Source organism: Anolis sagrei, chromosome 1 (assembly GCF_037176765.1).
Source record: "Anolis sagrei isolate rAnoSag1 chromosome 1, rAnoSag1.mat, whole genome shotgun sequence".
Classification (NCBI taxonomy): domain Eukaryota; kingdom Metazoa; phylum Chordata; class Lepidosauria; order Squamata; family Dactyloidae; genus Anolis; species Anolis sagrei.
The window spans coordinates 141804786-141876874 of record NC_090021.1 but is presented as its reverse complement, the minus strand read 5'-3'; the positions used below and the strand labels follow the sequence as shown (position 1 = coordinate 141876874).

General features: G+C 41.7%; 1 protein-coding gene across 1 annotated transcript; it reads right to left on the bottom strand.

The window, feature by feature from the left end:
• Positions 1-63385: 63385 nt before the first annotated feature.
• LOC137097183 (uncharacterized) lies at positions 63386-69058 on the bottom strand. The gene is made up of 3 exons (XM_067469000.1): positions 66758-69058; positions 63769-66004; positions 63386-63473 (listed from the first exon to the last, which is right to left on the bottom strand). The coding sequence occupies exons 1-2, from the start codon at positions 67785-67787 to the stop codon at positions 63780-63782; spliced, it is 3255 nt and encodes a 1084-aa protein (XP_067325101.1). The 5' UTR covers positions 67788-69058; the 3' UTR covers positions 63386-63473; positions 63769-63779.
• Positions 69059-72089: the final 3031 nt, after the last annotated feature.

Sequence of the window (72089 nt, the reverse complement as noted above, 5' to 3'; positions counted from 1 at the left end):
TCCATTAATGAGCCATAACCAGTTCTTCTCCTTGTCAACTTTTCCTTCAATTTTGTCAAGGAAGTGTCCATGCAATACATTTTTTGTGCCAGCTGTCAGCTCTGGTTTGTAGTTTGTTGTTGTTGTTGTTGTTGTTGTTGTTATTATTATTATTATTATTATTATTATTATTATTATTGAGCATTAGATAGGGGGCATTCCAAGCTCTTCTGTGACAAAAAATTGAACCTGGGTCTTTGCATGCAAAACATTCATTCTCTCTCTGAGTTGAAAGCTTTCTATAAAGATAGGAGCATCTAATGAGAGTGATATCATTTTTCTTCCAATTTTGTTGGTGTGGGCTATTTTAATTGAGTCTATGGAAACCTGCTATCCTGATCACAGAAACATGCATACCCTCCCCCCCACCCCCACCCCCAATAAGCTCATAATTTTAACTGAATAGAGTTTAGGACTGACATGAACACTCCTTATTTTCTAGTAAGAAGACCTTGTTTACCTCAAGGAGCAAATCTTTCTGCCTTCAGCTTCCAGGGTTGCTTCCTCGACTTGAGGGCCTTCCAAGTGAGGCTCTTATTGTGCAATCTCATCAGTTTATCCATAGAAATATATGGAGCAAGGTGTCCAGATGGCAAGTGGGCCAAACAACATCATTCAAGGAAAAGCTACAGCTTTTTGTAGTCAGCTTAGACCCCCTATTGTGGGGTGCTCCTTTTCCAAATGTCCAAACATGTTAGACATCTGGGCATTTTCTGAAAGACGCTACAAACATTCCAGAGCTTGAATGTATGCCATTGTTTCTTTCTCACAATTTGTGTTGGAAACTATGGCTGGAAGAGTTGGAGCTATTTATGTGCCACATCTGTCCCAACATCAGCAGCATTGGGAATCACAAATCACTCCTTTCCTTGCTTTTCTCCACAGGTGGCACATGAAGCGATTCCCAATTTGTCCAAGGGCCATGCCAAGAATCCATGGTCTTGTTATGATTCATCCAGACTCCAATCATCATCTGCAAATGACATTCAAAGGGAGAGCCCTACGCCAGACATATTGGACCATTTTATTGCAAACTTGCTGTTATATGCATGTGCAAAGAAAAAATGAGCTTTTAAAAAAATCTACATCAGCAAAAAAGATAAAGTGAAAGAATACAAGGTACATATTCCTTGTATTGTCGAAGGCTTTCATGGCCAGAATCACTGGGTTGTTGTAGGTTTTTTGGACTGTATGGCCATGTTTCAGAAGCATTCTCGCCTGATGTTTCACCTGCATCTATGGCAAGCATCTTCAGATGTTGTGAGGTCTCATTTTGCCATTACCTTTTCTGTTACTAAATCTAACAAAAAGCAATGATGGACCATGGTGAGAGGGGAAAAATACTTTTTTAGCATTTTCCTTCTGGCAGTTTCCCCTGCCTTCACTAAATTTCCCATTTAAAAAAAAACTCCAGGGGGCAAAGATATAGGAAAGAAAAACAATTTTCAGAGGAAAAGAAAATGCTTGAGAGAAGAGGGACGTATTCTATTCCGCTTGTAGTAGTTCAGTCTGTGGGACTGATTTGAAAAATCTAATCTGTCAACACCCAACTGTTTATTGCCAGTCTAATCCTGTGTAGGGTTCCATGACAGCAGAAGCAAACAAAAACTGGAAATATGAAGATAAACAAAAACCAAGAATCAAAAGGTCAAATGTTTTCCTCCACTGGCAAAATGCTATGAGTGTGAGCACATTTTCCAGCATTTTGGGTGTATACGGGAAAACGTAAATAGCACAAAAAACATTGATTGGATCCCTTTGGTAGAGATGATAAATTGTTGAAGGGGGGCTTCAATACAAAGGCATTATTCATAAAATATCATGCCTGGAATCCTATCGGAAAGCTATGAATGTATAGTGACTCCCATGCCAATCCACCCAATCCCCAATTACCAGACAGTTTGTTTCCTCTGACTGGCAGCAAAGGATTGACATTTCCATCTGGTCCTATAAAAATGGAGCCCCGTTACCTTCCCGCCGGAGCAGTACCTATTGATCTACTTACATTTGCATGTTTTCAAACTGCTAGGTTGGCAGAAGCTGGGGCTGGCAGTCAGAGGCGGCCCAAGGTAATTTTCGACGGTAAGCGAACAGTATTTTGCCCCCCCCCCCAACCAATCACTGATATATATTTTCTGTTCGTCGTGGGAGTTCTGTGTGCCATATTTGGTTCAATTCCATCATTGGTGGAGTTCAGAATGCTCTTTGATTGTAGGTGAACTATACATCCCAGTAACTACAACTCGCATATGTCAAGATCTATTTTCCGGTTAAACACAAATAATCCACTTATAAGGATAAGATAATGAATAAGTCCAACAAATAGGTAAATTGTGAAACTTAGACTGTTCAATTCACAGTAATCACAAAATTAAGCAGTATGAAATACGTTCTGTACAGTCTTTTAGTGGTATCGTTGTATGTTCATGAATCAGCCTCCCACGACCGGTTCTCATAAGAGATACTTAAGTTTTTTGCAATGGGATAAGATACTCTGCTTCTGAGTTTGATTCTAATTGCGAGTATATATGAGAACATTTGTAAAAGATTGAACTTTACCACCCGAAGAAGGCTTGAAACAAAGGCCGAAACCGGTCGTGGGAGGCTGATTCATGAACATACAACGATACCACTAAAAGACTGTACAGAACGTATTTCATACTGCTTAATTTTGTGATTACTGTGAATTGAACAGTCTAAGTTTCACAATTTACCTATTTGTTGGACTTATTCATTATCTTATCCTTATAAGTGGATTATTTGTGTTTAACCTGTCTACCAAGGAACCCATTCATATTGTAAGATCTATTTTCCCCCAAGAGCACCTCAAGAGCGCCCCTGGGCAAAGTTAACTATACTGCGAAATCAACTATACAACTATACTTTGCGTAATGGGTTGAGCCGTCTTTGCTGACAGTGGAAGTTTACGTTGCTTCCCAGATTCAAACCTGCAACCTTTTGGTCAACAAGTTTAGCAGCTCAGTGATTTAACCCACTGCGACACTGGGGGCTCCTCTAATGGCGCTCCATGCAGTCATGCTGGCCACATGACCTTGGAGGTGTCTACGGACAATGCTGGCTCTTAGGCTTAGAAATGGAGATGAGTACCACACCCCAGAGTCGGACACGAATGGACTTAATGTCAGAGGAAAATCTTTACCTTTTTACTTACCTATAAAAATCTTCAGTACAATAAACAGAAACAGGACCTTGTCACAATTCATGCTGGAGATAACACACACAAGGGAGGCGATGTATGGAACCATCAGTAGATGCTTCCTGAACAAAAGGGGAACAGACCACCAGAGACTACAGTTGCTGCTGTCTGATAAATGGGGATTGAGGGACTTCTACAGTCTCTGGGTATCCCATAAACTCGAAACAACATGGTGATCATTGATACAAAATGCCATGCATATGTAACTCTTGATTTACAGGTTTCTTTGACAGGGCATCTCAACATGTTAAAAAAACGAAGTGCTGCAGTGAACACAATCCTTTTATTGGCATCTTTTCTGGGATATCTTTTAGGAGTGATACATGTCTCTTTGAACAGTAACTCGGAGGACATGTCCAGTTTTACACTCTGAATATGCCCCAATTTTTAAAAGAACCAGAAGGGGTTTTCTCTCCATCTCACAATCATCACATCTGCATTTGGTGAGGAAGTGGGACATGGCCTTTTCAGCAGCTGCTCCCAAATTGTGAAAACTCTCTCCTTCAGGATCTCAGTTACTCTCTCTCTCTGTTCTCTTTCCAATAGTATGCAAAGACCTTTTTATTTAGGCAGGCCTTTGTCTCTTAAATTTCTGTGGCATAAGAGTTTTTGTTTTTTTTTAAAAAAATGTGCATTAAACTATTATCCTTTTCACTAAATTTTAATGGGTTTCTAAACTGTTTTAATCCATCACAGGCAGTCCCAGGAGCCTCCGGTGGTGCAGTGGGTTAAACCCCTGTGCCAGCAGGACTGAAGACCAACAGGTTGCAGGTTCAAATCCGGGGAGAGGCGGATCAGCTCCCTCTATCAGCTCCAGCTCCTCTTGTGGGGACATGAGAGAAGCCTCCCACAAGGATGATAAAAACATCAAAATCATCCGGGCGTCCCCTGGGCAACGTCCTTGCAGACGGCCAATTCTCTCACACCAGAAGCGACTTGCACTTTCTCAAGTCACTCCTGACATGACAAAAAAACAAAACAAAACAAAAAAAACAGGCAGTCCCCAAATTACAAACAAGATAGGTTCTGTAGGTTTGTTCTTAAGTTGAATTTGTATGTAAGTCAGATCAGGTACATTTTAATGTGTAATTCCAATTTTAGATTGCACAGGGAAAGGTTAATACCCCCTGTGGAGTTTGTTTTGCTGTCTGTTCCCTTGTTAAGAAGATTTTACCTTACTTTCTGTCCCTGTGAAAATTCCACACCAAGCCAAATTTGAAAAATTTGAAAAATTTGGCTTTGTGTGGAAACAAGGATTGGTAATAAAGCTTCAGTTGAGACATGTTTCCCCTGTGAAAAGTATTAGGAATGATTTTCTCTTCCGAGGGGTAGTTTTCTCTTACTTTCTGTTGTCCCACCCCATTCTTAACTCTGCGTCATTTGTAAGTCGGATGTTTGCAAGTCGGAGACTGCCTGTATTTTTACAATAATTGTTTCATTAAAAATGCATTGTATATACTTTAATGGTACTTTGTTTTAATTTATTGCAAGTTGCCATGGATTCTGTATCAGGAGAAATATGGCTTATAAATGAATTGAAATAAATACATTTAAGAATATCTAGAATATGATTTGAGAATCAAGAAAACTTTGAGTTAGCCCTGAATGGTCCCCTGATTTCAATACATCTCTTCTATGTATGTATAAATTCGGATCTAGCCCCATCTTTCAGAGACAAGGAATGTCTAGATTTGGGATCTCCACCTCATCATTTGTTTATTTCCCAGAGATTTATTAGGTTATAAACATCAATCAAGCATATATGTGTGGCAGCCTCAAGAACTTCATATAAGCATTAAGTGCTTGGCTTGCTGAAGTGGTAATAAATCTGTATTATGATTTTTTTTTCCTCCATGCCAGCCTTCAATTTTAGATTGTAGCCTTTGGAGCTGTTCTTCTTTTTCAAGTATTGGGGCTAACAAAATTAAAATTATATATCTAACTCTCCTTTAGAATTGCAAGACTCTGTAGACTCTGTAAATTGTTCTGAAGATAACTCTTTACTATATGATAACACCCCAACCCCACCACCCAACTCCCAACAACAACCAACATGATGCTATTCCATTGTCCGACTTAGGACCTTATCACATGAAAGTGGGGGAAAGTGAGGGAAAGGCATAGAAAAGTGGAGGGAAATGGTCTTCTTTCATTCCCTACCATGCCTTTCAATGTTCAGGGATGGCAGCCATATCACATCCTTTCCCTGTCTTTCCCGTTTCCATCTGACTTCTCTCCAGCTTCTGTCAGTTGGAGTTGGGTAGTGATGGATTCTTGAAAAAGGAGTATTTCCTCTGTTTCCCTGCTGTAATGGAGTCCCATGGGCAACCACAAGAATTGGTCTTGCACTTTCGCTGTATTGGGGGGGGGGGGGGACAGTAGTATAAGAATGTATAGGATAATTTAATTTTCATGTGTATCTAATGTTCAATGTTGTACTTGTTTAATGTTCTTTTATGATACTTATCAATAAAAATCATTGTTTAAAAAAGAAAGAAAGAATTGCCCTTGCATCATGTGATGGCATCCATGGGATTCCATTTTGGTAGCTCAGTGAAACTGAGAAAAGATGGAGAAAAAAATTGCATGGGATTAAATCCTAAGTGATTTTTCAACTATCTGATATGGGAGGTTAGCAATTATTTTTTCCACTCTGCCATGGGCCAGCAGTATATTTGTTTTTTTCAATGAGTATAGTTGTTTCTTTCTTGTTAGAATTCAGCAGCTGTCATGAATGACTTTTCAATGACTTTAAAGCATAGGTTCTTTTTATTGCAATTTCCAGTGTGAGAGGGTATATCAGATTACAGAAAAACATTTAGACATAGAATAACATTGGACATACAGACATACAGATTCTATGCTACTACATTGGATGTACAATTACATGGCTAACAAACAAACAAAGGAGAAATACATTTTTATTCAACATTCAGACCACATGTACACGCATTCATCCACATGGATCCAAAATATTATCCTATCCTTTTCTCCCTCCTTGGAGAAGCACCTATTAGGCCAGACCCTGCTTTCCTGCAGCCTGCCAACATATGGTTTCATAACTTCCATAACGCCGTAACTTCAAAACGCCAAAATGCCAAAACTTCTTCCTTAAGAACAATGCCAAGGACCAGATCTCTGTTTTCCATACAGCAGAAGCTGACTCCCTGCACAAAACCTAAGACTCCAAAAGTGCATTTCTTCCTCTTCCCTTGAGAAAGAAGCCCCAAAGTGACCAGACTGCTCCCATGCAAATCTGCCACTCTCCATAGTACACTATATCTCTCCTTCCCATGGAGCAGAGCATAGCAGGTGAACCAGACTCCTCAGGTCAGTCACACTTTGAGCATTATTAGACTGAGTCTTTTATAGAAATATTCTGTTAATGTAGTCTCAAAGTTATAAATGAATGATAGATGTCTTCCATCCTGGCTCAATCTCAGTTTCCTGGCCAGATGTTGATCTTCTTGATTGGTGTTGATCTTATGTTGACTTCCTTCTTAACATTGTAAACATTTCTGTTATCACTGTCCCATTCTTAGCAGAGTTTACTTTTCAGGTCTTATTAGCAACTTCAAACCACAGGACAGCAAGCAGGTAGTTAGTCATTGCAGGCCTTAATATTACAGTGGTGCTTCCAAAATTATTAACTCCAACCACACATTCTTCCATTCATACCCACACATCATTTTAAATTTACATTTCTCAAATCTGCACATTGAATTTCTAGTGACACAGCTAATGAGGCAGGTGCCAACACCAGACAAGGGATCACCAGTTTGGGCAGCTCTGGTCTAAGCTATTTGATAACTGAATTGATTTGAGAAGTTCCCTCAAACCTAGACTACCAGGATCTCTTCAAGGTCTTCTAAAGAGGGAAATGTTTCAGCCCTTTCACATGGGACCCTTCAATTAGAGATAAAAAGTCTAACCTGGAATTACCTGTGTGGACATCATGAACTCTACCAAGTAGATATGCTTGTTTATTTGTTTATATGCTGCCTTTCTTTTGAATTAGAACCCAAGGTGGTTCAGAAAAGAATAAGCTAAAAACAATACAACAGAAAATAAAAACAGGGATGATTCTTCAGATTATCCACAGTGGAAGAAAGGGTCCACAGTGAAAAAAAAAGGAATCTGGGAAAATCCCCCCCCCCCAATGTGTCCTTTCCTCTTGTTTTATCCTAAGGAAAAACAATGGTTTAAGTGCATCTGTTTAGAAATGAAGTGTTAAGAGGAGTGAAAAGACTACAGGAAATGCCAGAGTTAGTGTGAGAATGATTGAGTTGTATTTCCCACTGTTTTCAGGTTCAGAGTTTTGTTTTTTTAAATATCTGAACCTCAGCGGTTGTTTTAGAAGAAAAAACTCAAGCTAAAGGATTTTTCAAAGAAGGATCTAACCAAGGGTTCATGTCTGTAATTAGTCAACCCACAAGACCCACTTTTATGAGGAGCAGTGGGTTCAAACGGCTGTTTTTCCACAACTTCTATCAGAAATAAGATGAAATATGTGTAGAGCATTGGCAGGTATAAGCCATTCCTATATGTGATTGCTATATCTCTCCATATTCATCATATATCTCATCCATCCTTGTTAGACCTCAGTCTCAGATTCATGAAAACGGGCTCTATCCTTCTGGCTGATCTGGTCACATCATTAAAATAAACATCCCTATTATTGGATATTAGGAACAATGCATACTAACCTGTAGATTTCAGATATGAGACCACAACTCCCATCACCCCTGGTGAATCTGATCTTACAGGTTGGAAGTGAGGGAGACTATACACCAAATCATTTGGAGAGAGCCACAGGAAGGCTGATTTAGAGTGTGGGGTCTTCAGGAAACCCTTTTGTTTGAATATCATCATCAGATCTTTGGGTTGGTGACATGAAGGAACTATGCAGATTATACTAGAAGAGAAGCTAGTATAATCTGCAGTTGTCCATGCAGTTGTCAAATTAATATTAAACAATGGTGGGATAAATGAAAGGCCTGTCATGTTTACTGTTATTGGAATCTTCAATGAGTTGCAATTTGAGAACTTCCTTAGCCCAGATCCCAAAAGGCCAAGGGTCCTTTCACATTTCATTGCTATATTGCTATGATTCCACTTCAAATGCCTTAGCTGAATATTACAAAAATCCTGGGAATGAACTCTGGAGTGGTAGCTGGTTACTTTCATGTTAGTATGGTGATGAATCCATTGCAAGTTTTTCTTTGAACTTTAAAGGTAGTATCCAAGGTACTGAATATGTTTTGGGGCTAAGGTTCATCAGCTTGTATAGCTCTGTTAATGTTCAAAATAAAAGCCAGAGGAAATCTGCCTCCTTCCTGATACAGAGTTTTCCTTGATAATTAAGCTTAGTCTCAACTAGGAGGACAGTATGCAGGCATTGGTTACCTGTCCTATCCAATGGACTGCATCATCTCCTCTTTTTCATAGCTGAGGTAGCTCCATTAAGGTTCAAGATCAAGTTCACCACATCGCTACTGTGGAATTCACCAACCACAATTGCCTTCCAGATAGGACTAACCTGTGGGTCCCCAAATGTTTTGGCCTACATCTCCCAGAAATCCCAGCCAGTGTATCAGCTGTTAAGATTCTGGGAGTTGAAGGCCAAAACATCTGGCGACTCACAGGTTGAGAACCACATCCCTAATATAACTGCCTAAGTCCAAACTGTCATGCCCTTGGAGGCTGCGAGGGCTTCAGCTGAGCAAATGATGGTGTTAAGGGGAGGCATCTGTCTTGGCAGATAGTCTTCCCTTTCCTCATAAAATGGCCTGCTGGAGCTAATCCATGCCTCCCATCCAACCCAGCAAGTCTGGCTAAAAACCATCCTCACACTCAGTCAACAGAATAAGGGAAAGCCTATCAGAATCATCATCATTGAAATTGTGCTAAATTCCTTTTCAAATCCAGAGTAGACGATCCTGGCTTCCTTCAGTGAAAACAGTGAGTCACTGAACCCATACCAATAACATGAGTATGCTCCAAACTTCTGTGAACTCTGGGCAATATGCAAAACATTTTCCCCAACCTAACTTGTCCTGGTGTTATCCAAAATGCTGCACATTTATGGGAAGTTAAGTTCCTCTGGTTCTATTTCCTCCACATTTTCTACATGTGGCTATAAATCTTCCCTCCATAAGTTGAAGTACATATGACCTATTCCTTGGCATCTGGGCTTGTTATGTTTCCATCCCAATATATATGTTTGGTTCCATGAGGGCAAATGGGCAGCAAGCCAGGTAGAGAGAGAGAGCACATCTCCTCAGCAGCTGTATTGAAGCCAAGATATTATCCTCATTTTTTAAAAAAACTGCATCAGTGTTTTGTGGAGAAATGGAAAAATTGAAACCACCCTCCATGTACCTGTTTCTGCCTTCACTGCTGCATTCCGAAAGATAACCAGGAGGACTCAAAATCCAGTGTGTAAATTACAGCTCCCTGTCAATATTGCTATTGGTTTCTGTTTTTTACTAGGGCTACTGAGAAGACAGGAAAGCTTAGAGAAGACTATGATGCTGGGGAAAATGGAAGGAAAAAGGAAGAGGGGCCGACCAAGGGCAAGATGGATGGATGATATCCTTGAAATGACTGGCTTGATTCTGAAGGAGCTGGGGATGGTGACGGCCAACATGGAGCTCTGGCATGGGCTGGTCCATGAGGTCACAAAAAGTCAGAAGCGACTGAACGAATGAACAACAAAACTGATTATTTGGGGCTGCAGACTGCATCAAAGATGAGTGCCAGTAGTATGTTCCAAAAGAACTAAGGCTTGTATTAAAAAGAAGCCTCCTGAACAGCACATCTGCTTTTTTCAGGTACATCTAGTCCTTAGCTATCTTTTCTGTATGTCCTTCTTGCAGCAACTGAGCTGAAAATTCAGCAGGTGAAATTTTCCCTTGGATATCTCCTTGCAATTATGTGATGGTTATATGGCAACTGTGGATTCATTTTCAGCTCAGCTGTACAATACTACGCTGAGACAAGACTTGTCTTTCTTTTTGGCCTGTGATTGAAATTTTGCAACATTTCTTAACCATCCAAAGCCCACCTCTCAAGGATTATGCAGGCCTAGGATACACATGTATGATCTCTTCATAAAAAGAAAACCAGGTTCTTCTGAAATGGATAACAAGCAAGAGACTAGTGCAACATATTTGCTGAAAGATGAAAACACTGGGAGATAATCTTCAAATCTGACTAAAGTAAAACATATGTTGAACATCCTTTATCTGTAATTCTTAAATCTCAAAGTCTCCAATATCTAAAGTTGTCCATATGCATGATACTTCTGCTTTCTGATGGTTCAATGTACATAAACTTTGTTTCATGCACCAAATAATTAAATATATTGTGTATAAAATGACGTTCAGATATGTGTATAAGACATCTATGCAACATAAAGGAATTTCATATTTAGACTTGTGTCCCATTCCCAAGATACTAATTTTGTATATCCAAGTATGAAAAATAAAAATTAAAAATAACCAAACACAGGTCTCAAGCATTTCAGAGAAAATTCAACCTGTATACTATTTGCCACCCCTGGCTATATGGTTAAACTAAATCAATTGCAATTACTATTAAGAAAAGCAAGAAGAGTTCTGTAAATGTGGTCAATGTGACTGAATGATGCATGTTCCACAGCCATTTAATTGTCTGAGGCTAAAGACAAGACAGCAAGCATACCATTCCATTCCATGGAAGCCTATTAAATTGGATGTTCAATTGTATGCCAACACTAGATGGGAACCTTTACCATCTAAAAGGCCACTGGGTTGAGGGAAAGACTGTCACACGCACACTCCAAGAGCATGGCTGTAGGTCTAAAGAGGAATGAATGGCTGGAGGACCACTATTCCTGCACCAGAGCATTTGTCCCATTGTGTATTCTTCTAGGGCAGTGGTTTTCAACCTGTAGGTCCCCAGATGTTTTGGTCTACACCTCCCAGAAATCCCAGCCAGTTTGCTAGCTCTTAGGATTTTTGGGAGTTGAAGGCCAAAACATCTGTGGACCCACAGGCTGAGAACCACTATTCTAGGGCCAGTTCTGCTGTGATGTTCTATCCACAGCCCCACAACTAGGTGAGGATAATAATAGAGAAGGCAAAGTTGATCCCTGCCCCTTCAGCACATCTTGTCTCCTTTTGGGACTCAATATAGCTGATTTTCATGCATTTCAAGCTGCCGGATGTCATGCACCTCAAGGTCAACTCCTGTGATGGAAAAATTCAGGACTGAGCTAGGTGTCTTGGGTATTGTTTCTTTGTAGGAGAGCCCCTTAGCTGAAACAGACAACCCTACAAGAAGGGAACTCACTATGTAGAGCACCACAGTCTCCAACACTCTTCCTTTGATGTTTTTTTTTCCATCCAGCATTTTTCCTGTCTTTTCATCTTATAATCAAATTCCTTGAATCAGTTCCCTAACCCACTGTCTGCTGGCCTTATCCTGGGCTTGTCTTCACTTGTTTTGTTTTCTTAGAACATTCTCCATTTCTTCCTTTTCCCCATCCATTTCTGACCACTTATAGCTTTCTCTCTTCTGCTGTCTCTGTTCCATGTAGTCCCCATCTCATGCTTTGTTATTGTTGCCATGATTTTTAGGTTCTTTCATCATTTCCTACTCTGCTGAGCTATGCTGATACTACTTTCACACAGTGGATTGGTTTTTATGTGCTTCCTTTTGATCTGCTTCTTTTTGTGCCATTGTTTCCAAAAGTTTAGAGGTTTTCATTGTCACATGTCAGCAACCAGGCAAAGAACTGCACCCATAAATTTTGAAGTAGGCCTTCCCTGTGGTTCCTTCCTTTCCTTTCAACTATATTTCCAGAGCAATCAGAAGAATATAACATTATAAGCTCCCACCCTTGTCTTTTCTAATAGTAGCTCCCAAAGATACTCTCTAGAGTTAGTGTTTACTTATGACATTCTTGGGAGATATAGGTACAAACTACTGCACACAATGACAGGTATTTTTGGGGGATCTCTATGGAATCCTCAGAAGGTCCCCTACAATCACAATATTCCTATGCATCTAGATCAGTAATCCTCAAACTTTTTAAACAGAGGGCCAGGTCACAGTCCCTCAAACTATTGGAAGTTCGGATTATAATTTGAAAAAAAATAAAGAATGAATTCCTATGCACACTGCACATATCTTATTTGTAGAGCAAAAAACCACTTAATACAATAATTAAAATGAAGAACAATTTTAACAAATATGAACTTATTAGTATTTCAATGGGAAGTGTGGGCCTGCTTTTGGCTGATGAGATACGATTGTTGTCGTTGTTGCTGTTGTGTGCTTTGAAGTAGTTTCAGACTTAGGTTGACCCTGAGCGAGGGCCGGGTAAATGACCTTGGAGGGCCATATCCAGCCCCCAGGCCTTAGTTTGACGACCCCTGATCTAGATAAAGGAATACACCTTTTAACTAATGTTTCCCACTGTCAGCAGAATGGTTGGCAAGGGGAGGGGGCTGCCACACTGGGTTGACTTTGGTCAGTGTGCACTTGGAGCACAGTGGGGTATAGTAGCATAGGTTTGATTTACGTCATCATAACTCATTAATAGGCTGCCAGCCCATCTTTTTTTCCCCATGGGCATTTCTCAACCAATAAATACTGGACCTTATCATGTGAGTTTTTACTTGTTTCCCCAAGGGGAAATAGGGCGAGATAGAAATAAAGTTTTATTTATTATTCTACAGTATGATGTACTAAATATCCATGGTTTCTCTTAACTACACTCCAATAAAATCCCCCTTGGATGTATTTGTGGGTCTCTAGGGCACCTTCCACACAGCTGAATAAAACCCCACATTTTCTGCTTTGAATTGGAATATATGGCAGTGTGGACTCAGATAACCCAGTTCAAAGCAGACATTGAGGGATTTTCTGCCTTGATATTCTGGGTTATATGGCTGTGTAGAAGGGCCCTAGGTCATCCAGTGCTTTTTTATCGTAGGCTTCAGATGCAGATATTCTCAAACTATGAGGTTTGCTATTCTCTACAGCAGGGGTCCTCAAACTTTTTAAACCGGGGGCCAGTTCACTGTCCCTCAGAGTCAGGGAGGGCCGAACTATAGGTTTTTTTAAAAAAAAATCAATAAAAAAATTCCTATGCACATTGCACATATCTTATTTTGCTGTGTGGAAGGGCCCTTAGAGAGGGTTCTTTGTAGCCCTCTTTAGGCAGTAATTCCAGGAGCAGAGAATGGGAAATCTTCCTATTTCTAGTCTGAACAAAATCTGGCTACCAGTATTTTAAAAACTCTAAAATTATAACTGTAAATAAAGAACATCACTCAAACACAGGGGAATTCCAGACAAGAAACAATCAGGGCCAGCTAATCACCTCTCAACAAAGGATTCTTGCTAAAAACTGTCAGGCTATGAAATGGTAATCAAGGTGGCCAATTGAATTCATACCTACCTCCAACAGACAAGAGTTCTTTCTCCCACCCTGGATCTTCCACAATTTTCCTAGTTAAAGGTTTTCCTCTGACATGAAGTCCAGTCATGTCTGACTCTGGGGTGTGGTGTTCATCTGCATTTCTAAGTCGAAGAGCCGGCGTTGTCCGTAGACACCTCCAAGATCATGTGGCCGGCATGACTGCATGGAGCGCCGGGGCAGCCTCCCTTGGCTGGCTCACGCTGCCCATCGGGCCCGATGGGCAACATGAGCCTGCCAAGGGAGGAGCAGCCCCGTGCGGCCTACTCGCGCGTAAAGCTCCTCGCAAGGTGCTTTATGCACGAGGCCACGTGGAGCAGCTGCCCTTGGCTGGCTCACACTGCCCATTGGGCCTGACAGATAGCGTGAGCCTGCCAAGGGAGGAGCAGCCCCGCGCGGCCTACTTGCTTGTAAAGCACCTCGCGAGGTGCTTTACGCGCGAGTAGGCCATGCGGAGCAGCTGCCCTTGGCTGGCTCACGCTGCCCATCGGGCCTGACGGATAGCGTGAGCCTGCCAATGGAAGGCACTGTGTGTGGGGGGGGGGGGGCGCTCCTCCTCCACGGGCCGTATAAGTGCCCTTGGTGGGCCGGAAGTGGCCCGCGGGCCGTAGTTTGGAGACCCCTGCTCTACAGCATCAGGTATCCATGGGAGCTCTTGGAATGTAATCCCCTTTGAATATGGAGATTGTGTTGTAATTGCTGACATTCTACATCAGCTACTTGGTTACATATGCATTATTAAAGAACATCTTCTTTTCCCAAGTCCATATTAGCAGCAGCAACTGAGTTGGGGAAAGCAAATCTGCTTAGTTTCTGATTAGTGTACAAGGAGAATGATGCTTCCAACCTGTGTCCACCAGTGAGTGAAGATGTAACATGGGCTTGTAACAGATTAATCTTTCTGATCATTGTAGCTTTGCTCACTACGGCTATCCACTCTTTGTGAGGCACAAAGACAGATTGATCTGACTGCTGGCTGTTCAAGTAGGGTTGTGGCCGGGGAGGGGTGGTGGTGGTGGTATTTACATAGTCTTACAGTAAGACTACACCATCTTACTGAATAGTGAATATAGTATATTAAATGCCAATCAATATTATTTAATTAGAATTTGTTTTGACAGTTTTATTTTTAAGCCTTTTCAAGATCTCACATAGTAATCAGTCTATAAATATCTTCAATTAATTAATTAATCAATCATCAATCAAAAGAAAGAAAATAAATAAATGAAGTGTTTCAAAAGAGGTTTTTCTGGCCATTAATCAGACTATAAATATTTTCCATCAATCAACTTGTCATCGATCAATCAAAAGAAAATAAACAAAGTGACATTTTTATTGGTTTTTCTCATTATTAAAAATGACTGTTTTCTGACTGCATAGTTTATAATACACTCCCCAAGGAAATATATCTAGAAGGTCTTTTGATTTCAGGGGAGTTGCTTAACTATTTATTTAGTGAATATATTTATTATTTATCTCTGATCAGCTTCGTGGCTCTCTTCTTGCCCATTTTATACACAATGCACAAATGCACCCATGGAATTTCATAATTCATAGGGTTTCAATCCCAGATTTTCCAAGTCCCATTTCTAAACATTACAGCCTGTTTCATTTCAAGACCTTGAAGGGAGACAGAGACAACTTTCCCAGAGCCACCACAAAGAATATAAAAATAAAACCTCCATATCTTCCTAGAGTTGAGTCTGAAGGACAATGTCTGCAGTCTGATGATGCCACTGGATGGCCCATTAGGAGAAGAAAGGGAGGCAAAGGTTGGAGAATGTGTCAAACATCTGTGAGGACAATCCAACAAATGGCAGTTTGTGGTAATATTTGGCTCTGGGTAGAAGCTTTGTCTCTCTCTTTCTCTGTCTTTAGAACCAAATAAATCATTACAACAGGGCCCGATCTCTCACTATCACCAGAAGCATGGATGCCTTTTCCATTTTTGCTTTCTAACAGGCTTTCAGCACATATTGTATTGTTATTATGTGAGCTGCCAAGTCCACAGGGCTGCTTTGAATTTAAGATTTCTCAACTGGAGCATTGAGTTTTCATTGGAGTGCCATTACGGTTTCCAGACTTTGATGATGTTTCAATAATGCAATAAAAGGCAGGTCCCCCTCACCACAACAAAAGGCAAAATATCATGTTTGAATAAACAGAAATCTCTTCTTCCATACATGTCAGCGTAGGTTTCTCTGAGAAACCTTCGCCAGAAAGAGATCACTTCTGGAACTAATTATTTGTGCCGATCAGTGTAGTATTTGCTCTCCTGTATAAGTTCATTACATGATATGACTTAAAGACTCAAATCTTTTCCCAGAAAAAAACAGATGTGTAGTTCAATAAGTAGGTTTTTTTAAAAAATAAAATATTCACATGGTAGTTACATGTTGCACACATTTAGATGTTTCATCCCTTCTCTCCCTGTCCATATATATTATTTCAATTTTTCCAAATATGTAGAGCATACAACGAATGCCTTTTAAATATTACAAAATAAGCCAAACATACAGCACATTGTTTCTGTAAGGGTTTACTGCTAATATTTGTAATGGTTTGAAATATTATATAAATGGGTTGATATGCACTCCATTTATTTTATCATTAAATTACACAGAAAATACAAGTTTAGCTTCCATGACAGATGGAGCAACATTGAGGCCAAATAGAAAGTATGCAAAACACTGAATATCTATGGAAAGAACATCAAGCCACTCAACTTTCTGTGGTAGGATCTTGTATGGAGTATAGTCTTCAGTCACTAGGAAGAAATTATTCTTTTCCCATTGGACCCTCAGGCAAAAGTTCACTTTTTGATAGGGCTGGACAAACCATTAATCCAAATCCCAAATAGCAGAAACAGTTGGGTTGATTCAGACAAATTTGTTCAAAATGCAAATCAGAATTGTACAAGTTAGTCTTGGAATAGAATGGCATAATCCACAGTGCCTCAGAACAATGTAAACATTTGAAATACATAGGAGGAAAGCCTGATAGCATGCTTCCAATATGCATGTATGTGCCTTCAAGTCACCTATCAATTTACGCTAATTTCATTGTGCTTTCTTAGGTAAGGAATAGACAGAGGTGGTTTTGCTAGTTCCTTCATCTGAAACGTAACCCACAGCAACTGGTATTCATTGTTACAACGTCTTCACAAACCTATTGAGCAGTGGCATTTGTGCCACGAAAAGAGAAGGTGTGTGGAGCTACTCGTGGCACCCTCCCTTCTTCCTCTATCACATAGTGGGGATGAGACAGGATCTGTTGACACCCTGTCCTCATCAGGTGGCACAACATGCCCTTTCTATCATCATACAGCAAAAAAGGGAGGAAAATGCGGGTAGCTCTGTTGGAGCTATCCAACCTACACTTTCCTTCTTGTAGTGGTGGAGAAGTACGTTTTGGTGCTTCCTCTCCCCCAGAGGCGGCCCTAGGTAATTTTCAATGGTAAGCAAACAGTATTTTGGCACCCTCCCCCCAACCAATCATTGATATATATTTTCTGTTCGTCATGGGAGTTCTGTGTGCCATATTTGGTTCAATTCCATCATTGGTGGAGTTCAGAATGCTCTTTGATTTTAGGTGAACTATACATCCCAGTAACTTCAACTCGCATATGTCAAGGTCTATTTTTCCCCAACAGCGCCTCAAGAGTGCCCCTGGGCAAAATCAACTGTACTGCGAATGCTTACTTTGCGTAATGGGTTGAGCCGCCCCTGCTCTTCCCCCCCCCCCCACACACACACACTTTGGGAGGATTATAGGTGGGGCCTGCCATGCATCATATAATGGTACATGGCAGGCACCATCCTTGCTGCAAATAAATGCAGCAAAATGGGGCAAAAATGCCCCTTGTGAAGAGGTCCCTAGTTTCCCATTCAAGTGCTAACCAGAACGGATCATCCTTAGTGTCTAGGTTCAGACAGGATTTAGTGTATTAGGGATTTTGACAACATCAAGGTGGTATGGTGCAGAGAAAGAGGAGAGATAGCTGAGCTTTCCTCATTCACAGCTCTTTTGTGCAAACTAAAAGATTTCACCAGCACCCTGTAATCACAGTGCTTAGGAGGAGAAATTATGTGAAAAGATGAAGTTATGTAATCTACCCCCTCTTCCCTGTATCTCTGTATTCCATATTAGTAAGAGATTGTGAAAAAGATGCAATAAGGTGTGAGTGTTGACTGTCATCTCAATTGATCTTTCTGAGTTTCTCAGACTTTTAAATTTGAATTGTTAATTTGCATCCCTTCGTTTTCAGGTTTCATAATGTATACTCTACTTCCCAGCCAAATTGCTTCTTGTTGACATCATCATCAGTTAGTTGCTAGATGGTAGGCAGGTTGATCACTCTAGAAAAATCAGAGCATTGTTCGGAATCACACCAAAGTGACAGGAGATCTCAAGACTGCTATCTGACTCTAGTGTAAGCAACAAATGAATAAGGCTTTAAAAAAGAAATCTTTCAGCACCAGTTGTTTGTTGCAATAGCATTAAACCACAAAAGCCAAGACCAAGCAATTTCATTCAGGGCTGAGACAGAAGAAAAAGTTCAAACAAGCAAGAAACAGGGGCAAAACCTGTGGGGCAGCAACAAAGGGTGATGTTAGCACTAGCTTGCCTCCACCTAAAGGTTAGTTAGGCATCTCTGAAAGAAAATATGTGTGGTGGTGGGGGGGGGGGGGTACCAATTGCATTGATGGGAATCAATAAGGAGGTTGCTGTCACTCCTGACTTCCTTATGTTGCATCACCATCGTACATGAGAAGAACAACCTTGATAGTCATTTTAATGTATTTTAATTGCATTTTCTAGGCTTTATCTCTACATGGTTAATTTATGTTATTAGTATAATTGGGTTTATTTGTTTATTCACATTTGATCCTCATTTTCGTGTTAATTTCTCTTTTGTCACAAATTTATGCATTATTCTTTTTATTTTAAAATGTTTGTATTTGGGTTGGGCATTGAATGTTTGCCTTTTGTGTGTAAACTGACCTGAGTTCCCTTGGAGAGAGAGTTTTATTATTTATTATAAGGACCTCATCACATTTATTTGTCTAACACTTGTGACAGTAGGGGGAATCACCGGGCATCACAGCGAATCCATAGGGTAGTGGGGAAATTCATTGCCCTGTGCTCTGCATCGCCCACAACACTGGCTTTCCCATCACATGGGGGAAATTGTTGTTGCCTGGCTTCCCTCATGCTGTCCCTGTTGCTGACAATGAGAACACGGGAAGCCTCCTGTGTTCTCCTTTCTCCATTGTAGGATGCTGAGAGCACAGTTTGGGGATGGAGCACCACCAAAAGTAGCTGTGCATTATGTGAAGGGATCCGGTGGGCTCTGTCCAGGAACTGTGCTCTCAGCATCCTACTACTGGTTTGGAAGCCCGTGTGATGTTGTTATAAATCTTAACAGTCACTTTGTGGATAGAATAAACAAAAATGTGTATTCAAACAAGTTTCCATTTCATCATCATTATGATAATTGTGTATCAAGAATGGGGAAGCTAAAGAATGGTTTGGTTATGTTCTATGTTTTTATACCTTCAACAACAAAGAATGGTTAATAAATGCCATGGCTAATTATTGTATGCAAAAATGCCTATGCTTTTGTTAAGCCAGTGATAGTTCCACAAACCAATCAAAATAAAAATTGGGCAATAAATTTAATGGTAACTATCAATAAAATACGAAATAAGTAAACTTCAGTATATAGAGTTGAGAAAGGCAGTTGTCATAAAGGTCTAAGTATAGCACATGCTTCTAATTCTTTCTCCTCTCCTTTATCTCCCTCTCTTTCTGAAATAATTTAGATGAGGTCAGATTTGTAAGTATGAACAATTTAATTATCAATTCCTGAGAAAATGCTAGTGGTTTTCAGTGGGGCAATGTTTTGTCTGCTTTTCAATCTCTTTACTATGAAGAGTTACAACAACAGCAGAAGTGACCTAATGAACTAGCTTGAGGAGGTGTCATATTAGTCATCTAGCTCAACAGGCATTACAATATCACTTGCAGCTTGGTGGGTTGTGTGTTAAACTATACACTCTTATCAAATAGTTGGAACAACCTGAGGCCAAGAACTAGGAATACTCCAGCTGTCACAGGGGGAGGAGAAAAAGGGCCCCCCATGAAATCTGGAATGTGTTTCTACTTACTGTCCATCCAAGTAAAATAAAACGATTTCTCCTACAGCCATATGGTTCCCCTTAGACCAGAAACTGTATATATTGGTCTAAATCCACAATAGTCTTGCTGACATATTATTCAGTATATTAGAAAATCACTACAACCTGTGTGTGTTGTCACAGTTCCTAAAACTAAGTGTAACAAATCTGGTGGGAAAAGAGGGCAGCCTTTCCAAATTCAGGCCTGAGGGAGAAAACTCTCTGAAGAAGCAGGTTCCTTGAGGCAGGTGTGATGAAGCAAAAGCCTCTTTAGGGTGTTGTCTTTTTCCCTGTCAGGCAGCTAGATCTGTCTGGTTAGTATTGTTCTGTTTCGTGAATTATAAAGTGCTCAGGTCTGCATTTATTCTTGTCCTGAAGAATCACATAAAGCTCCAGAAAAACAAAACTATATTCAAACAATTATAAGTCATATTTGGCTTAGGGTGTGGGAGCCACAGATAGCCTTCTTGAGATGGTTGGGTTAGAGACGCCAAGCTTTAGCTTCAAGTTCATTAACCTGTTAAGGGTCAACATTATTGAGCACTTGCTGAGATCCACTGAGCTGTAGGAAATCTTCTGCCAAGATCCAGAGTTCTATCTTTCTCCTTGATGCCATGATCTGTTCCCTTGACCTTCCAGCAGGATAAATGAGGAGAAGAAGCAGACTCTATGTCATGTTCCCTCTCCTTCTGTGTGCTGGCACAAGATGGCTCTGGTGAGAAAGTACATGCATGTGTGTAGTGATTTTAGCTAGGACCACGGTTAGAAAGGTCAATGCCCAGTGAACACCTGCTAAACCAGATCAGCCAGGACAAAGAAACAAGCTCCCCAGGTTGAAGGCAATGCAGTCAAAGGTTTATTACAATTTAACCAAAAAGGATGCATGCACTCACGGAAAAAGGATGCATGCACTCATGGAAAAATACATGACAAGCCCTATATCCTAGGATCTGATCCCAGGTTTTCTGCTTCAAACTGGATTATATGAGTCCGCACTGCCAGATAATCTGGGATAAAGAGGAAACCTGGGATCAGATCCTGATATATAGGATCTGTTTGGAAGGGCCCTTATATAGTTATGACAGCTATTCAGACTTCATGCTCCCTTCCCTGATGGGCTGAAAAAAGGCAGGCTCGGATCTGTGCCCAGATTGATTGGGGGTGCCACTGACATCACAACCTACAAGTGGAGATTCCTATGGTGGGAAGAATGACAGCTAGGGATTGGTCTGTTTAAGGAACCAATCCATTGCAGAGATACCCTTTAGGAGGGCACAGTTCGTGAGGAAAGCAATGATGTGGATATACAGATGAATCTGATTAACTCAAGTGTCCGGTTCCATGTGAGACAAAGGCGCATGTCTCAAAAGACAATCAAGGACTTGGCTGCCAGCACAGAAAGTTAATGAACACACATCTATTAAGCCCCCTCTTCCATGGGGGTAGCAAACTCTCAGTCTTGGTTTAAATGGGCAAACATCCCGAGCTTATTTTGTTGGTAAAGAGGATAATCTATCTACATATATATGCAATGGTGCTGACAGTTGTCTGGCTTGGGAAATGGCTGGAGGGATCTTGGTCATGGTCCCCTTTCCCAAGTAATTATGCAAACTGGAGAGGTGGCTGCCTTCAAGTTACATTTTGATAACTTCTAACTGGAAGTAACCCTATTCATTTTGCTAAGAGCCCCTCAAAATCTGCAAGAATCATTGTTTAGTGTTATTAGGAAAGAAATGCTCCAATATATATCAAATAGACGCACAACTATTGTTACAACACTGTCACCGGACAACCCAGGAACAAGAAAGTTTCAGTCTTAAAGAGATTATCTACAACACCCATAAGTCACAGCCACCATTGCCAATGATAAGGCATTGTGGGTGTTGAGTTTCAAAACATTGGGAGAACCAAAAGTTCTCATCCCTGGCTTAGTCATAATAACAGAGAGGCTTGTCTTCAGACTTTATCACACCAGTCCAATATCTTGGAAGACAATCTTACTTGAACTACAAGGTATTGCCTAAGTAAGCAATATTGCACTGCAGTTGCATTAGTGTAGATGGATAGTGAATACATACTGGGTTGAGCACCTTAAATATCATGCCCTCTTCTTTGCAATAAGGGAATTTTGTGGAATTAGAAGTTATTGATAGTTTTACCCATTAATAAGTAGGGATGGGTAAACCATGGAACAGGCAAACTAATAGTAGGATGGGCGCAATGTTATGTGACAGAAACCACCACTAAACCATCTGCAACACTGATTTCCTTGCTCTATGTGATTAAAATGTTCCACTACGGCCATAAGAGAAAAAGGAACCACGCTAAATACCTGGAGTTTGAGCTGAACTTTCTCTTAAAATACTACATCTGTCTTTAGCTTCAGCTAATCCAAAGGAAATGAAAGGAATATGGAAGGAGGAACGCCTCACAAAGTAGATGACGGCACATTTTTCTTTCAACATGAGGATGCCATTTTTCATAGGCTCCTGCTGACAAGGGTCTAGGTTGGAGGCAAACAAGGATCATGGATAACAAGAAATTTCCAGAGCTGATGCCACAATCCAGATCTTCTTAGCACTGACCTGCTTCTACTCCATGACAGCCTGATGTATTTAGCTGCCTGAGCAAAAACAGCAAATGGCACCCACCACCACAATTCCCCGACACACATCCCAAAGTAATATAATGCCCAAGATCAGTCAAGTTTTTTTGGACACTTATTGAGGAAAATCCCAGTAGTGCTAATCTACCCCGTTTGGCAACAAACACATAGAACTACAATGATAGCAAATGAATAACTAATGATTACGTTTTAAAGGAAAGGAGTACTGGTTAAATTACACTGGTGATACTGTTAGGAGGAGGTACAGATCCTTGCCAATACTGAAAGTTTCTCAAACCTGTCTCCATGGAAACCTGATGTTTCAGGTAACTCATGTTTTTGATAAAAGTTTCAGGTTGCCCATAAAGAATAGACTGGATTGCCCCATAACTCTATAAATTAGGTTGGGCAAATCTTTTCCAGAAAATATACCTCATTAATCAAAGCAGTGATGAGGTAATAGTTTCCCTCCGTTCCAAAGGAAAGCAGGACAAAGCAGTATTTAACAGTACAAAGGTGACTTTTCCTTGGGATCAGATATCTTCATAGCACCTTCGCAGCATCTGTGTTTTCCATAGATCAGGTAGCTTCAGCTCTCAAAGGCTAGAGATAATTATCTCTTTGAGGAGCTGGGCGGCTTATTCATTCCAGTGCTGAGGGGGAAAACATCTTTGAGGAAGTACGGTGTTGTTACTATGTTGAATTCAAACAATGAAAGGAACTGCATAGGTAATGTGATACCACTGAACATCCAAAATGAAACCATTCATAGATTCAGAGCGGAGATTACACTGGTGCAGTAGACAAAAGGAAGAGATCACCAGTTCTGTAGAACTACAGCAAGGGGAAGCTCTCCATAGATGCAGAAAAAGTTCGTGAAAATTGCAGAACACAGAATGGCTGTTAATTCCCTGTACAGAAATGAGACACATGCTGTCAAAGTGATATTTTATTGGGAAAAATCTTCTTTATTTTCTACATATTCTCCACCATTCTTTTTTCAAACATTTCCCTTTTGGAAGGTCCTGGAATAATGCTAGTTGTGGGGCTTAATGAAAAATGGAGAATAGTGGCCAAATGTCTAACACAGTCGCTGCTGTAGCTGATATCACTAACAGAATTAGCAAAAGCAAATGAGCAAGTTCATTAATTAATGACCCTGGAGGGAAGTGGTAATTTTACTAATAATAATGAGCTGATACCAGAGATTGACAAAATGTCCCTTTGTATTAGGCTTGTGCACAGATTCGATTTGGCCAGTTCCCTTTGGATAATCCAGCTGGTTCGACATGTTCAGATGACCATAATGGCAAGGGCTCAGCTTCCATCTATTTTTCTGGCCACAACAGAATAGTGACTGTCGAAAATGGGATGCCTTTGGTTAGAAGTGGAGTGCAGGAGGAAGGCAGCCTCTCCCACACTGACGATTCCTGTTAGATGGCTCCTAACCATGACCTGAACTTAGTTCCTATATTTGATTACTATATTTTTAAGCTAAGCTGTAATGATCGTGTTATAATTGCTCTATTCCTATTCTACTATTTGTTCTATCCACCTATTTTGACCAACCTATCCTTTACCTCATTTTGCATATTGATCCCCTCCCCCCAAAATGTGATTAGAGGTACCTATGTTGTTGCTCATGATGTTTGCTTTTATTGTTTACTAGCCGTCCCCTGCCACGCGTTGCTGTGACCCACATGGGGGTTCTGTGTGGGAGGTTTGGCCCAATTCTATCGTTGGTGGGGTTCAGAATGCCCTGTGATTGTAGGTGAACTATATGTCAAGATAAATGTCAAGATTCTATTTTCCCCAAACTCCACCAGTGTTCACATTTGGACATATGGAGTATTTGTGTAGAGTTTGGTCCAGATCAATCATTGTTTGAGTGCACAGTGATCTCTGGATGTAGGTGAACTACAACTCCAAAACCAAAGGACACTGCCCACCAAACCCTTCCAGTATTTTCTTTTGGTCATGGGAGAACTGTGTGCCAAGTTTGGTTCGATTCCATCGTTGGTGGAGTTCAGAATGCTCTTTGATTGTAGGTGAACTATAAATCCCTGCAACTACAACTCCCAAATGACAAAATCCATTTTTTTTGAGTGAAGGACATACATTGGGTTGTTAGGTGTTTTGTGTCCAAATTTGGTGTCAATTCGTCCAGTGGTTTTTGAATTCTGTTAATCCCACAAATGAACATTACATTTTTATTTATATAGATGATGTTGTTGTTTTATGCTTTTTAATATTTTGTTGTTTTTCATTGTATGTTGTCTGGGCATGGGCCCACGTAAGCCGCCCCGAGTCCTTTCGGCGAGATGGAGGCGGGGTAAAAAAATAAAGATTATTATTATTATTATTATTATTATTATTATTACAGCACAAAGGGAGGGGGAAAGCACCAATCCAGGGCCTGCAAATCAAGAGAAAAGAGAGAGCTTTTTAAAAGGAAGCCCAGGGCAGGATAGCTCCAGGTCGATCACTCTTTCCCTAGGAAGTGAGAAAGCCTTCTTAAAATGCCTTGGAAAGCTGCGTGCTGCAGGAATAGTGCTATGTGTGCGCCTGCCTCCTCTAGAGTAGAAACAGTTTTAACTACTAAACATTAAAACCAAAGCAGAAATGCATGAGGGGGGAAAAGGCAGGGCATGCAAATCGAGAGAAAAGAGATAGCTTTTTAAAGGAAGCTCAGGGTAGGATAGCTCAAGGTCGATTGCTCTTTCTTCCCTGGGAAGTGGGGAAGCCTCCTTAAAATGTCTTGAAAAGCTGTGTGCAGCAGGGAGAGAGCACTGCACGTGTGCCTGTCTCCTCTAAAGTAGAAACAGCTTTAGCAAAGCATTAAACCTGATCTCCTCTACAGGCAGAAGGGAAAGGATCGCAGAAAGAGTGGTATCAACTCTGATGTTTTTAATCCAGGTCTTAATGATGGATATAAGGACAAACAATGCCTAATATGACAGGAAGTGGAGCCTGGGAAGTCTGCTGGGTAGAAAACGAATCTTTCGGCTTCCTGGATCGAAAACTCCTTCCAAATTCAGGAGGCTCCTGAAAAATGGATTGGGCCCCCCACCGAAATCTGGGACACTGAAACGGATCACAGTTTATATACTTTTTATATCTCAGCCATCTAGAGGGAATTTCTAGTGATGTCCCCCTTCCTTTTCCCATTCTTGCGCTTTCAGACCCAAATTGAAATTGATTAGTGTATATTGAGTTGTAATCTTTCCAATCACTGAAGAATTCCTTTCTATTGCTAGAGCTCTAGAAAAAAATTTAGAAAAATGGAAAAAATTGAAAAGAGGAATTTTGGGAATAGAAAATGATTAATCATAGAATCATAGAATCATAGAGTTGGAAGAGACCTCATGGGCCATCTAGTCCAACCCCATTCTGCCAAGAAGCAGGAAAATTGCATCCAAAGCACCCCAAACAGATGGCTATCTAACCTCTGTTTAAAAGCCTCCAAAGAAGAAGCCTCCAGTACACTCCAGGGCAGAGAGTTCCACTGCTGAACGGCTCCCACAGTCAGGAAGTTTTTCCTAATGTTCCTTTGTTGTAGTTTGAAGCCATTGTTATGGAGGAAACATCTCAAAAATAAGATAAGACCTCATCAGATGGGGTGAAGTCAGCATCCTAGGGCGCTTTCACCCTATCTAGTGAATAGAGCCCCACGCCGGCCATCACATGACATCATATGACTGGACACTAACCCAACATGGAAGGCTTCCTGTGTTGTGCTGGATCCATTGGATGCCAGGCGATGCTTTCCCCATGTGACAGGGAAAGGGAACTGTGTGAGGGGCAACAGATTTGCTCCACTGCCCTCTCTTTCTTCCCAGATGCAAGGCAAAGCAGGACACTCTGCCTGGCTTTTAATGACGTGGCTGTATGTCTAAGGTTCTGGTTGCAATCCTATACATTAGAGGAAAAATCATGCAGCTCTCCAGGTTTGTTGGACTATAAGTCCCAGCAGTCCTAGCCAGCCTCACCAATGTAATTGTGAGAGTTGCAGTCCAACAACATTTCCAGAGCAGCAGAATTCACACACCTGTAAGCACACTTATCTGAGATCATGGCACAGGATTGAGCTGTCAATTAAATCTCCTTTTCAAAGAACAGGAATAATTAGGATTTTATTTACATGTATCTCTTGCTACTTAATGAGGTATCATCTGCCATTCATAGATGTGCTAGATAAATATCTCTGAGTATATCATCCAAAAAACCCCACCCCCCACCCAGGTATCTTAAGGGATAATCAGCATGTGCCAAAAAAGTGTTGCTTTTAGGGCAACATCACACGTGTGGGGTCATTTCCTAATTTAGGAGCCAGATAACTTTGCCACATGGGTGTTGATTTATGCAAGTCCCCTCCTCACCCCTGGATGCTGCTGGGTTCATTAATCCGAGGCTGATGTATTCTGTCAGCAGGTGATAAAAGTTATGCCCTCTGTGAAAGAGACAATTTGGTTCCAGATGGGGTGCAATCTTCCATTCCTGGAAAACAAAGCTATCAGATCTCTCAAGCAGACCCCCTCTGATAGCTGTCACTTGATAAACTGTTTTCTTTTGTGGCACAGACCTTCCTTCATTATCTTCAGATTCCCTAAAAGATTGAGATTAGAAAGAGATAAACCAGCCTATTTCTAATCCTAGTCAATTTTGCCTGTGTCCACTCAGAAGCATGTTCCATTGTATTCCTGCCTTGATTTGATGACTTTTCTGTACAAAATAAAATTGGCTTCAAAATCCACACTTCAATGCATCTTTTTGTATCTACTTCCTCGATAAAAGGCACAGTTGTAAATATAATTTCCCACCAAACCACCCATTTCCAAATGCATTTCATCATTTTAATAAATATTATTAACCCAATTGGTTTTATTTTTTAAACTAAAAAAAACCTTGTAAAATTTGAAGAAGTGCAAAAGGGACGTACTTACTTAGCCGATCCCTCGTAGTCCGAGGATGATGGTCCTCCAAGTTCGGTGTCCTGGCGGTGGGTTCGTTGGTGACTGTGGAGCCCTATTCTTGATCTGCATCTTCTTCCGCAGTGAGGGCTTTGGTTTCCAGGTGGAAGGCAGTGTCGCACGGGGTTGGCTTGACGCGCCTTCCTCTTGACGCATTTCTCTCTTTCACCCTCCATTCATACCTCTTCAAATTCCACATCACTGCTGGTCACAGCTGACCTCCAGTTGGAGCACTCAAGGGCCAGGGCTTCCCAGTTCTCAGTGTCTATGCCACAGTTTTTAAGGTTGGCTTTGAGCCCATCTTTGACTCTCTTTTCCTGCCCTCCAATATTCCGTTTTCCATTCTTGAGTTCGGAGTAGAGCAACTGCTTCGGGAGACAGTAGTTGGGCATCTGGACAACATGGCTGGTCCAGCAGAGTTGATGGCAAAGGACCATCGCTTCAATGCTGGTGGTCTTTGCTTCTTCCAGCACACTGATGTTTGTCCGCTTGTCTTCCCAAGAGATTTGCAGGATTTTCCGGAGGCAGCACTGATGGAATCGTTCCAGGAGTTGCATGTGACGTCTGTAGGGAACCGCATGCTGGTCCACATATTATTCCAGGAGGTACAAATTTAGCTTTGTAATGCCAGCAACACATTTATTTATTTATTTATTTATTTATTTATTTATTTGTCAGCATTTTAACTAGTGTTCATTGAATAGTGATTTGATTTGTATTTTAACTTTTGTACTGAAATTTTTTAATTGTATTGCATTTTAAAAAGGATTTTTGCTGCCTTAGGGCCCTTCCACACAGTCATATCACCCAGAATATCAAGGCAGATAATCCACAATATGTGCTTTGAATTGGGTTATCTGAGTCCACACTGCCATATTATCCAGTTCAATGTGGATTTTATAGAGCTGTGTTTAAAGGGGCCTCAGATCCCATATTGGGAGTATCCTATCTTTCTTCCAAAATGAGACCCAAGATTGCTGCTTACAATATAAGTTAAAAATGAAACACACCTGAAACAATGTATAATACAAGCATTTAGAAATCATTCCTTTCTGCTGTTTGAAAAAAGTTATCATTTTTTTCTGCATAGCAATTTTTTCTTATATTTCTCTATAAGCAGCCTCCTAAGAAAAGCAGCTAGCAAATAGAGGTTGCAATGTTGGCAGAACTGGGAGAATTTCATCTTTGGGCTTTTAAAAAACTATAACTCCCCGAATCTTCCATCCAGAATAGAATGGTTGCCTTGTTCTATGGGGAACTTGGAGAGTTGTAACCCAGAAAAATAAATTTCTAACTTCCAACTTCTAATTATACTACTACTTGTTTAAACCATATTAAACCAAGGTTCGCTTTTACAAACCATGATGTAACCAGATGCTCTAGAAGACAAATATTCCGTTAACTAATATAGAAATTGACATAGCTTGGCATTTGGGGCCAAAGATGTTCTTCCACTGCTTCTCTTTAATATAGTGTACTGAATCTGTAGTTCAGTATCATCTGAAAGAAAATAACATCATCATTATTTGCCAACTTGCATAGGGTTTTAGACCACCCATGTGTTATCAAAGTAACAATGGTGGACAAAATTACAAGCTGGCATAGCTAGTTGTGACAACACCTTTATTATGTGGAATGTAATTATGCAAGAGATCATCGTTCTTTATTGGGCAATGCTGTCACAATCACATGACACAGAAACAAATGTCCTTGTCCTTTCATATAAGAAAACATTATTGTAAAAAAGGTGTCATAGCCTTCTGAAGCTACATGTCATTATTCTCCTATGTCCTTTCCAGCATTGTTAGGCGCTTCCATTGGTCCCTGCTCCAAAGAACCATCAACGCCCATTGTTTCATATGCTGATCCTGCTCTCTAATAATAAAATGCCTCCATGAGAATTTCCAAGATCTGAGTAATGCCATTGTCTCACAATATACATTCTCATAATTTGATGAACAAGAGAAGAATGGCCCATAAACTGAAAAGCAGGAGAAATATGCATTTAACCTGAAAGAAATTCCTAAATGTGCTCATTCAGGAAACAAGAAATACTGTTTGCTTTCTCTAGAGGAAAGATGGTGGTAGTAATAAGAACCAAGGTTTTCATTACATCCATAGGTCAACTCTTAACTTTCAATGCAACACACCCAAGGAAAAGCATTATGGTGGAAGTTAGTAAAATGGAGAGTGGCTAGTATTTTTTGATAAGTGTGAGTTTCCTGAGAAGCAAGGCTGCCTTATAGATCATTTACACAATCCTGGCATAAAAGATAGTGTAAATGAGGGTGCTGTGTATAAAAACAAACAAACCCTGCTTTGGGGCAGATTTGAGTTCACAAAAGCCCAGGCCATCCCGTGGAGTGGAGGTGGGGGTTGCATACCATCCCAGTAACTATCGAGATGGCATGCAACCGCCCCGAAGCCACACTGCCATTATGGTGATCTGTGAATCCTCCTGGTGCATAGAAATGATGTGCCAGGAGAGGGGGTCAGGGTGCCCCCTCGGTTTTCCGGGCTCGTGGACTACCTGGGGATCAGACTCCACAGGTCCAGTACCCCATTATGGTGTATCTAATGGGGCATTTAAATAATTAAGAATCACTGCAGTTATTCCAAATTAATTCACTTTTACCGGAGGTGTCATTTGGATGCCTCCAGTAAAAGCACGACAGGTCCCAAATTTTGGGGCCTGTCTGGAAGGACCCTGAGTTGAGATTCAAAACCCAACTCTTCCAAACTCTGGGGCTTTTATAACAATGCAGGTAAAAACAAAGACATAGGCCCCAAAGGAAAAGAAAACAAAGTAATGTTGGCTGAGGGGAAAAAAAACTTGTGCTTGTCCCCAGTCTCATCATTCAGCTCCAGCCTCCTGTTCATCATTACAAACCTTATGGCTGCCAGACTGAACACTGGAGACAATTTCTGTGCCTTTAGTGGTAAGGGAATTTCAGTAGGTGTTGGCTGTCATGCAACCAGGTGGCAAGGAACATCTGCTGAAATTTACCCTTCAACACAATCAATAAGGTACACAAACCCTCTTCTGTTTTCACTCTGGCAAATCTGATCATCATATCTGCATATTTCCTCAGTTAAATTGTATCAAATTTATCCGGGTAATCAGATATATGGAACACTGTACCAAAACAGTGTACCATTTTTTTTCTTTGTTGTCTAAACAGGACATAATCTGAAACATTCAGGGTAGCTAACTAGCCATCAAGATCAACTCAAGAAGATGTTAGGCCAATTGCCATGGCCAAGAAGATGTATTCAAAAAATAAGACTGCAAGGAAGGAAATGATTTGATTCAAATATACTAATGAACAACAAACAAAGCACAGGCTGGATCTACACTGCCCTATATTCCAGGATCTGAGTGGAAGCCACACTGTTGGAAGAGAAAGGTTTTACAGGCTTTCCAAAAAGCAAGTAGGTCTCGGATAGTTCGGGTTTCAACTGGCAAGGCATTCCATAAGTAAGGGGCTACAATCGAGAAGGCTCTCTGCCTAGTAGAGGACAGATGATAAGTCCGGATGTTGGGGACTTCAAGCAAATTTTGGTCTTCGGACCAAAGTAATCTCTGGGGTTGGTAGGGGGATAAGTGAATTGGTATGCCAGCCCCAGACCATATAAGACCTTAAAGGTTAGTACCAGCACCTTGAAAGTCATCTGGTACTCAATCGGTAGCCAGTGCAGGTGTTGTAGAATCGGGGTGATTTGACACCTCGCCGGCACCCCGGCAAGAAGAGGAGCTGCCGCATTTTGCACCAGCTTCAGTTTCCAGATCACTGACAAAGGAAGGCCAATGTAGAGGCATTACAGTAGTCAAGCCTCGAGATGACCGTTGCCTGGATCACCGTAGCCAGGTCGTTCCTAGATAGGTAGGGAGCCAGTTGCCTAGCCTGACGTAGATGGAAAAACGCAGATCTGCTCACAGCAGAGACCTGGGCCTCCATTGTGACCAGAGGGTCCAATAAGACACCAAGACTTTTTACAAAAGGTGATGGACGTAGTGTCTCGCCATCCAGGGTAGGCAGCCAGATCTCCCTCCCACCCGGACGGCCCAGCCAAAGGATCTCTGTCTTCGCTGGGTTCACCCTCAACCTGCTGGCACGCAACCATCCAGAATATGAGAGAAGAATGAGGGGATCAAGGAACACAAGGTAACGGTAGTCCAAAGGGAGAGAGGCTGATAGTTGTGATAGAAATGAAAGTTCATTTAATGGAATAGAAGTCAACAAGTCCCACCTATCAGTGTGACTTTCCCACACCAGTTTCTACTATGCCATATTCTTATCAAGATGTTGATTAAACCAATCAGCCTTGGTTTCTGGAAAACTGAGAGCATTATGAAAATATTTTTCCACAGTGGGGATATAGAAAATGTACTTGCCAAGAAAGGGAAAAATATCTTGAAACAAAATGATTGAAATATACAAGAATCTGAAATTTAAGATGCCAATGTAACTGTAATTACTTCTACAGAGTGACTACAAATAAACACACAAAACAGATCCCTTCTAAATGCATCCACATGTCAAGTCCTTGATGCCTACAGAATCCCCTCCCCATTATTATTTATGCTTGTTATTTGCTGCCAGAATCACAAACACATGTCACTCTCAGAACAAGAAGAACAAATTAAACACTATGAGAAATCTCTAAAGTTAAGCACTTTTAAGTCCCACCAACTTTGGCAGGAGAAATTTAAGCAGACACATAACATTCCTGTTATCAGTGGAAATTGGTGATACTTAAACGTGCTTATCTTTAACTGGGTTGCATGTCATTTTTCATAATCTCTGTAGCAAGTGTTCTTTTTATTAGATGGAACCAATTCAAATTTTCAATTAACATCTTGTTTCTTACTAAATAAATAGTGTGGAGGAGTGTGGTTCAATCTGATTCAAATTCTACTTTGCATCTCATCACAAGGTAAAACCTAGGTATGTGGGATTTAAGGGGTTTTTTAAATTTAATTTGAAGTTGAGATATTTAAAGAGGTAAGGACCACGGATTCCAAGAGTCCGTGCCCGGCGAGCCCAGCTAATCACCAATGTTCCCGGATGAAGTAAGATTTACCAGTACTGAAAACAAGTACAGAGGCTTTAATTTCAATCTGCGGAAGGAGTGAAATGTTCAGCAAAGAATGCTAAAATGTACAAGAATAGCCATATTTATACAGTAAAAATCCATGCATTAACATTGTCTCTCTTTAGGCCCCTTCTACACTGCCATATAATTCAGATTATCAAAACAGATAATCCACATTATCTGCTTTGAACTGAATTATAGGAGTCAATACAATACAGTAAAAAAAAACTTTATTACAGTCACAAAGTGGGGCACAAGTACCCTGGGAAGGGGAAACACAGCTCCTCAGTGAAGAGGTTATTTAAAAAGCAGATTAGAAAACAGTTTTAAAAAACACAGGTAGGAAACACAGGTTAATATAACAGGTAAGGAACTGAGGGAGTGAAGACTGATAGGAGGGATCAAATCACCTGGGAGGGGGGCACTAGAGGGGATGGGAGGAGCACATTACAAGTCTAGTAATATTTCAGCTGTAACATGCTGCTCTATCTACATTCCCAAAAGAGTGTTGCCTTGCAAAGTCAATCATTATCCATTTAATTTTAAGTGCTGCAGCAAAAAAATTAGCAACACTGTATATTATTGTAGTGCTAGCGTCCGAAAGCAGCAGGATGGAGTAATTTTTTCAGTGTGCCCAGGCATGTAGCCGGGGGGGGGGGGGGGGGGCTTGAGGGGCTTCAGCCCCCCCCCCCCCAAATTCTCATGGTGGTTCGCGAAAAGGCCTTACTTGTGCATTATTTAAACTTATGTTTATTCATATCATGATCTGATCACCATACTCAATATATCCCATATGCATGGGGATATTGGGGTAATGATACAAAAGATTTGCTAGGCTAGACCCTCTTTCATTCAGACTCAGCCCCCCCCCCCAAACTCAGCCCCCCCCCGAAACCCCTATGAAAAAACCTTAACCCCCCCCCCCCGAATCGAAATCCTGGCTACGGGCCTGAGTGTGCCCTAGATATTTTAGAAGCCATGTTGCAATGAGATTAGTTCTAAGGCCTCTGTAGAACAGGCATTGAAGAAACACGTGCTTAGTTGTTTCTACATGTCCGGACACACAAGGGCAAAATCTCTCCTTGAAGGGGGTTTTCCGATACCTCCCCTCCAATACAGCCGATGGGAGAGCATGGCATCTTTCCAGGGTAAAAGCCCTTCGGTGTTTGGGTACCTTGAGGTCTGTTAGGTATGCCATGGGGGCAGTGAGGTATCTATTGAGTTCCCAAACAATAAAGGCTGGAGAGCAGGCTAGGTCCAATTGGCGCTCTATGTCCAGGATCCATTGCTTAATGAGATCCTTGCCTTGGTCCCATCTCATGCTTAGCAATTGTCCTTGGGAGAAGTCTAGTATTGTGATCTTTGTTGTCACTGTTTTAGTCCATGTGAACTGGAAGCCTCCCTCATGGTTAGAGGGGTAAGACCACTTGCGGAGAAGAATAAGCATAGCCAGTAGTTAATAGCTGTCCATATTCTTGCCTCTACTTTCACAAAGCCTGTCTCCAATCGCAGGGTGGCATTAGTAACACATTTGGGAGCCTATAGAGCTGTGGTTCTCAACCTTCCTAATGCCTCGACCCCTTAATATAGTTCCTCGTGTTGTGGTGATCCCCAAACATAACATTATTTTCACTGCTACTTCATAACTGTCATTTTGCTACTGTTATGAACCATAATGTAAAGATCTGATATGCAGGGTGTATCTTTATTCACAGGACCAAATTTGGCACAAATATCCAATATGTCCAAATTTGAATACTGGTGGGGTTGGGAGGGGATTGATTTTGTCATTTGGGAGTTGTAGTTGCCGGGATTTATAGTTTATAGTTTGGCACTCCACCAACTATGGAATCGAACCAAACTTGACATACAGAACTCCCATGACTAACAGAAAATACCGGAAAGGTTTGGTGAGCATTGACCTTGAGTTTTGAAGTTGTAGTTCACCTACATCCAGAGAGCACTGTGAATCCAAACAAAGATGGATCTGGACCAAACTTGGCACAGATACTCAATATGCCCAAATGTGAACACTGGTGGAGTTTCAGGAAAATAGACCTTGACATTTGGGAGTTGTAGTTGCTGGGATTTATAGTTCACCTACAATAAAAGAGCATTCTGAACCCTACCAATGATAGAATTGGGCCAAACTTCCCACACAGAACCCCCAAGACCAGCAGAAAATACTGTGTTTTCTGTTAATCTTGGCGACCCTTCTGACACTCCCTTGCGACCCCCCTAGGGGTCCCGACCCCCAGGTTGAGAAATGCTGCTGTAGAGCTGCTCTTAGGAATTTTAATTGAACATGTTCTAGTGGGGCATAATTTGAAAAGGGGCCAAGCTGGGCTCCATATAGCATTAGTGCAATTGGTTTAGCTTTGAAAAATTTAAGTGTCATCTGTATAAAGTGATTATAGGATCTACACAGTCCAGTTCAAAGCAGATAATGTGGATTATTTGCTTTGATAATATAGATCAGGGGTCCTCAAACTAAGGCCCGGGGCCTGAATGCAGCCCTCCAAGGTAATTTACCCGGCCCTCGCTTAGGGTCAACCTTAATCTGAAACAACTTGAAAGCACACAACAACAATCCTATCTCATCAGCCAAAAACAGGCCCACACTTCCCATTGAAATACTAATAAATTTATATTTGTTAAAATTGTTCTTCATTTTAATTATTGTATTGTTTTAAAGTGGTTTTTGCACTACAAATAAGATATGTGCAGTGTGCATAGGAATTCATTCATGTTTTTTTCAAATTATAATCCGGCCCTCCAACAGTTTGAGGGACTGTGATCCGGCCCTCTGTTTAAAAAGTTCGAGGACCCCTGATATAGATTATATGTCAGTGTAGAAGGGACCCTAGACTATTCTAAGGCCCCTTCTACACTACTATATAATCCAGATTATCAAAGCAAATCTACATTATCTGCTTTGAACTGGATTATATAAATCTACACTGCCATGTTCAAAGCAGATAATCTGGATTCTATAAAGCAGTGTAGAAGGGGTCACAGTTTGGGACTTATTCTGTGCAAGCTTCACATATGAGGTAGTTATTAGAAAACAATAGTAAAACCACTATTTCTGTTTTTCCATTAAGTTGTGACCTAGCATCTTTTGGATCCATGTCCTGTACATATTTGAAGCAAAACAGGATTCAAGCACCTTTGAGTTTAGCTCCAAAGTTTTACTGTGAATAAACCTGAAATATCATTTCCTGTGCTTCTTTTGCCTGTCAGTATGGCATTATGCATTTTCTTTATTTTGAAAAAGGGATTGCTCTTTTCATCCTTCTGCTACATATTCACAATATTTTTTAGCTGTGGTGAACAAGAAGGGAAGACAAGGCATGGTCCCAGGAGGCCAAGTAATGGTGTGGGTCAGCAGTACGCTTTCACCATGACTTGGAAGCTGAGGTAACGCATTTGTTTGCCAACTCTTCTCCTAAGGGTTCTACTAACTGGAGGTGGAAGGAGAGATTGATATTATCACTGGAATGTTCCTGGAAAGTCAGTTTGCATAGTACACTGATGAGTTGGGTGTTCAAAAAACAGGGTTCAAATGACTCTGTTCCACCCTATCAATCACAGAAATGCAATAAATGAGTCTAGTTTCAGAACATCATTGATTTACATTATTTTGAATCATCTAATCCCATTTCTATGTAGAGATTGCTTTAGCGGCATGCATGCCCTCCCTGAACAGCCTATTATCTCACTCTATCTTCTCTCCACATGGAGCAGAAATGTGGCATCCAGATGCTTTGGTAGCCTGCCAAATTGCAGACATATGATGATGTTCCCCAGTGGCTTGCAAAACGAGTGTGAGGTTGAGGCTGAAACAGAGAGTGGATGAGCAGGCTATCTGAGAAATGCCAACAAGCAACCTGAGTGGCCAACAAAGCATTCCAGGTGGCAACAGCACAAAGAAATTCTATCCTCTACTGAAGCAGAAGGGCAGGAGATGTAGCTATTAGTCTCTTTAAAGGGTACATATCAATGCACCTGGACTTCTGAGCTTCTCAGCATTTGGTTTGCTAACACTTTGCATATTCCCTTTTCCTCTGTGGATCTAGAGCATTGTAGCAACCTTATGCATGCTATCTGGCACCAACCTAAGCATTAGGCAGCATGAAGTGGCTGCTTCAGTCTGCTAAGGGAAGAAGATAGTGGCACTTATAGAGCAAGCTTTGTGTGCTATTCAGTCTGCTCTGTGCTCCTTCTACTTCCTCCAGCTCCAACAGAGACCATGGTCCAATGGGCAGTGTTGAAGCAATGATCATCTTGTAGTGTGGGCAGTATGTGTAGAATGGGAGGCTTTCATTTTTTCCTTTAGTTTTTGAAGTAAAACAGCTTACATTTGCCCACATATTTTCTTCCTCAATAAATATGTAGAGGAATTCTTTCCCCGGTGGACTATTTCTGACTACCTACAACTGAACACAAAACGTTTCTTTCCAAGGCACATTCACCTCTCTATCTGCCTGATCCCTCCCTATTTTCCCAACTATCATGCACAAATATATTTTTTCTACATGATCACTGATTAGCAAGTTGTCTAAGATAGTCATAAACTGAGGCTGTCATCCTTTGGATCTATCACTTCAGAAATATCACAAAAGGCTGTGCACTGTATTTTGATAATTGCCTAGCATCTGGGGAATTTGATCATGAATGAGCACCTGCTTCAGGAACTTACTCATTAACTCTTTGGTGAGAGCTTTGCTTGTAGTTGTCATTGTAGGCTCAAACATTCTGCTGTTTCATTCTTTCTCCCCTGTAGGTGATATGAGATGGCAGGACAAGGGAATGGTGTTGGGGCAGATGAGGACAGGAGGCCCCCTTTGGCTGGTGATCCAAGAGTAGTGGCCCTCCTATATCTTATTACACTTTGCCTTTCTTTGTAGCAAGGTCTCACTTGCATGGAGACTGATGTGACAGACTCTATCTGCACACACCGGCAATGATGATGATGATGAGGATGATGATGATGATGAGGATGATGATGAGGATGAGGATGAGGATGATGATTGTTGTTGTTGTTGTTGTTATTTGGATTTATCCCTTTTTATTTATACCCCTCGATGGACTGTCACCTTGTCATGGTGAGGGGCTTTTGTGTTCCAATGAACCTGCGGGCACAACGACTGGAGTCATGCACTCGCAGGAGTGACCGTGGAGGAGGTTCCAGACCAAGCACAGTTTGAAAACCCAAAGACCTCAACAGTGGAGCAGGCGAAGGATAACATGGTACATGTTGCAATGGCTGTGAAAGTGTAAGAAGTTTGCAACAGAGTGAGAAGCCATGGTCGTTGAGTTAACTATGCCACAGTGGAACCTCACTCTGTGAAGACTGTGTGTTGATCAGTGTGTTGATCAGTCTCCCAAAGCAGTTGCTCTACTCCGAACTCAAGAACAGAAAATGGAATGGAAAAGAGATTTAAAGATGGGCTCAAAGACAACCTTAAAAACTCTGGCATAGACACCGAGAAGCCCTAGCCCTTGAGTGTGTCCTGTGACTACTGCCATATGCTTGATGCAGTTTCAGGAAGCATCATCCTCCAAAGGAAAATAAGGTGCTTTAAAAAACCCTCTTATATCATGAGATGTGTACACTCCATGGGAAGAGGTTCATGAAATACCCTCACTTGCATGACCTCTCAGACATACCTGGAGCCTCTCAAGTAGAGAGAAAGGAATTTGTTTTACACTCAACAAGTCTTCATCCAAGTAAAAGGACTGCAGCACAAATCCCAGTGTCTCCAGGATACTGGTCTTGACAAGCTCTGCAAAGTAGCTGCACGAGGAGGAGCCTGGTTTCTTGGCAAGACTTTGTCACTAGGGATCTCATCACATGGAGGTCCAGAAGCTGGAGGACCATGCAGGAAACTGTGGGGCAGCACCCAACTTTGTCCCCTTGCCATTATAGGTGGTGGGCTGCCATCTGACCATGTTTTAGTGCTGTCCCCAGTTTCTTCAGTAAGAAGACTCAACTCTTCAGAGCTCGCTCTTAGTGTACTATTGGCACGGAGTCCTGCCGGAAGTACCCCTGCATCATTTGATGGGCTCCAGCAGACTCCATCCCGGCAGTGTGCTGGCAGTGTGCTAAGATGGAGGAAAACATCCATCTGATAAGGTGCTAAGAGCAGGATTTGTCCTCAGCCCCCTCCAAGTCTCAATCTCAGCCCTCAATGCCCTCAAAGGATCCTAATCATCAGGCAGCCCAGAAAAGGCTGATGCACTTCGTACTCATGCCTTTCCTTGAGACTCTTCACCCTCCCATTATTGAGTATACGGGTTAAAATGGCGATCAACTCTTCAGTCTTAAAATGAATTCAGGGGAGAGTCATAGATGTGAATGGTTTTAACAGTTTCAAAAGAGAGCTAGCTTAGCATAATGGCCAAGAAATTGGATTACCCAGAACACATTCCTAGGCTTGAATTTCATTTCCACTTTGAACTCACATACATTTACCGAGAAGATGCAATAATGCCTAACTTTTCATAAAGATTGCCTCAAAATAATATATACACTGCAAATTCAGAAGTTCCAAAGTATTGAACAATGATAATTTCCTTTGCTTCTCATGTCCACGTAGGGAGTGTCACTTCTGAAGCAGCCAGAACACCACTATTCACATATAATGGAAAATTGGTAGAATAGATTTGTAAAAGCACTAAAACCATTCTTGGAGGGGAGGGATAAGAGCAATACATTAAAAAAAATCAGCCTGATGAGAACTTCAAAAAACAACATGACTGGGGGGTGATGTTTTTGGAGGAGGAGGACATAGCTGGGCGATTACACAGTAAAGAAGCGAATTTACAAGGGGTTTAGTGAGACTTTCTCCCTGGTAAGGACATATAAGTTTGAAGTCTCAAAACAAGCACTTCACACTACTTCTGACAGCAAAAAAAAAATGGATTAGTCAATAAAAAATATTCCTGACTGTTCTCATATTCTATGTCAGAAAGATAGTAATTCATACATTTCAAAAAAAGACAATAGCCAATCTTTATAAAACTTGGTTTGAATTTAATTTATATAACATCTCTGAATGCTTCGTGTCTAAAACTAAATAAGATCTAAGATAGTGAAGTCCTAGTCATACCTAGTGAGTTTCTTAAGCAAGAGTATTTATCTCGTTTTACCAATTACACCAGGGCAAGAGGCAAAAGCTCTTATGAATTGCATTATGGTTTGAAGGTGTATGAAACAAACTACCATAATTTTAGTCTATATGAGAATGTCACTGTTGCTGCAGAAGAACTGGTTATGCCATTTCTGTTTTGGGGGGGGGGGGGGGACATGAAAAAAATGAAAGCCCACTATTATGTTTCAGTATGCAATAAAAAGCAATAAAAACATATAGTGATTTTAAAAAGGAATTCATTGAATTACAATACATAAATGAAACCAGTAGAGTTAATGTAAAATGTGATGAGAGACTCATTAATCTGGGATAATAATATTTTACAAACCAAAAACCATTATACACCAATGTGATGTGAGACTTGTTATAACCAGAGTGAGAAGGAAATTCAACATATTATGAGGTGCAATAGAAACTAATATAATTGTGAATTATGATGTGTGGAGAGGGACACTTCATAACCAAGAAAATTGATATGCAATCAAACTTTCTATTGAAAGATGGAAAGATACATGTAGAATTAACAAACATGCACAGCCAACCTTGAAAGTAACGATTGCACAACGATTGCAGAAGATACCACAACATCCAGCACAGCACATTAGGAAATAGATATCATGAAAGCTGATCAAAAACTGATCTGTTACCTGGATCAAAATGATACTTGATTTTATGATAAAGAAGCTCTAGAAATGACAAGGACACATATCAATTAACTATTAAAAAGAATACATAAACCATCACATTAAAACTGCACTTATTTGGAGATATGCAGTTTCATGCCACTTGATGCAGGTTACTACAGAATTACTTGTCTCTGTTGGGTTATGGTTGCACCCCAGAGGCACATCTCTTGCAACAACTTGCAAGTTAACACTCCATAGCTCTGCCAGTTTAACTGCATATTTCATTTTTAAAGACCCGGGTTCTCCTAAAGTCATTTAATAAAAAAACAATAAAACGTATTGCAGTAGTTAAATGAAACCCCATAATCAAATCCAATGAATATGCTTATAAGCCCACGTCTCACTATGTATTTCTCAAACAATTTGCTTTTACTAATTAACTGAATGAAGGAAACATGGAATTGAAGTGTCCAGTCCACAAGAACATTGGATGTGCAACAGTAATATCATATGGAAGTAAACAAAGCAAGTTGTCACCAAATCTGTTCCAAGTGTGCATGCTGCAGATATATTCACCCAAAGCTGGAAAACCACTTTGAAGTACACTTGCTAATTTGGATTGGAGCAATGAAAAGACCAACGTGCCAACAAGTTATAATATGTTAAAGAATGTGATCCCATCCAAAATAATCATTTCTATGGTAAATTAGGCCACTGTGAGTTCCACACTCTCAACACCATTTTATATGAACTGAAGTAGTGTCTGTGAAATCTGCACAGCAAAAGATGGAAAAATTACTTCTTGTTCTATAGTTCCTAGAATTTTTGAGCCAGCCTAGCCCAATGGCTACACCATTGGGGCCTAATTTACACTGGCTGCTTAATCTGGGCCACTCCAAAGCAAAAAAGCTCCAAGCTGACTCTGAAGGCTGCCATAAACTCTGTCCCCAAGCTATGATTGCAGTAATGCAGAGACCAGAAGGTCCAGCCAGGCGAGAACACTTTGGCCTCATTGGACCATGATCTTTCCATTTGTGTTGCCATTGCCATTGTCTGAGCATACAGCTTCTGGTCACTGTGGGCACCCCCGATGATATCAGCAGTAATACCCATTTGAATAGACAGAAGGAATGGGGATTGTATCCCCTCCTTCTTCCTGGTCATGCAGGCACCACTGCTGATGTCAGCACAGGGTGCCATGAAGTCATGGAGTTCTCATGAAGATCTTCCACCATCTGGCTTTGGCAATGGCAGCAACATGGGCCTGATCCATCCCCTTTTCTTGAAGAGTTCAGGCCCATGTTGGCAGTGGACTAATATACATCAAACCAAGGACCTCTTCACACAGGCTGTTTCTTGGTGGCAGTAATAAGTTGTTTTGCCACTGAGCCTGACAGCTCCCATTGCATCCCAGCGAAGTACTTCCGGGGTGACTCCGTGACAAAACTGACCAAAAAAAAAAAAAAACCCCTGCCACCACCGCAAAATAGTTGGTAGCAAAAGACGGGAGGCATCCCATCTTTCCATAGGAATCCATGGGGACAGCTGGCTTCCTGATGCTTCTCCCCCATTTGATGAGGTAGGGGGAAACCCAGGGCAGTGCTGGGCATGGGACAACAGGTCCCAGGTCCCCACATTCCCTGAACGCATGCCACTGGGATCACTGAAATTTGCGGTGATACTCGGAGCTTCTGGTGGCTTGTGTGAAGAGGTTGCCAGTCCTATTGTCCTATGTCCATACTGTGCTGAAGCCACAGGTTGCTTCCGAGTTAAACTGGATTGACCTGATTTACCCTGGAATCAGAACTGGAAGTTCCAGACCATCCCAGGAGCCATTGCATAGTGAACATGGGCTATTAAGATTATATAGATAGCCTCGAAAGATTCTTAGAACTGTAAAAAAATAACTTTGCCAAGCTCTTCTGCATTCAATTGATTATTAATTCCAGGCAGTCATTCTGCTATTCTTCACTTCTGCTTGTTGTTTTTACACATATACATTAAAGTGTGGTTTGTAAAAATGCAAAAGAATAACTAAGGACCTTATCACACAGTCATATACCCCATCTCTGATGCTCTTTGCATACTGGTTCCTATAGGTCCTATCACATTCCACATGGTCTGTTTCACCCATAGGCAAAGGATCTGCCATACATGCCTTTTGTAAGTTGGAAAATATCAACTTCATGCATCCTTTTTTCAGAGGCGGCCCTAGGTAATTTTCAACAGTAAGCAAGCAGTATCCCCCCCCCCCCAACCAAACACTGATATATATTTTCTGTTCATCGTGGGAGTTCTGTGTGCCATATTTGGTTCAATTCCATCATTGGTGGAGTTCAGAATGCTCTCTGATTGTAGGTGAACTATACATCCCAGTAACTACAACTGGGCAAAATCAACTATACTGCAAATGCTTACTTTGCGTAATGGGTTGAGCCGCCCCTGCCTTTATTTCTCCATACATGTCAGAGGCGTGGTTTTTGATGTGTGATCATACACTCATCTGCAGCTCATCAGCTGTGCCAGTAGCATGTCCTTGGGGGCATGTTTTGTTTGGCAAATGGGCTTAACAACAAAAAACCCTCACCACAAAAGTATATAACAGAGAAGCTTATTTATCAGCAGTGTGACCTAAAACCAGTAGTCAGTGTAAGATGAAATAAAAACACACACAATTGTTATCTTCCTCTGGAGGCCTTTCTTGCAGAAAAATAATATGGTTACAAAAACAAACAAGGTTTCCATAACAAACAAAATTCTTTATACTTCCTTGTTATACCTTTGCTTCAGCTTCTTGCCTTCATGTTTGTTTTTACGTTTCTTTGTTGGAATGGAAATTACAAACTTGTGTAATTGTGCAAGATAATGTAGGGGAACATTGGGTGGATTGGGAGGAGTCATCCTTCTGTCATGTGATAAGTCAAAGGTACATTATTTTGTTAGATATGGGAAGGAGAGAAGCAGCATGTAATGGGAAGGGTAAGTATCCGGTTTCATGGGTTTAAAAAGGCATTTTCCTTAGCATGTGTGATAAGGTCCCAAAAATGCAAAGACAATGTATGGGAAAATGGGAGCGTTCCTTCCCAAAGTTATATTTAATTAAGCATTTACTAAAAAGGAAGGGAAATTAATCATATGCTTTTAGACCAGTCAATCCTAAATTTTCCTTCAAGTGTTTTAGACTTCAACTCCCGATGCCTTGGCTCCCTTGACCATGCAGGGATTCTGGGAGCCTGAAATCCAAAACACCTGGAAGCTTGGGAAACCATGTTTTACAACAATTTGTCAGAGCAAGGTTAAAAGCAGTACCTCAAAAACCTTCAGAAATAAAGTGTCCATCTTTCTCATCTTCATGACTGTACATTAGGGCTGGGCTTCCTGCCAACTGTAGAGGAGAGTCTACTGAACAAGCCAGTACCTGCTGCATACCAGTACTGTCATCTGTTGAGGAGTTACGAAGGTGACTTTTCATTCAACCCTCGTAGCATGAATACTGGCATCCATTCCTGTGCTTTTGTTCATACTTACGTAAGTTATTCATAGTTGAAACCCTTTTATACTTCCAAGGCAACGAGGATGTCAGGAGGGGAGAGGCTGACTGTCCACAAAAGATTACTACTACTACATCATCTCTAGTTTATTAAATACGGTTTTCCGTGGGCAAGCAGATGGCGACTACTGGATGGTGTATTTTCTGTATCAGAAAATACATCAATTCGTTTCGTAAATACATCAATTCGTTTCGTAAATGCTTCGTATTTCGTTATGTATTTGTTTCATTATTGGTTTGAGGTCATTTCGTTATTATTTCCGCATGTCTGGGGCAAGTTTTATAGTTGTTTTTTGTTTAATTAGTGAAAAAAAATTATAATATCACACCAACAGTCAACAACAGAGGGAGAGGGAAGCTTCAGAAGTTCCCCCTGACCCATTTGGAGGTTTTTTAGCGTATTGCGCGGTCGCGTCCACCATTAACTAATCGATTCGTTATTGTTTCGTTATTGTTTTGTAATTTTTTTACCATTTACGAAATTTTGTAAATATCGAACTTTTAAAAAAAATTGGAATTCTTTTAAATATCGAAACGCAAAAAACCCCAAAAAACGAATCGATTTTAGAAACACATTTTTCCGTTGTTACCCAGGCCTACTGTACATCATTATCTGTTTAATATATTTTTATGCCAGCAAGGATGATTGGGGTAGCCAGCTAACAATAATATACTTAATATTTAAAATAATATTTTAATTAAAGCATAAAATAGAAATAAGATCCTAAAACAGAGTTTTAAATATTACATAATTACATAATAATGTCCCGCAACAATCCAGAGTCTCTTTCTTTGGAAGTTTTTAAACAGAGACTGGATGGCCATCTGTCAGAAGTGCTTTGATTGTATCTTCCTGCATGGCAGGAGGTAGAACTAGATGGCTCTTGTGGTCTCTTCCAACTCTATGAGTCTAGCCAAGCAGCATCCAACCCCTTTAGCCATAGACCAGTTTACATGCCAAAGACCTTCCTGAGTACAAATAACTTTGCCTACAAGCAGAAGCCAGAGAGAAAGGAACTGAATGTAAGACTTCTTGACAAGGAATTCCAGAATCTATACAAGGCCACTAAGAAGGTCTTCTCTTAGCAATATGTTCTCAGTGTGCTTACTTTTGTGCTGGAGGAACCATAGACCTTACAACCTGACCAGACTCAGATGGAAGAATGTGGTTTTTCAACTAATCTGGTCACAATCCATATAGAGGGTTGTTGTTATTATTATTATTATTATTATTATTATTATTATTACCATCATCATCATCATCATTATCAGAATGAGGGTTCTGAATTGCAGTACCTCAGACTGAGTTGGACGTTGTTTTTATCTTAGCGAATGGTTTATATGTATTCTATTTTATTTGTATTTTTAACATATTGTCTATTTATGATGTTTTAAAAGGTTATTATTGTTAGCATTGAATTCTAGCTGTTAGCCGGTCTGAGTCCCTCTTCGGAGGCAGAGAAGATCGGGATACAAAAGTTTCAAATAAATAAATATCACCATAAATCACCATATACTCCTTGTAAATATAAGTATATGGTGATTCAGACTAGAGTGTGAACGCATTATTTGCCTACCATGAGATATAGTGAATCATATCTATTAAGCAATCAAATACAATTTTAGTACATTTTTTGTCGTGTCAGGAGTGATTGCAAGTCACTCCTGGTGTGAGAGAATTGGCTGTCTGCAAGGACGTTGCCCAGGGGACGCCTGGATGATTTTGATGTTTTTATTTATTTATTTATTTATTTATTTATTTATTTATTTATTTACAGTTTTTATATTCCGCCCTTCTCACCCCACAGGGGACTCAGGGCGGATTACAGTATACATATATATGGCAAACATTCAATGCCAGTTTGACAGACAATGAATACAGACAATACACAGAGGCTATTTAACTTTTTTTCTGGGCACCAGGGGAGCTGCTGCTTTCATCGTCCATCAGCGACACCGATGAAGTTCTTCCGCATTCCACATCCCGGAGTTTTCTTTATGGCCTCATAAATTAGTTAATTTAGCCTCCCACACAAGGTGGTGCCTTATTTTCCTACTTGACAGATGAAACTGTCTTTTGGGTGGCAAAGGTCGACAACAGGCTACATAATGGCTGGACACCCACTCCAGCCCGGGCTGGCTTCAAACTCATGACCTTTTGGTCAGAGTGATCTTAATGCAGCTGACACTCAGCCAGCTGCACCACAATCCCGGTGTATGTTTTTATCATCCTTGTGGGAGGCTTCTCTCATGTCCCTGCATGAGGAGCTGGAACTGATAGAGGGAGCTCATCCGCCTCTCCCCGGATTCGAACCTGTGACCTGTCGGTCTTCAGTCCTGCCAGCACAGGGGTTTAACCCACTGCGCCACCGGGGGCTCCTAGTACATTGAAGTACTAAATCAGTATCTTCTAGTCTGAAGCCTTAAAAGAAAATATTCTCTGAGAAGGAGATGATAAACCTCCCATCTAGTTGTCTTATGTAAGCTGCATACATTGAATGAACTGCAGAATGATGCAAACCACGTGTAATTCTTTGGGACATTTAGCCAGAGTTCTGTCACGGTCTGTGTACATTTGTATGTGTGTCTGTGCATTGGAGGTGGGGATATTGCAACCCAATCTAGGAACTAAAGTGTTGGTGCATACACTGTTACAGGCTTACAGCAAAAAGTTGGAAAGCAGCAGTACAGCTTGGAACAGTTATCCAATGAACAATGGCATTCCAAGGCCACACGTACCTGGGTTATAAGCCAGCAGCACACAGTTTTATAACTTATGCTAAGAATGGGACACTGTAGTAATCTACCCATTAATTTAAATCAATTAGGCAAATTAGCAGTTTCCATTTAGGTTTTTTGCTACATCAGGCATATTCCAGGGAAATCTGTTTTTTCTCATGGACCTTTCCTCCACTTCTCCTGTTTTTAATTATAGCTCAGTGCTCTTGCTAAATTCTAACAAGTTGCCTGCTTTTGGTTTTTGTGTGTAAAAATCAGGTGGTTTAAACTTTTTAAGTTTTCTCTTCCACGGGAAAATGATATATAGCTAGCTTGTTAAACCAGCTTGGTTGCTAGCTCCCCATTGGAATCACGCAGTGCTGTGTTTTAATAAGACCCTGCTCTGCTGGTATCTCTTCATGTGGGAGATCACGTCTGGAGTGAGCAAAGTATCACAGCTAATTGAGATCTCTCACCATTGGCATTTGGCTCGAGAAGAGTAGGAATGTCTGCAGACAGGACAAGCCCTGAGTAAGCTGTCATAACTGGCAGAGACTGCAAAAAGTACCGCAACTTCCCACCATCCACTACTTAATTAGTTAGTTATGCTTTATAGACTACCTTTCTGGAATGCAACACAACTCACAACAAAATCACAGTTAAATGGCTGTGGGTAAAAGCTACATAGAGATATGACTAAAAGATAAAAGATCTGTTTTGAGGTATATTTGACTGCTGATTCTAAAAATGGTGCAAGTTTTTCCCTATCAGCTTAGTCTTTGAGATACTGAACATACCATATACCCGACTTCATCTGTTTGCTCATAGAAAATCATGATAACCATATCTAAGAAACTGGAACTGATTCGCTCAATTCAATGCCATTTTTCCGAATCAACGCCACAAATAACCCCAGTAACAGGCCTAAAAACCAAGACACTAAGATTTTTTGTTGGGCTGTGTAATTAAACCAGCTATAATGTATGATAATCCCTGACCTGGTCTAGCCAGACAATTTTAAAACTAAAGAGAAAGCAATGTTTTTCCTGTTACAATATTCAAATACAGCAACGTTCACAGACTATCCAGTTTGAGAATCATACTGAATAAAAATTGCATTTGACTTTTGTTTTTGCAAAGACAACATTTCCTGTGCAAAATATACTATAGTTGGAAATGCACGCTGCTGGAAATTCACACGTTTTCCCACAGAATGCAACATGACTTACATAGGATTTAGCACTTTCTGTCCAGAAAATCTTTTTTCTGCACACAAAAATTATGTATATGTTCTATGCAGAGTTAAAAATAAACAACAGGTTTTTTTTGTCATACTATGTTTTTGTCAGTGTTTTTTAACACTCAAGAAACATATTTTTCAACCATGGAGTTGGGGGGCACACATTTTTTAACATTCCCTCTACTCCTATCTCAGAAGTAATATATTTTAAACTTACCTCTGAAATAAACTTGCTTTCCCACCCTGTCAATCTCATTATCATTTTCTCTGGATCTTAGTCCAACCTGTTGGCTTATCAGTTTAGGCTTCTGTGAATTCATGCAATACTGATCTGTTATTTATTGGAATTGTGCAGACATTATTGGTTCTAGATGTATTTGAAGTATCAGAAGGGTGTCAGCATTAGCCCAATTTTTTCCAAAGTAGTCGCATAATTAAATATGTTGCTTTTCAAGCCTCCTTCCCAACCCCAAAATAGCTTAATACTGATATGCATTGTTTTTGTTATGAGGCCTTGGTGGCACAGTGAGTTAAAATGCTGAGCTGATGAGCTTGTAGATTGAAAGGTTGGTGGTTTGAATCCAGGGAGTAGGGTGAGCTCCTGATGTTAGCTCCAGCTTCTGCCAACCTAGCAGTTCGAAAAAATGCAAATGTGAATAGATCAATAGATACCACTCCAGCGGAAAGGTGACAGCACTCCATGCAGTCATGTCGGACACATGACCTTGGAGGCATCTACAGACAACGCTGGCTCTTTGGCTTGGGAATGGAGATGAGCACCAACCCCCAGAGTCGGACGCGATTGGACTTAATGTCAAGGGAAAACCTTTACATTTTCCTAACTGTTATCATTAAAAACAAACATAGCTACATCTTAAATATTTCCTTCAGAATAGGATTGTTTCCTTCATAGCAACCTACTCAACCAACACCTGGCAGTACTCTTCATTGTAGTTAGATGCGAAATATTAAAGAATCATAGAATCATAGACTCAAAGAGTTGGAAGAGACCTCATGGGCCATCCAGTCCAACCCCATTCTGCCAAGAAGCAGGAATATTGCATTCAAATCACCCCTAACAGATGGCCATCCAGCCTCTCTTTAAAAGCCTCCAAAGAAGGAGCCTCCACCACACTCCGGGGCAGAGAGTTCCACTGCTGAACGGCTCTCACACTCAGGAAGTTCTTCCTCATGTTCAGATGGAAGAAGTTATGGCACTATCATTGTAAGGGAGGAGGAAGGTATCAGAATAATCCTCAATTTCTACAACCCTTGGCTTCACTTTCAATTGCCACTTCCTGCATTTCCAATCCCAATGGGCTACAACTGTACAGAAGTAAGCCTGGCTGAATTTAATATGACTCACTTTAACATAAATGTCTATATTAGTGCAGCCATAGGACTTTCCGCAGTCGGTGGTACACAGCCCTGTGCTATTGTCATTCTTGTGCCATCTCCATCACGATATAAATAATCCTACACAAACAAAAGAAAGGAGAAAGAAATGTTATACAAATTAACAAGTGATTTATCCACTTGTCATTATTCATAGCTATAAAATATTATAATGCTATAAATAAGTAAAAACATTTTTGCAGCTGTAGCAAATGTTTGATTTGTAGATGTAAACTTGGCTGGAACCACAAGGAACCTTGCAGGAGTGCCAAAAACACAGTGAAGTAATTAGCGTACACACACTCACGCACACACCCCTGATGTGGCACACTTACTAAAAACGTAGTCCATGTTTAATATGAACTGCACTGATACTGACCCGTAAAGACAACCATCCCTTGGTTGGCCTTCGGAAGAGGTAACATTACCCCTCTCCCCTTCCAAAACGTGTGGAAGAGTAAGGATGAAGTGTTACACAACTCAAATGATGTTCCACATTACAGATGTGTAAAACAGCTGGGTGTATGATGTCATTCAAAACACTTTGCCACCTCTGCTACTTGCTGTTATTAAAAACAGACATTAATTTTCTTTACCTAATAACACTGTGTAAACCTGTTGTGTCAAATTCTCAAGTTCACCCTGTTCTTAATTAGCCACGACAACCAACAGCTGCTTCCCATAAACTTCCTTGGTCTGCTTTGAACTTTGTCATGTCACGAGGCAGATGTGTTTGACTTTTGGAAGGCACAGACTTTTTTATTTGCATAATAGAATCGTCTTCAAAAGCCGTCCCTACCCAGACTAAGTTCCAACTCTCTCCCTGTGGAGTAGACTCAAGGAATAACGGGGAAAGGGATGGAATGCATTTGAGCTAACATGTTCTCCAGATCAATTCCTTCGCTTACACACACACACAAACAAACACACACTACTCCAGATGCTTTTCCCATGTAAGTGTTATAACTAGCATCAAATCCATATGCATATCCAATTTTTAATGAATTATTTGTCTTGATGTGTTTTTCCCCCCAAAAAAACAATAGGAAAAAAGTTAACACCATCAATGCAGCACATAGAAAGTACTTGTTTTTTAATACTTCAAATATAGAATCATAGAATCATAGAGTTGGAAGAGACCTCGTGGACCATGCAGTCCAACCCCCTGCCAAGAAGCAGGAATATTGCATTCAAATCACCCCTGACATATGGCCATCCAGCCTCTGTTTAAAAGCTTCCAAAGAAGGAGCCTCCACCACACTCCGGGGCAGAGAGTTCCACTGCTGAACAGCTCTCACAGTCAGGAAGTTCTTCCTCATGTTCAGATGGAATCTCCTCTCTTGTAGTTTGAAGCCATTGTTCCGCGTCCTAGTCTCCAAGGAAGCAGAAAACAAGCTTGCTCCCTCCTCCCTGTGGCTTCCTCTCACATATTTATACATGGCTATCATATCCCCTCTCAGCCTTCTCTTCTTCAGGCTAAACATGCCCAGCTCCTTAAGCCACTCCTCATAGGGCTTGTTGTCCAGACCTTTGATCATTTTAGTCGCCCTCCTCTGGACACATTCCAGCTTGTCAATATCTCTCTTGAATTGTGGTGCCCAAAATTGGACACAATTGAAATATTTATTATTTATTTATTTATTTACAGTATTTATATTCCGACCTTTTCAACCCGCAGAGGACTCAGGGCAGATAACAATGTACACATACATGGCAAACATTCAATGCCATAGATACACAGCATATAGAGATAGACAGTCAGAGACTATTTAACATTCCAACTTTTTCTGGCCACCAGGGGAGCTGTCACACCAATGAAGTACTTCTTAATTCCCCGCATGCTTGCTGGAGATTTTAATGGCCTCGTAAATTAGTTAAATTAGCCTTAGTTTAAAGTTACGTAAAAGTGGTACCTAAATTTCCTACTTGACAATGCAACTTAAGATCTTCTGGAGAGGCCCTGTTCTCAGTCCCACCATCATCACAAGCATGGCTGGTGGGGATGAGATACAGGGACTTCTCAGTGGTGGCCCCTCGGCTATGGAATGCCCTTCCTATGGAGATTAGATCAGCTTCTTCGCTTTTAGCATTTTGGAAAAAACTCAAGACATGGCTATTTGAGCAGGCATTTGCAAATACTGAGTAACGGACATAAGAATGGAATCAACTACAAGATGGATTGGACATTGTTTCAATGAGTATTTATTGAATTATGTTTTATTACAGCTGTTATGATTTTATTGATGTTAAAGTTTTTATATTGTAACTGTGTTTTTGGTGGTATTGAGTTTTGCCTTATAAACCGCCTCGAGTCGCCGGAAGGCTGAGAGGGGTGGTATACAAATACTGTAAATAAATAATAAATAAACTGTCTTTTGGGCTGCATCATTCAGCATGAATGATGTGGGGGCTTCCCCAACTCACAGCAAGGTAACAGACAAGGTTCAGAGGTGTTGGATAGGTCACTCAGAATAGCACAGTAATCTTCTCCAATAAAGAGCTGACATGATTCTCTCTGCACAAACACACACACACCACTTACTTCATTATGCCATATCTATTCCCAGCACTTGGGTAAATCATCATGTGGTGTACATGCTTACTACAAATCGTTCTCTATATATTTCAAATTGTTAGGTTGCCAACTGTTAGGTTTCCCTACTCATTGTAAATTAGGATATAGATATCCTCTAATAATATATTCCAATGTGCTTTAAGATATCTTCAGAATTCCAGAACTTGGGAAACTTGTCTTTCAGACTATAACTCCCAGCATCCCTTAGCTAGCATGACCATGCTGGCTGTGGAGTTCTACGAGTTATAGTCCCCGAAATCTTTCCAAGCTCAGTCATACATCATGTAGTGATAACCATCTAATATTGAGTCATTCACGTCAGTTTCATAGTCAACTATGTTAATAGTTCCAACTCTTGCCAGTGCAGTTAAGAGAAACTCCTTATGAGTTGACAATGTTTTAGTATGAAAGAAGTTAAAACACACAGTCAATACAGAGAGAACTGTCTTAAAGGGAAGATTGTCTGGAGCACTTACCAAGCTAGAGCTAAAATGTGGTAACAAGAGGGCATCTTCAATATGCAGAGAATGAAGGCCTCTAAAATCTAAAGTTCTATTAGTATCCTCTCTTGATTTTAGAGGCCATCATTGGAGAAGTTCCAAAGAATGAAGATATTTGTGCCCAGGTAGCTCAAGGTTATTTCCATTACTTTTTTTCCTACCCAAAGGTAGCCCATGCAGTCTATGTACTTGTGGTAAAAAAAAAAAAGTACATGTCACTCTATATGTCAACAAAATACATACTTTTTCCCCCTACAGTGTGATTTTCTTGTAGGAAAAAAAGTAATATATGGCAAAGTCTTCAAAGGCTTCCCATGTTAGCATTTCTTCTGTTTAGAGAGTGCTGTGCATAACAACATACACAAAGTAATCCTCTCTTAGTGAGACCATTGGTCATTTTTTTTCTTTCCCCTTGATTACTCAACAGAAATAACAAAGTATTGAAAATGGCATTTGAAAGCTAAAGCTTGGAAGACATCACTTCAAAAAAAAAGACATCTAAATATTATTGATCAACAACCACATAGAATCCTATGATATTCCTCACATGATAATTTTGGTAATTGGATTTGACCATATCCTGTAACAACAGGATAGATTGGTTCCCACTAGCTGGTGGACATCATTAAAGTCCTTGGCAGTATGATCCTGGCTGTCAGAGGAAAGAACTGACAGCACCGATTCTAGGCATTCCTTGATTAAGAAAACACTAAGAAATTTATAGGGTCACCATAAGTCAGTGGTTCTCAACCTGTGGGTCCCCAGGTGTTTTGGCCTACAATTCTCAGCAATCCCAGTCAGTTTACCAGCTGTTAGGATTTCTGGGAATTGAAGATGAAAACATCTGGTGATCCACAGATTAAGAACCACTGCCATAAGTCTATAGGTAACTTGAATGCACATATACCCCCTCTCCCAACACACACACAGAGACAGGCAAACAAGGCTATGCTAGAGCTTATTAATAAATGGCCCATGAATTGAACTAGGCTTACAACTCCTCTGCTAAATATCTTCTAGTGCAACACCCACTCAAATAAAAACAAAAATAGAGAATTGCTATTCTTGACATTTCCAGGAATTGTGATTCTCCTTTAAAGCAAGGTACGTACACTTACTTCAATGAACATTTGTTTCAGATGAAAACTTCCAATCGCTTCTGGCTTCAAAAAGATATTTTAAGATGGGATATGGTTACCAATGGAAGCACAACCAGTCCCTGGATCTGGTAAAATTGTGCATCACTGTCTACAAAGTCTGTCAGGGTTTCAAAAAAAGGGGTTTTAGAAAGGAGTCTTCCTCATCCCTACTTAGAAATGCCAAGAATAAAGTCTGGCACCTTTTATATACAAGTACTCTGACATCACTGTGAATTAGTTAGGATTGTATTACATAAGCCTTCTATTCCACTCCAATCACATTATGGCTGATAGTAAATGCATACCCACGTTGAATACCCCCCCCCCCCAATTAGCACAGTGTCACCGGTACACCAGTTGTAGCCTCATCATCATACTTCTGCACACCCTCATAACCCTGCCTTCTAACACTACTGATGTACCTTACATAATTACCACCATTGTTATTATCGAATCATAGATTCCTTGATTTGGAAGAGACCGCAGGAGCCAGTTCGCCCCGTAATGCAGAAAAATACAATCAAAGTACTCCCAACAGGTAGCCATTCAGCCGCTGCTTAAAAACCTCCAGATTATTAATAATTCAATTTCAATTTCAAAACAAAAATATAAAATATAAAATAATTTGGTAGAGGGAAAGGGTAAACAGGAAGAGAGCCCTATTTTCGGTCATCACTTTACTGCTAGCATGCCAACACAGGAGCAGAAAGGAGCCATCACAACAAGGAGAAAAATGGGATTTTTTTTCCTGACAATTAAGAATTTCCATCCCTATCTCACATGGAGAAAGCAAACCAAGTGAAAACAAGCCACAACTTCATTGGTTACAGGTGCAAATTGGCTTTGCATCAGCATGGATCCAGATTTATTCACTTACGGAACCAACTGCCATAAGGTCAACTACCTTTAGAGGAGCCCACTTAGTAGGCAAAATCTTATAGGATGAATATGAAAGTTATGGAAGTTATGGAAGTTATGGAGCGGACTAAAGCTACACATACCCACATACATGTGCTCTTTATGCCTCACTCCTATAAAAAGACCTTCTTACCATCCTGATAGCTACATCATCTCAATCTCTGAGTCCAGGAGCCCCCGGTGGCGCAGTGGGTTAAAACCCTGTGCTGGCAGGACTGAAGACCGACAGGCCACAGGTTCGAATCCAGGGAGAGCGCTGCTGAGCTCCCTCTATCAGCTCCAGCTCCTCATGCGGGGACGTGAGAGAAGCCTCCCACAAGGATGATAAAACATCAAAACATCCAGACGTCCCCTGGGCAACATTCTTGCAGACGGCCAATTATCTCACACCAGAAGTGACTTGCAGTTTCTCAAGTAGCTCCTGACACAACAAAAAATAAATAAATCTCTGAGTCCCATGCTAAAAAGATGCCAATGAAATATCAGAAAACAGGGCCGTAATATCAGAAAAATACAAAGGGCAAGAGAGTAGACATTAACCTCTGAGCAAAATGCCCAGGTACAGGCAAATAACCTTGCCCACAACTGGTTAAGAAGCGGAAAAACCAGCCGGAGCCATGGGACTCCGACGAAACCAGCAACTTCATCCCGGTGCCACAATCTGCAACAGGAATCCCTTGGTAAATCACAAAGAACAATTTCGAACCCGCTTATTAAGAAATTCTTACTAAGCTCAAGGGTACTAGATCTGAGTAGAAATTATGCTGTTACCTTCCAGATATTGTTGACTACAATTCCCAGCTTTTATTTTATTTATTTCTTCATATTTATTTCTTAATTTTATTTCATGTTTATTTCTTGATTGCTGCTTGTTTGTTTTAGGCATTGAATGTTTGCCATTTTTGTTATTTTTGGGAAATTGCCCTAGGCCTTCTTGGGGAGAGAGGGTGGTTTATAAATAAAGTTATTATTATTATTATTATTATTATTATTATTATTATTATTATTCTGACACCAAAGCACAGCATGTCACAGCAAACGAGATCTATATGCTGGATTTCATATCAAAAAATCACAAGTCAAGCACTTCCCAAGCGTCTAGGACTGGTGTGATGTATTTTTGAATGATGCACGCAGGTCCAAATAAGGTGGCCTTCTGCAGTTGACAGATTGTGATTTTGTCGATGTTTATTGTTTCCAAATGCCTCCTGAGATGATGATGATGATGATGATGATGATGATGATGATTATTCTCATCATGAACTTTTCCACTGATGATGGGGGGGGGGGCAAAATTCCCAACTCTATCCTAGAATACAGTCTGAAAACTACTGTTATAGGGCAAAAGAAGGAGGGGGCACTTTCTCTTTTCTCAGATCACAAACCAAAAACCTGAGGGAAATGTATGAGATCATCCTCTTTTTTTGGCTCTCAGCCAGATGCTGGAATGAAAAGTTATAACTGTGGAGGATCTATCACGAGTCCCAGGATCAGATTGCTTGTTTTATTTGTCTAAGGGAGCTATCAGTCAGAATGTGTTTGCAATACACATTTGGCACTTGTTTCAGGGATTTTTCTTTGTTGTTTTCCCCCCTTTGTGGCCAAAATTTATAACTAGGGGTTATCAAGGTCAGATCTCAGTAAGGAGAGACTCATATCAATTAAATATAATTTACTTAGTTTTGGACTGTGTGGTATGTCTTAATAACAAATTTGCCTGAATATTTTCTTTAAACTTTGCACTGGCATTCCAGATGCATGTTATTCATAAGCAGCCACGGTGAAAAGGCTCCTCAATCTGCCCCAGCTGAGCCTCTGAGGAATGGCGGCAAGTTGTGGGGCATAACAGGAACAAGACTAGCTTTGAAAGACTTTGAACCTCTACCATTCCAAGTCTCAGCCACAAGGTCCCAAGCCCAATTCTTAGTCAGTTTGGAAGAAAGACCATAATACGGAGCTGTGGAATGCATTCATTTCATTAGGTGATCCCTCGTAGTCCAAGGATGATGGTCCTCCAAGTTTGGTGTTCTGGTGGTGGGTCCATAGGCAACTGTGGAGCCCTATTCTTGATCTGCATCTTCTCCCAAAGTGAGGGCATCAGTTCCCAGGTGGAAGGCGGTCCTGGTCGGAGTTGGCTTGACGCACCTTCCTCTTGGCACGTTTCTCTCTTTCGTCCTCCATTCATGCCTCTTCAAATTCTACAGCACTGCTGGTCACAGGGCTTCCTAGTTCTCAGTGTCTATGCCAGAGTTTTTAAGGTTGGCTTTGAGCCCATCTTTAAATCTCTTTTCCTGCCCATCGACATTCTGTTTTCTGTTCTTGAGTTCAGAATAGAGCAACTGCTTTGGGAGATGGTGGTCGGGTATCCAGACAACATGGCCAGTCCAGTGGAGTTGATGGCGGAGGACCATCGCTTCAGTGCTGATGGTTGTTGCTTCTTCCAGCATGCTGACATTTGTCCACAAGAGATTTGCAGGGTTTTCCGGAGGCAGCGCTGATGGAATCGTTCCAGGAATTGCATGTGATGTCTGTAGATAGTCCACATCTCAGAGACGTATAACAGGGTTGAGAGGACAATAGCTTTATAAACAAGCACCTTGGTATCCCTACGTATGTCCCAGTCCTCAAACACTCTCTGCTTCATTCAGAAAAATGCTGCACTCGCAGAGTTCAGGCGGTGTTGAATTTCAGTGTCAATGTTGACTTTGGTGGAGAGGTGGCTGCCAAGATAGCGGAAATGGTCAACGTTTTCTAATGTTACACCATTAAGCTGTATTTCTGGCAATGGAGAGGGATTAGCTGGTGACTGCTGGAAGAGCACTTTGGTTTTCCCGATGTTTAATGACAGGCCGAGCTTCTCGTATGCTTCTGCAAAGGTGTTTAGAGTGGCTTGTAGGTCTTCTGAATGCGCACAGATGACATTGTCATCAGCATACTGGAGTTTCTATAATAGCTGTTGTTCTAACCTTGCTCACTGGGAAAGAGCAGTACAATGGAACATAAGTGTTCATTCTTTAACAGAGTAATAAAATAGTTTTTAAAAAAATCATTTTATAAATAAATAATGTTTTGCCTCTGTGGCCGATGAGTATTGATCCCCAATCTCTACCCCCGAGGGAGCGAGGGAGAAGGAGTAAGAAGAGGCCCCTCTGCCTCCAGCTCCCTTGCTCAGGCTGGTGCATGGCTTTCCTCTCCAGGACAACCGTGAGGAGCCGAGGCTGCCTCCAGGCAGCCTAGAAGCCGTTGCTGGCACAGGCTCTGCCATGTGGAGCTCTCCTGTGTGTGTGTGTGCACACACACACACACCATGCATGCCCAGTAGCATCTTTTTTAGGATTTGTAAGTTCTTTTTTGTTTTTCATTATTGTTGGTCACACCTTGCATTGTGAGACATTTTGTTGCCAAATTTGGTGTGTTTTGGCCCTTTGTTTTTTTGTTTTTGTTTTTAAGGTACTCACGACGACAAGACCATTTATATATAGATAGATTAGGAGCAAGGTGGCAATGGAAAAAATGTCTGGACTACAAAACTTGTCCTATGGGACACCTGTTAACTGTTAGTGGAGAGATGACACTTGCCAAGAGATATATTGGCCCAGTCTCCCAATCTACTGCGAAGTGGAATAAATAAATTTGAAAACTTGTCCAGTTGGTGTACATAAAAGATAAAACTGCTAAACATATATATTGCTGCCTTCCTCAGGCTGAAGCTTGAGGAAAAGGGAGGAAGCATTATTACTACACATTATTACTATGAACTATATCCCTTCCAGAACCTTTCCACTGTTCACTATGTGCCTCCCTTCTACATTGAAGGAGGGAAATATATTATTAGTTTACATTATTTTTATTATTTTATATCATTATATCATTATATTATTTTATTATTATTTTATATCATTTTATTATTTTACTAGCTGTCCCCTGCCACGCGTTGCTGTGGCCCACTCTGGTGGTTCTGTGTGGGAGGTTTGGCCCAATTCTATCATTGGTGGGGTTCAGAATTCTCTGTGATTGTAGGCAAACTATAAATCCCAGCAACTACAACTCCCAAATGTCAAGATTCTATTTTCCCCAAACTCCACCAGTGTTCACATTTGGGCATATTGAGTATTCGTGCCAAGTTTGGTCCAGATCCATCATTGTTTGAGTACACAGTGTTCTCTGGATGTAGGTGTACTACAACTCCAAAACCAAAGGACACTGCCCACCAAACCCTTCCAGTATTTTCTGTTGATAATGGGAGAACTGAGTGCCAAGTTTGGTTCAATTCCATCGTTGATGAGGTTCAGAATGCTCTTTGATTGTAGGTGAACTATAAATCCCAGCAACTACAACTCCCAAAAGACGAAATCTTTTTTTTTTTTGAGTGAAGGACATACATTGGGGTGTTAGATGTCTTGTGTCCAAATTTGGTGGCAATCCATCCAGTGGTTTTTGAGTTCTGTTAATCCCACAAACGAACATTACATTTTTATTTATATAGATATTATTTTATTATTTTTATATCATTTTTATTATGGTGTTGCAAAATGGTGTCCCTTGTATAAAATAGCAAAATCAAGATTTGCTTTTTGAACTTTAAAAAAAATATTTTTCAAGCTGTTGAGGGTAGAATCCATGGCTACAGAACCTGCAAGTATGGAGGGTGACTATAGTTAAATTTCTCTGTCTTGTTTGTTCGGCTCTCATAATACTTGTCCAAAAGGCCAGTGTGGGTGTGTTTGGTGCTCATACAGATCTAGAACATGGGAAAGTAGTTTGAAGTAACATTTCACTTGCATCAGGGATAGCTAACGCTCACAAGGCTGGGAGAAACAGCAACAGTCTGTCAAGATTTAGGGAAGTCTCTGCAATTCCATTGAGACTCCCCCCACCCCCATCTCCTTGTGACAGGGATGGACAGTCTTTCAAGTTACGCTTCAGGATGTGCCTGCAGAACATTTTGGCTGGCTGTCCATGCCAAATTTAGTTATTTATTTATTTACAGTATTTGTATACTGCTTTTCTCACCCCGAGGGGGACTCAAAGTGGTTCCTAGGACATTAAGATCGTCTGGGGAGGCCCTGCTCTCGATCCTGCTGGCTTCACAAGCACGCCTGGCGGGGACGAGAGACAGGGCCTTCTCAGTGGTGGCCCCTCGGCTGTGGAACACCCTTCCTGCAGATATTAGATCGACCCCCCTCCTTGCTGGCATTCCGGAGGAAAGTAAAGACCTGGCTGTTTGAACAGCATTCGACTAAGCAGTGTGATTGATTGACTGACTGATTGATTGATCGGAACACGGAATATATCGGATAACAAGTTTGGATTCTGATTTCATTGACGAGACCTGATGGATTTGTTATATTGATGTAGTGATGTGTTGATATTGATGTTTAATGATTTGTGATGCTATTGCTTTTAAATGCTTAATGATTTTGTATTGTGTATACCTAAATTGTTGTAAGCCACTCTGAGTCGCCTAAGGGCTGAGAAGAGCGGTATACAAATAAAGTAAATAAATAATAATAAAATAATACTATTAGAAGGGTTTGGATGGCATCTGTGGACCCTCTAACGCAGGGGTCCTCAAACTTTTTAAACAGAGGGCCAGGTCACAGTCCCTCAAACTGTTGGAGGGCCGGATTATAATTTGGAAAAAAAATGAATGAATTCCTATGAACACTGCACATATCTTATTGGTAGTGCAAAAAACACTTAAAAACAATACAATAATTAAAATGAAGAACAATTTTAACAAATATAAAACTTATTAGTATTTCAGTGGGAAGTGTGGGCCTGCTTTTGGCTGATGAGATTGGACTGTTGTTGTTGTTGTTGTTGTTGTGTGCTTTCAAGTAGTTTCAGACTAAGATTGACCCTAAGCAAGGGCCAGGTAAATGACCTTGGAGGGCCGTATCCGGCCCTCGGGCCTTAGTTTGAGGACCCCTGCTCTAAGGTGTGTTGGACTGTAATTCCCACCACCCTACACTGTGGTATATACTGGCTCGGAGTTTCATTTCAGCAGCATCTGGAGACTCACACATCCCTTGCCCTTGAGGAATAGTTGAAAATCATCCACACCGGTCTACATACTTGGCATGCTATGCCCTTGTAAAAAGTCATCTCTTGTTTAATCCCAGTTTTTCATGTTCACCTTTTCTAATCTCTCCCCCCCCCCCATAGAAGAATTTCAAATTCTTAGGAACAGCTGTTCAGCAACAACCAGCAGCCATAAACTAATTTGACAGAAAGGTCTCATTAACGTGGTTGAGTTTATGGCCACCCAGAAGTTCTTGGATTCAAGGTGCTTGGCTACAACTTGTACAAGTAATTTTGTTTAAGGCAAAGTTGTTTCTACAATGTAAACATACAACTCAGCCCTATCTTTACAACTTAGCCACAACCAAGCACCTTGATCATTGTAATAATGACCATATGTTGAAACAGCAAGGCCTGTTAACACTCTCATAATTGTAAATTTGTGCATTTCTGTGCAAAGTACTTGAGGAAAAAATGTCTGTAACACAGCATTATCTTCAGCCAATAGAGGAAAAAAACAATAAGGAAATCTCACATATATTAAGTGTGATAACTACAGACAATAGCACTTAGAGGTTGAGTATCCCTGACCTGGTAATTTGAAATCAAAAAAACCTGGATCCAACACTGTCTAGCTAAGTGGCTGGGATTCTGATACCTTTGCTTTCAGAAGCAGCTGAAATTTGGAATGACACCACTTCAACTTCCATGTTTCAATGCAATGGAACCATGGAGTTGTTGTTTTTACAAGACATTTAGCCTTCTTTGGTAAACTACAACTCCTATGAATTCATATCATTGAGCCATAACAGTTCAAATGATGTCAAACTGCATTTATTCTGCTGATGCACGGAAGAACTCTTTTCTTGTTTTTATTAATCTGTATTAATGCTGCTGAAGGTATCTTTCTTTCCTTTCCTCTCCTTTATTTCGCCTGCCTGCCGTTCTCCCAAAATATGATTCTAGGGGCAAGTTCTGTTATTGGCACTTTCAAGAGTGTTCTTTGTGTCCTTTCAAAGTAGTCTCCCCCCAGTCTGGAAAATTTTGGGGTGGACTTAAACCTACAGTACAACTACTGCCTGAGGATGATGGAAGACCAACATATCATGAAACGATCAGGTTAGAAAAAGGTTTCATAGCTCCAACCAACCATCCAAAGCATTCCATGGAATCGTAGAATCATAGAATTGGAAGGGACCACAAGGGCCATCCAGTCCAATCTACTGCTGTGCAGAAAAAACCATTTGACCCACTGAAGCAAAGGAGCTGCGGAAAGCAGAAGCAGTGCTGATTAAAAAGAGAGAAAGCTGGTAAGAGAGAGAGGAGATTGGAAATGGGGAAGCAGAAGGCAAACATCTCAACTGGAAACCACCCTGAGTCCCCTAGGGGAGATAGAGAGGCATATAAATAAAGTTGATGTTGTTGTTGTTGTTGTTATTCTTATTTGAAACACAACAAGATGAGTCCACAGCTGACACTCTACCGGCTGTTGTATTTGATCACACGTTGAACACTTCCCAAGTGTCTAGGACTGTGTCATGTATTGGTAAATAATGTGTGCAGATCCCAGTAAGGTGGCCTTCTGCAGCTGGCAGATGGCAATCTTGTCAGCGCCGATTGTGTTTAAGTGCAGGCCAAAGTCTTTAGGCATTGCACTCAGTGTTCCGATCACACCACCTTGACTGGCTTGTGCCACAGTCTTTGCAGTTGTTGTTGTACTGTCACACGCTGGGCCTGTGCATAAGACTATAGACAGGACATAAATTCCGTGTGCCCCAAAAGAAGTTCAGGTTTCAGTGATGGCTGGCTGAAGTTCCTCAGCAAAAGAGCTGTAAGGCTGTATGATCCTCAGCCAAGCTGTGGGCTGTATATCTCCCCGGCCAAGCCGTACAAGACGAAGCTTTCTACAGGAGCTCTTGGCATTATGTCCTGCACGAAAGGCTTCTCTGTGTTGACTGAACCCAAACTGGCTCCTATTCCCTCCAAAACCCAAAAAGGGGGCAGGACCAGGGAACCTAGCTATAATTGACAGGTGGCTTGCCCTATGATTGAAGCCAAAAGAAGCCACCTATCTGCAGAGCCCCTGATACCTAGGACTATAACAAACATTAAATGCAAAGCAAACAAAATTGAAGCTCCTGGTGCAGTTGTACCTGCACAGTTATTGTTGTTGTTGTTATCCAAGTAGTTAGAATTGTGTGCTGCTGGAAGAGTACTGGAAAATTGGTACTGTTCCTTTATCCTGGAAATTTGGTACTGTTCCATTATCCGGGCGGAGTCCACTAGAGAGAGAAGGATGGTCCGTTTTATGGCAGCGAGAGGGGTGGGGGGAAGTTGAAGGAAAAATCCTGAAAAAGGAGTCTTCTCTCCATTTTCACACTCTGGCAAGATGGATTCCCACAGGCAGCCACCAGAAGTAGCAGTGAATCATGAAATGGCCTCCATGTTACTCTGTTTTGCCAGTGTGCAAAAATTGAAAGAAAAGGGGGAGGGGACGGGAGGATTACATGGAATAAGGTCCAAAGTCTCAGTCCTGAGGGGGTAGAGGGTGTTGCAGGGTAAAAAGGAAGAAGACTCTGCTACGTTTAATTGCATCTCTAACACATTCACCTGTGACATCTTTTGCTTGGAAAGATTTTCACCGTGTAGTCCAAATCCCTCCTTACCAGAACATTTCATGGCCTGTATCCAAGGTCCTACACATTCCACACATTCCACTAGGGAAACTATGCTCAGGTCCAGTTCAAGACATTTTGCTGCTTGTGGGAAGGAAAAGGATGTTGCCCCTGCATGTACAAAATCCAAGTGAATTTTTCTTCAACACTGATGATACATAGCAGCCCTCCTAGAACCTGAAAAGGGATCTCTTGAGGAGAAGCAGGGCAAACGCATGATTCACAATCCCCTCCCCCCAACACACACTCACGCGCACACACTATAACTAAGATCCTACATAAATAAAGGTTGCTTACCTGTAACCGTATTTCTTCGAGTGTTATTCCGTGAAATTCGCACCTATGGGTTTTCCCCTGCGCCTGCGCAGCAATCCGGAAGTTCTAAAGATTTAATAGATTTTTAAATGATTATTTTAAATGATTATTTTGCGGACGCGGAAGCCCCGCCCATGTCCCCGCCCCCTTGGGCGCCCTTCGCCGCGGCGCGCGGCTCCTGGGTAGTTCCCCAGCGCTAAACAGCAGCTAGGCAACGGCATGACAGAGGGGAGGAAGGGCGGGTTGTGCGAATTTCACGGAATAACACTCGAAGAAATACGGTTACAGGTAAGCAACCTTTATTTTTTCTTCGTGTATTCCGTGAAATGCGCACCTATGGGTGAGATAGCAAGCTATTGACCTGGAGGTGGGTCATGCCACACAGGAAAAAAGAACTGCCCTGCCGAAAGCAGCGTCCTTCTTGGCTTGTATATCCAATTTGTAGTGAGAGGCAAACGTGGAAGGTGTAGACCACGTAGCTGCTCTACAGATCTGGTCCAGCGGCACCCCTCGCAAGAAGGCTTGGGAAGTAGAGACTGATCGAGTGGAGTGAGCCACCAGATGAGATGGTGGTTCTTTTCCCGCCAATTGGTAGGCTAGGCGAATCGTCGAAACGATCCAGGAAGCCAATCCCTGTGAGGACACAGGGTGGCCCAGAGTGTCTTTCCTGTACTTTAAAAAGAGTTTGGGAGACTTCCTGTAAGAGGACGTCCTATGTAAATAGAACGAGAGTGCTCTTTTAACATCAAGGGAGTGAAGGGTCACCTCCAACGGGGAGGTTGGGTTTGTAAAGAATGCTGGTAAAATAATGTCTTCCGACATGTGAAACTGGGAAACAACTTTGGGAAGAAACGTAACGTCGGTTCGAAGGACGACCTTGTCATCATGGAACCTAATGTAAGGTGGGTCTGAACGGAGAGCCGTGAGCTCACTGCTTCTTCTAGCGGATGTAATGGCCACTAGGAATGCAGTCTTCCAGGAAAGGTGAGAAATCTCATTGGAGGCCATGGGTTCAAAGGGAGGTTTTGACAACTGGGATAGTACTAACTCCAAGCTCCATTGGGGGGCGGGAGGGGAGGCAGGAGGGTGGACATTCTTGTATCCTTTTAGAAACAATTGAACCAAATGGTCTTGAAAAAGGGACGGCAAGCCAGCTTTTCTTCGGAAAGATGAAATGGCCGCTAGATAGCATTTGACAGATGAGAGGGAGGAACATTTGTTGGAGAGGTGTACCAAGAAATCTAGCACCACCGGGGTAGGTGCTGTAGTGGGGTTGTGTCCCGCCGATTTTGCGAAAGATGTAAAGAGGGACCATTTGTAGTTGTATGATTTGGTAGTGTTCGGTTTGTGAGCGGCAAGAATTATACGGGATACTGCCTCAGACAAGTTTATTGAGGTTTGATCCTCCACGCTGTAAGACGGAGGGATTGGAGGTCTGGGTGAAGTACCAGCCCGTTCTCCACCGTGAGGAGGTCCGGGGTGGGGTCGAATTTGAGGAATTGGCTGTTGGAGAGTAGGAGGAGTGGGGCAAACCAATGCTGGCGTGGCCACCACGGGGTGATTAGGATGCAGTCTGATTTGTCTTGGATTATCTTGGCTATGACTGGAGATAGGAGGGGGAGCGGGGGGAAGATGTATAGGAGGCCTGGTGTCCAGTGGAATAGGAAGGCGTCTCCGAGACAACCTGGGGATGCGCGAGGGTGGAGTCTTGCGCAGTAGAGAGGGCAATGAGTGTTCGAAGGGGAGGCAAAGAGGTCTATCCTGGGGGTGCCCCATTTGCGTGTGATGAGTTTGAATTGTGTTGGGTGGAGATGCCATTCGTGATTGTTTTTTGCTGTTCTGCTCAGGGAGTCCGCTAAAATGTTGTCCTGTCCCGGGAGGTGGATGGCTGTGAGAAGGACATTGTGTTGAATGCACCATTCCCAGATGCGTGTGACGATTGAGAGAAGTGTTTGTGACCTCGTTCCTCCCTGTTTGTTTATGTAGTATTTGACAGCTGTGTTGTCTGTCACTATCTGGACCACACGGTTGGATACAATTCGGACGAAGGCCCGAAGAGCTTTCTCCACCGCCATCATTTCGAGGGCGTTGATGTGGAATTTCTGGTCTTGTCGGGTCCAGTGCCCGCTGACCTGGAACCCCTTGAGGTGAGCTCCCCAACCCGAGTTGGAGGCGTCCGTCGTGAGGGACGCAGAGGGACGGGGTTGGTTGAATGGAATTCCCAAGAGAACATTGCGTGCTTTTGTCCACCATACAAGGGAGTGGAGGACAGATTGGGGTGGATGAAGGACCCGAGACTGTGAGTCGCGGAGAGGGTCGAAGGTTCTGATGAACCAGTTTTGAAGGGGCCGCATTCGGAGGCGTGCGAATGGGGTCACGTTTGTGGTGGAGGACATGTGACCCAGGATGGACTGGATAGTCCAAGCGGAGGCCTGCTGAGAGTGTTGGAGGGTAGTAATGGCCTGTTTGAGGTTGGAAAATCGGTCTTCCGGGAGGTACGCTTTCTGGCGTGTGGTGTCTAGGATAGCTCCGATGAATTGGATACGTTGCGTCGGTTGGAGATGGGATTTGTCCTGGTTGATAACCAGTCCGAGGACCTGTAAAAGAGATAAGGTGTAATGAATATCTTTACACAACTGAGGCCTTGAGGACGAGCAAAATAACCAATCATCAAGGTACGGAAAAACCGTAACGCCCTGTTGGCGGAGATGTGCGGCTACGACGGCCATGCACTTAGTGAATACTCTGGGTGCCGTGGACAAACCAAACGGGAGAGAATTGAAGGAAAAATGTTTGTCTTGAACTGCAAAGGTCAGAAACCTGCGATGTGATGGTCTGATTGAGATGTGGAAGTATGCGTCTCGTAGGTCTATCGTGGCTAGCCACGAGTTTTCAGGGATGAAAGGGAGAATGTTAGGTAGAGTGACCATGCGGAATTTGCGTGGTGTGATGAAGGTGTTGAGTCTACGGAGATCTAGAATGGGTCGAAGGCCACCATCTCTTTTATCTACTAAGAAGTATCGAGAGTAGAAGCAGGTGGCGGTTGTGTGAGAAGGGGTGACAGAGATAGCTCCTTTATGAAGGAGAGAGTTTATTTCCTCCCAAATGGCTTGAGAGGGTTGAGTGAAAAGAATAGTGCCAACCTGTGGATAGGTATTGAACTCTATTGCATAACCCCTGTTTACTATATCGAGAACCCAGGTGTCTGTGGTTATGGATTGCCATTGTGGAAGGAATTGATGAAGCCTGTTTAAGTATGTAAGTGGGGGGGTGGGAGGTGAGGTGATAGGTAAAGGTGTGTCAAAAACGGCGTTTATTGGTATTGGAAGGTCTGGTACCACGGTACTGACCTCTGGAGGGGAGTGAAGGACGTCTTGCAGCTGTAGCTGGGGCGTATGGTCTTTGTCTGCCCCTGTAAAAAGAAGTGTTATAAGGCCTGTTATAAAACTGGGGCCGGTAGTAGTAGGAGCCCCACCTTTGGCGTTGGTAGGTGTAGAGCTGTTGATCATACTTGTATACAGTTTGTTTCATTTTGTGAGAGTGCTCCAGTTGTGAATCTGTTTCAGGGTTAAAGAGACCCGCCTCATCCATAGGGAGGTTCTCAATGAGGGCACGTTGTGATTGAGAAAGAATTGCAGCTCTCAGCCAGGTGTGGCGTCTGAGAGCAACCGATCCCGCAATCAATTTGCCTGAGGTGTCAGCTGTATTTTTTGCTAGATCTTTCTGTAATTTGGCTAACAACAGTGCTTCTTGAGCAAAGGCCTTAGCCAGTGGTTGCTCAGCTGGTGGTAATAAGTCTAAATATGGAGATATTTTATTCCAAAGTAGGGTCTGGTAGACACTCATATAGACCCCATAGTGTGCCATGCGGGCAAAGAGGCATGCTGAGGAGTAAAATTTTTTAGCCATAGAGTCCAATTTTCTCCCTTCTTTATCGGAGGGAGATGACTGGTTAATTTGGATTGGCTTTGGTTGAGCATCAGTCACTACAGAGTTTGCTTTGGGCATTTTGGATAGCCATGAGGCTGAAGATAAGTCAATACGGTACAAATTTTCTGCCCTTTTTGGGGTTGCTGGAACCAGGGACGGGGCAACCCCTGTATTTTTAAGGATTTTCAAGAGATAAGGCAGTGTGGGCAACACAGTGGATGCAGGTGCCTGTTGTTCAGTAGAAGTAAAACATGGATCTGTGACTGTATCAGAAGGCTCTGGAGTGGTAAGGTTCAGGGTCCTTGCCAGCCTGATCATAAGGGCTGAGAATTTTTTAAAATCCTCTAGGTGCTGAGGTGATGGGTCAGAGTCTGTTACCGGGTCCTGGATAACAGGAGTATCCTCATTGGACTCCAGATCAATAGTATCAGTCTCTGGTTGAGGAGGCATGCGAGGGTCATGAGGAAGTGATTGAGGATCCACCTCGGGGTGAAGGTCTGGTGGTTGAGAGAGTGTAGCCGTAGGTGGTGCACGAGGAGGTTGTGGGTACCTGGGGTCAGGGTATTGATAGGCATGGGGCCCCCTAAAATGGTCAGGGGGGGGAGGGTAGTAGAAAGGGTATGGGAAGGGAGGTGGAGGGGGGGGATAGAGGTGGTAAGGGTACTCCTGGTACCCATAGGTTTGATAGTGTTCAGGAGGAAGAGATCGCACCTTCTTGGGTGGAGGGTGGGAGGGGGTCGAGGGTTGGTTTGCATGAGGGGATGGAGAGCGCTGGCGGCGTCTAGAGGGTTGCGCCGAGGTGCTTGGCTGTATGGGGGAAGGAGTTTCCCCTGGTACCGGTTGCGGGGAGTTTGGAGAGGGGGGGGAGAGGCCTGAGAAGGAGGCAAGGGAGGGGGAGAGAGAGAGAGATCGGGTGGCTGCTCCGGTTCCAGGTGGGGGGCTAGGAGCTCGAGTGGAGGGAGGTGGGAGGGATCCTCCATTTCCAGCATGTTTGGGAGCGGTTCCTGCAACTGCAGGGTGGAACCGGAGAGGTGAGGCACCGTTTCAAGGATAGGGGGACTCAAGGGCTGAACACCAGTGAGTTGCCGTCCCTTTTTCTGTTTACTAGGTTTCTCTTTCGTTTTTGCAGGCTTCGTGGCCTGTTTAGAAAGCTTTGCCTTTTTTCTCGGCTGCTCCTCAAGGGAAGCATTTGCCTGAGTAGAATCACGCCTATCCCCAACGCGTGGGGAGGGAGGCTGAACAACTTCTTGAATCGGGGAGGATTGGGAGGGGGCGGGGAGCATCTGGGGCGCTAGGGCCCGTTCATACAACAAAGCTTTTAATCTGGCATCTCTGCCTTTGCGAGCCCTGGTGGTGAAGCTCAAGCAAATTTCACATGTCTGGAGGTTGTGAGTTTCTCCAAGACAGAGAAGGCATTTGGAATGCCTATCGGCCTCAGGGAGGTTAACTCCGCAGGCCGAACAATTTTTAAAGTAAAGGGAAGACATCTTAGCCTGTTCAGGAGAAAGAATGGTCGTGCCGGTCCGCGTTCAGGAGAGGAGAAGGTAGGTAGTCGAGAAACAGTCCAAAAGTCAGGGAAATGTAAGTAAATCGAAGAGCGAAGTCCGGAGATGCTGCCTGTTTGGCGCGGAAAAAGGAACTACCCAGGAGCCGCGCGCCGCGGCGAAGGGCGCCCAAGGGGGCGGGGACATGGGCGGGGCTTCCGCGTCCGCAAAATAATCATTTAAAATAATCATTTAAAAATCTATTAAATCTTTAGAACTTCCGGATTGCTGCGCAGGCGCAGGGGAAAACCCATAGGTGCGCATTTCACGGAATACACGAAGAAAAAATGAAAGTAGCACCAAAGTTTCATGGAATGATACTATGGCTTGTTGAAGGCTTTCATGGCCAGAATCACTGGGTTGTTGTAGGTTTTTTTCAGGCTATATGGCCATGTTCTAGAGGCATTATTTCCTGACGTTTCACCTGCATCTATGGCAAGAGGTAGTGAGGCTTTCTCTCATCATAACTGTGATAACTGTGATCTCCTCTCTGCATGGCTATTCTGTGACTGGTGACAAAGTGTGTCTAGCTATATCAACATAGACAGATACAAAATTATGACGTCACCTGCCAAGATCCACTGGGGTCTCCAGATGTCATTCAATATCTCATTGTGGAGACATAGCTGCATGCTTTTCCCATTCCCTCTATGATCCACCAGCAACCGAATGGCTTTGGAGTAGAAGGTTGTTGCAGTGAAGCAATGTTCAGGTAGGGGGTCATGCTGGTATCAAGTTAGAAAGGTAATACCAACTTCTGCAGTGACTAGAATGGGATACACTTCATATTATCTGCAATACAAGGTAGCCATTTTACTTCACCTGATAGTAAGGCCAGCTGTGACCCTTCCATTCCACCTTGGCCTTCCCTACTCTTTTTCCCATGCTTCCTTTCAATCTGCCTCCTCTATCCCCAAAACTGGTGAAAATCCAAGCTATTAAACTTCTAAAACCAAACAAAATACTTATTTTCCCTTTCATTCACACCAGATTGTGGCATCTGCTGATTGTCATCATCTGGTTTTTATATATACCTTTTCTTTGGTCTTTGAGATTCCCTTTTTCTGTAACATTTCCAGTTTGGGCAAGGGTAAGGGGAGAGTTGTATGTTAAAAATAGATGAAATAATGGGAGGTATCAGGTTCCAAGACGCCTACTCACTCATAATAAAACATTTTGTAGTTGTTCCCAAGCATGATCCCTGCCTCTGGCCTTTTCTCTGTTGCACTTCATTAGTCCATATGTGGAGATCACACATTCCACTCTTTCTTAGACCATCTAACGGCTCAGTGTACCCTGCTAATCCACCCCAAACAAACAAGGATTTATAGTTAAGAAACTAAGCAGGTGGCTGTAAGACGGATCGGAAATGCTGAGCAGTCATAGCCATGTAAGTTATCCAACCCAAGACTTTTAGTGCAAGCAGACACCTTAGCACTTTACACTATGATGGGAAAACTTCCCATTTCACTTTCTCTGCATTCTGGTTTGTTGTTTTTTTTTAACCTTTTGTTCTTTGCATCCAAAACATGATCTTTGCAAATATTGGCAAATTATTCAGAAATAAACTGAATTGAAATGCTCCTTATTGGCATTTACCAGCTCCAGATGATAGCACTAAGTTGAGAAGAAAGGCCATATTGTACCTGCTTGTCATATAAGTGTTAAAAATGAGAGCAGAAATTCAACATTAACATGGAGTTATATGCTAAGAGATGCAAATTCCAATTTTAAAGAGTTAGGCATTCAAAGTAGGGATGGATAAAAGTTTTGGGGGAAAATATTGACCATGTGTGCCTTCGAGTTAGGTGCTGCAGGGCATCTGGACCCACCCATCCCCCAGAAAAGTACAGATGTTGGGGAAAGGTGTATGGACTTCAACACAGACCCAATAGGGTTTAAGAAACCCAACTGGGCATGGGTCAAAGCCCTGTGTGGAACGCCCTTGGTTTCTCCTACATTCCAGTGTTTTAGAACTCATAGCAGGCTCTTTTAGTCCCAAACATGAAGACATTGGCAAATTCTGATAAATTCCTATTTTAAAAATGAACTGAATAACACGCCCCATTTGTACTCTTCACTTGGTTGGGTTTTTAGAGCAAGAAACACTACTAGAAGAAAATGACCATTCCTTTTCTTTCTCATTCTTTACCCAAATCATTGTAGGTCAACTGGCTGGAATAGAAACTTCAGATGTGGATGACTCAGGCAGCCAGAGTAAATTCACTTAAGGCAAGTCTAGCTAGGACCATGATGGTGAACTTTTCAAAGACTGACTACTTTATCACACTAGAGAATGAATCCACTTTAAATTTGGTTGCTGCCTCCTGCACAATTCTGGGGTTTGTAGTTTAGGGAGGAGCCTTTAACAGCCGAACCAAACTACAAACCCCAGAATTCTGCAGGAGGCAGAAACTGGATTTTAAATGGATGTTTTTCTCTAGTGTGATGAGGTCCTGAGTGCCCTACCAGGGGACAAGTAAAGGGACAGGCAAGTGGGTGGCAAGCAAGAGAAGGGGTGAGTGAGTGGACGAGCAGGATAACGGGTGGATGAGCATGTGTACCAGGAGAGAGGACACTGTGTGCCCCTTCTGGCACGTGTGCCTTAGGTTTGCCACCACTGAGTTAGAACATCAGCTCAGTTCTGGAGAGAAAAATAGCTCTGAGATTTCAACAGAGTGAGTTTTCTGACTAGCAGTCTTCTAAATGATTGCTCCTACCCTTCAAACAGCTTTCTTGCTTGCAAATTAAACTACAGTATATTAAAAATTACATTTTATTTTTGAATAAAGTATTTAGAATATATGTGAGTTTTGCAGACACATTTAATTTTGTATTCCATTTAGCTTGCATTTGAAGTTTACATTTCCTTTTATACTTTCTGACACTGATTTGAGGCAGTGGCAGCTGGTGACACCCATATCAAAGGATGGTTAGTCCCCTTGCTTTTTGGGATAACTTTAAAGGAACTCTCCAATGTACAAAATCTAATTTAAGGTGGAGCTCAATGCTGTGGACATCTCCTTATAGGCCTAATTTTTTTAGTCCAAATTAGAATCGACCCACTCAATCAATGGGATTACTTATGTGTTTAGGAGGCCTATGGCACCCCCAGTGGCACAGCGAGCTGCTGAACTTGCTGATCAAAAGGTCACAAGTTCGAATCCGGGGAGTGGGATGAACTCCCACTGTTAGCCCCAGCTTCTGC

Bases quoted from the DNA above. Each gene is read 5' to 3' on its own strand.
- LOC137097183 (XM_067469000.1), bottom strand. From the start codon at position 67,787: ATGCCTCCTCAACCAGAGACTGATACTATTGATCTGGAGTCCAATGAG. The intron at 66,005-66,757 runs GTCAGTACCGTG...TCTCTTTTACAG, and splicing joins TCCTTCACTCCCCTCCAGAG to GTCCTCGGACTGGTTATCAA.